This window comes from Ursus maritimus, unplaced genomic scaffold (assembly GCF_017311325.1).
Source record: "Ursus maritimus isolate PB19 unplaced genomic scaffold, ASM1731132v1 scaffold_26, whole genome shotgun sequence".
NCBI lineage: Eukaryota > Metazoa > Chordata > Mammalia > Carnivora > Ursidae > Ursus > Ursus maritimus.
Genome location: NW_024425119.1, coordinates 39,187,155 through 39,257,398, shown reverse-complemented (window position 1 = coordinate 39,257,398; position 70,244 = coordinate 39,187,155). Strand labels below are relative to the sequence as shown.

At 41.0% G+C, this 70,244-nt stretch overlaps 3 protein-coding genes and 3 non-coding genes across 9 annotated transcripts in view; 5 read left to right on the top strand and 1 right to left on the bottom strand.

Moving 5' to 3' along the window:
• CCNT1 (cyclin T1) overlaps positions 1–18,482 on the top strand; it is a 30,554-nt gene extending 12,072 nt beyond the window's left edge. Inside the window, exons 5-9 of the mRNA XM_008704523.2 lie at positions 1,237–1,299; positions 2,535–2,580; positions 4,265–4,428; positions 4,591–4,661; positions 16,607–18,482. Of these exons, the coding sequence (XP_008702745.1) occupies positions 1,237–1,299; positions 2,535–2,580; positions 4,265–4,428; positions 4,591–4,661; positions 16,607–18,010 (1,748 nt within the window). The 3' untranslated portion in view covers positions 18,011–18,482. The remainder of the gene's footprint in view (positions 1–1,236; positions 1,300–2,534; positions 2,581–4,264; positions 4,429–4,590; positions 4,662–16,606) is intronic.
• Positions 18,483–26,781: 8,299 nt separating this feature from the next.
• KANSL2 (KAT8 regulatory NSL complex subunit 2) lies at positions 26,782–44,964 on the top strand. Of its 4 annotated transcripts, XM_008704518.2 has the most exons (10): positions 26,782–26,846; positions 27,402–27,660; positions 28,405–28,583; positions 29,118–29,232; positions 32,923–33,086; positions 33,308–33,474; positions 33,987–34,083; positions 38,081–38,334; positions 43,456–43,575; positions 44,233–44,964. In XM_008704518.2, the coding sequence occupies exons 2-10, from the start codon at positions 27,410–27,412 to the stop codon at positions 44,362–44,364; spliced, it is 1,479 nt and encodes a 492-aa protein (XP_008702740.1). In that variant the 5' UTR covers positions 26,782–26,846; positions 27,402–27,409; the 3' UTR covers positions 44,365–44,964. The 4 variants fall into 4 exon arrangements, with proteins under 4 accessions (XP_008702740.1, XP_008702741.1, XP_008702742.1 ...); XM_008704519.2 differs by lacking the exon at positions 26,782–26,846 and having other exon boundaries at positions 27,141–27,660; positions 43,456–43,606; XM_008704520.2 differs by lacking the exon at positions 26,782–26,846 and having other exon boundaries at positions 27,142–27,660; positions 43,456–43,641; positions 44,233–44,372.
• On the top strand, positions 34,175–34,311 carry LOC121105475. The gene has a single exon (XR_005838001.1). It is a non-coding gene; the product is annotated as a small nucleolar RNA SNORA2/SNORA34 family (small nucleolar RNA).
• On the top strand, positions 42,134–42,266 carry LOC121105476. The gene has a single exon (XR_005838002.1). It is a non-coding gene; the product is annotated as a small nucleolar RNA SNORA2/SNORA34 family (small nucleolar RNA).
• Positions 43,906–44,041, top strand: LOC121105477. The gene has a single exon (XR_005838003.1). It is a non-coding gene; the product is annotated as a small nucleolar RNA SNORA2/SNORA34 family (small nucleolar RNA).
• A 15,738-nt stretch (positions 44,965–60,702) lies between the features above and the next one.
• On the bottom strand, positions 60,703–63,853 carry LOC103675441 (lysozyme C, milk isozyme-like). The gene is made up of 4 exons (XM_008704517.1): positions 63,170–63,853; positions 61,958–62,119; positions 61,286–61,364; positions 60,703–60,936 (listed from the first exon to the last, which is right to left on the bottom strand). Exons 1-4 carry the CDS (start codon positions 63,306–63,308, stop codon positions 60,870–60,872), a joined length of 447 nt encoding a protein of 148 aa, XP_008702739.1. The 5' UTR covers positions 63,309–63,853; the 3' UTR covers positions 60,703–60,869.
• Between the last annotated feature and the right edge of the window lie 6,391 nt (positions 63,854–70,244).

Sequence of the window (70,244 nt, the reverse complement as noted above, 5' to 3'; positions counted from 1 at the left end):
CATTTATTTTGAAAATTGGTTAAGAGTTTATTTTTTTTTAAAGAGGTCATATAGTTTTGTTTTTGTTTTTAGATTTATTTATTTATTTAAAAGATTTTATTTATTTGAGAAAGAGCGAGAGAGAGCAGGAGTAGGGTGAGAGGCAGAGGGAGAAGCAGAATCCCCGCTGAGCAGGGAGCCTGATGTGGGACTGCAGGATCCATGACCTGAGCTGAAGGCAGATGCCTAACCGACTGAACCATCCAGGCGCCCTTTGATTTATTTATTTGAGAGAGAGAACAAGCGTGCACGTGTGCACAGCTATGTGGAGGGAGGGGCAGAGGGAGAGAATCTTCAAACACACTCCCTACCCCCAGGCTCCATGCAGGATGTCGGGGCTCGGTGATCTCATAACGCATGAATGAGATCATGACCTGAACCAAAAACAAGAGCTGGATGCTCAGTGGACTGAGCACCCAGGCACCCCTCCAATCAGTGTTTAGAACAGCAGAGTGGAGGTGGAGAAATTTCAGTTCTAATGGTTGATGGGCAACCCTGATGATTATCTATTATTATTTTTATCAGAGATACTACCTTTAAAAGCTTAGCAAATTTGGAAAATAAAGATTTTTTTCCTAGTTCTTCTGGGCTATTTTTCTCTTCTCTGGGTAAGGCAGGAGTTCATGAGTTGTGTTGGAAAGTTACTGGTACACCTGTATTTTATTGCATGTCTGTACACAAAATTCTTCAAGGTTTATCTCTCTCTCTCTCTCTCTTTTTTTTTTTTTTTTTAGCATATGTGCTGCCAAAGTGAGCACTCAAAGCTTATCTCTGAAGTTAATTTCTGTTAATTAGCTTTTTACTTTAAATTATCTTCAAAGTAACTGTATTTTAGGGGACAGTGATATCTTTCTGGTGGAATTAATTTTTATTAATATTTTAATGTGGAAACCAGTAAGATCTAATTCGCATGAATCATTTGTCCATTGAGAATAATTTTCTATTAGAGATTATTGGTTCCTTAGGGGTCTTGAGACTGCATTAGCTTTATTATTTAGTTAAAAATATGATTGTCTTTGAAGAGAATGTGCCTTAGAGAAGAGTGTGCTATATGTGTCGTGTGACCCTTTTAGCCTCTGAACAGTGATTTTGGGAGAGGAAAATGAGGGAGGCTTTTAATGGTGACTCAGATAAAAGAAGTATAAAATGTCTCGGGTATCTTTAGCTTTTTAACTAAAGTACTTTTTTTTTTTTTAGGCTTTGAACTAACAATTGATCACCCACATACACATGTGGTAAAGTGCACTCAGCTGGTTCGAGGTAAGGCATCCCTACTTGAAATGACTGTCTTAAATTGTTTTACCATTTAATTGCTATGATTTATGGTGGACATATATGTAACACAGCTGCTTTGTCTAGAAGTTAAATTGAAAGGATTACCTGGCTCAAATCAAAATGAATGTTTCTAACTTGGGATTTTTCTGCTGGGTTCTTAAAGTTTTTAGGTGATCTCCAGTTAAAGTGAACTAGCCTCTTGAGGGTGTTTGTCAGAGCCTGGAGCAGATTTCATAAAGTCAGATGACAAATATCTAATAGCAGTTTAAGGATATCTTGGGAGAGGTGATCTTAATGTGATTCTTAGATTGATTGTCCTAGACAGCCTTTCTTTTAATTTAACCTTAGTGGCTGTAATTGCATGAAACCTTGTTCTTCTTATTTAGTGTAAATAGTAATGTGAATATATAGACACTTGTGCATTGAAGTGCCTTATAATTTTGTAGATGAAACTGATAGTTGTTAGCCTTATTTTATATTTTGCTTATGTGTGCTTTATCTGTAAATTCCCAAAGTTTTCCTAAGTTTTTTGTATTTAGAAAGCATTAGGTTTACATTGAGTAAGGATAAGGTTAAACAAAGGTGGATATATCCTGAAATTGAAAAGACTAAGTTTTAAGGAAAATTAAGATTTACTTTATTACCCAGAGCAGTTTTTTGGGGAAGGGGGGATGTGTTTTGTTTTTTCCCCCTGTCCGTTGTAGTATATCAGGTAATTTATGTTTTTGATGATTTGAGGTCTGAATCACAGGCTATTCAATTAAAAAAAATTTTTTTAAGCACAGATCACTTTTCCCAAATATACAAAGGCCTTCTGGGTTCTGATCTTGCCTCCATATTAGTTCATTTTCTAGTTCAGTATTTTTCAGTGAACCCTTGCATCAGAATTTCTAGGTTACCTATTAAAACTGCATGTGTCTTTCTTCAAACATACTGAGTCACTCTTTAGGAAGGATGTCCAGGAATTGCATTTTAAACAAGTACTCCAAATACTTGGTGTGCAGTGTAAAGCTTGAGTTCCTAGGTCTGGAAGCAGGATAGTTATAATTAAAAGTTACTGATTTGTCTTCTTTTGTAGAATGCTAAACATCAGGTGGTCAGGGACCAGATCTGCCTTAATTCGTTATTATGTTCTCTACTTGGAAATGTTAAATGCTTACTAAATAATTGAGAATGAATGGAACTAATAACTTTTCCCCTCCCCCCCCTTTTTTTTTTAGCAAGCAAGGACTTAGCACAGACGTCTTACTTCATGGCAACAAACAGGTTTATATTTTAATATTTTTCCCTTCTATTTTTGGGATAGGGCTTTACTTGGGTTGGAATTGTCACTTTTTGAGGGGTATATGGAAAGATATCAGGTCCAGCACTTAGTAAACTAGAACCCAGAAACCCAGGATGGATCTTTGATACAGTGTATTAAAGATAATTCTCTAGTAAATGTTGATTTTTCTGTAGTTTTTATATTTTACCTTAAATTTCCAAGGTGCTTTTTAATTTGTTAAGGTGATGTAATTATGTAGTACTGATTGTTTGAAAGCCTACTCAATTCTGCATGTCTTCCTTTGCTTTAAAACATCCCAAGAGCAGGGGTGCTGGCTGCTCAGTTGGGAGAGCATGTGACTCTTGATCTCAGGGTTGTGAGTTGAAGCCCCATGTTGGGTGTGGAGATTACTTAAAAATAAAATCTAAAAAAATAAAAATAAAAAATAATCCAAGAGCATAGTTCTATAAGTTTAGGTAAACTTGGGGTTGATGTGACTGAGAATCTAATTTGGAGGATTTTGCAGTAATTATGGTATTTATTTATTTATTTTAAAGATTTTATTTATTTATTTATTGGAGGGAGCGTGTGCGTGTGCGTGTGTGTGTGTGTGTGTGTGTGTGAGAGAGAGAGACTAAGCACACATGAGCAGGGGGAGGGGCGGAGGGAGAGGGAGAGCGAGAGGGACAGACTCCCCGCTGAGTGGGGAGCCCAACAGGCTTGATCCTAGGACTCTGAGATCATGACCTGAGCTGAAGTCAGATGCTTAACCAACTGAGCCACCCAGGTGTCCCAATAATTACGATATTTAAAAGTTCCTTTTTCTTCCCCCATTGCCAGATAAATGTGCGTGTATATGTGTGAAGAGTTAAGATGGTTTTTTCTTCTTCCCTTTTTAAAACAAAAATTAATACATGATTTGTATTACCAAATTACTCGATCAGTCTCCAATTGATTGTTCATGGAAATAAAGATACTCCTATTGACTGTCATTTCATTTTTATAGCCTGATAGGAGAACTTTTTGAAGTAAACCATCAATTAAGCATATTTACAATTGAGAAAGTGATTGTCTATTCATTATTTTAGTTTATTATATCTTTATTTTTTTAATTTAAATTTAATTCAGTTAACATGTACTATAATACTAGTTTCAGGGGTAGAATTTAGTGCTTTATCAGTTGCATACAATACCCAGTGCTCATTACATCAAGTGCCCTCTTAAATGTCCATCACCCAATTACCCCTCTATTCATTATATTAAATAGACCAGACCTGTGATTGGCAAGAGATAAGATAATTTTAAGGGGGTTTTAAGGATTTGATTTAGGGATTACACATAACTGAAAATCTTATAATTTTCCTTAAGTTCTAAGCTGCTTCTCAGGATAATTGATCCTTATTTTAAAAAAACTGAGTACTCTGTCTTTCTGGTTTTGGTCCTGGTCTTTCGTCAGTGTGTGGGATTGAATGACGTATAGCCAAAAAATTCAGAAATGTTACCTGAGCCAGGTGGGTTAATGGAAAATCATGTTGAGTGCTGTATCAGAGCACTGGAGATTTCTTACCCTTCTTACTCTCCAGTGTTTTTTAATTTTTTTTTCTTTTTAAATAATGGAGAGTTTTAACTTTGGGTTCAGAATTGAGAGCTCATGACACTCTCTTGTTTCCTTCCCTCTGATGTCAGCCTGCATTTGACCACATTTAGCCTGCAGTACACACCTCCTGTAGTGGCCTGTGTCTGCATTCACCTGGCTTGCAAGTGGTCCAACTGGGAGATCCCAGTCTCGACTGATGGGAAGCACTGGTGGGAGTATGTTGACGCCACTGTGACCTTGGAACTTTTAGATGGTAAGTTTTAGAGTAAGGGACCTTGGAAAGCACTTGCTCTTCATCTGTCACATATCTGGCCCAAAGTGACTTGATTCAGATGAAAATAGTTAGTTGAGGTTATTCTTGTTTTTTTACTTCTGCTTCTCTGAGTTTTTCTTAAATGTTCTATTTCATTTGTAGAACTGACACATGAATTTCTACAGATTCTGGAGAAAACCCCTAACAGGCTCAAACGAATTCGGAATTGGAGGGTAAGAATTATTGCTGTCAGCTTGTGGAACAAAACCAGTTTTTTTGTCTTTTGACTGCACAGTGAATATACCAGAAATGGGTATGTACCCCAGGCTTGGAATTTCCCTTTTCCTAGTTACGTAATAATCGTGACTTAAGCTTCCTAGCCTGGATACTGGCCCAGAAGTCAATGGTGATAGGTGATAGCAGGATTTGTTTTGTGTTGTGTAACTCTTGTGATACAGTCATTCGGCAACATTGGTTGAATGTTTTCTGTGTGGAGACTGTTAGGGAGAAAATATGGCTTCTCTGAGTCATATAGTATTGGGTTGTGGTAGAGGAAAGAGAGTTACAAGGTTAGAGCTGGTATCATTCTGCTTTGACATTATTTGCTTTTTAAATGGATTTTAGAATTTTGTTTTTATATAGATTACAGGCTAAAGTTGTATTTCAAACATTTTTCAAAGTCTTATAAAATGGAATCATTCTTTTTTTCTTTGGCATTAGGTAGAAAGTTCATACAAAAATGTTCCCTGTGGGGGCACCTGGGTGGCTCCGGTCAGTTAAGCATCTGCCTTTGGCTCAGGTCATGATTCCGGGGTCTTGGGATCGAGCTCCCTGCTCATCAGGGAGCCTGCTTCTCCCTCTTCCTCGTGCTCTCTCTCACTATCTCTCTCTCTCTTTCTCTCAAATAAATAAAATCTTTAAAATAAATAAATATGTTCCCTGCATTCTCAGAAATCCAGGTTGAAAAACTTAATTTCATTCTCCTGAGTTTAGTGAATTGTAGAAAATGAGTTTGCCTAGGATTCAAAGGAGGCTTGAGAACACATAGGTCATCACTGGTGATCATAGGACACCTCACCAAAATTTCTGGAATTTGCTTTTAGACTAACTGCTGTCATAAGCAGCCATAAGGCATAGACGTTCATGAATGAGTTTTAGAAACGCACAAATTAATTTTTTTAATTGGCTTGTTAACATTGGTATAGATTGCTGTAACTTTTTGGGGGTGTGATGGAACACAACGTAAGATTACCGTTCTAGCAAATTTTTGATTATACAGTTAACTTATAGGCATTATGTTGTACAGTAGGTTTCTAGGACTTACCTTGTATAACTGATTTGGTACTCTTTTACTAATATGCCCTTGTTTTCCCCCTCCCCCAGGCCACTATTTTACTCTGTCTATAGGAGTTTAAATCTTACATGCCTCACATAAGTGAGATCATATTTTGTCTTTCTGTGTCTGGCTTTTTTCACAGCAAAAGGCCTTCCAGGTTCATTCATGTTGTGGCAAATGGCAGGATTTCCATCTTTTTTTTTTTAATTGTGGTAAAATGCATATAGCATAAAAGCTACCATCTTAACCATTTTTAAATGTGCAGTGCAGTAGTATTAAGTATATTCATATTGTTGGGGAACCATCATTACCATTCATCTGTGTGATTCATTTCAGTTTGTAAAACTGAAACTTCATACCCATTAAATAACTCTCCCCCTTCCCGCTCCCGCCCCCCAGCCCCTGACAACCGCAGTTGCACTTTCTGTCTTTGCCATTTGTCTACTCTTAAGTACTTCATGTAAGTGGAATAATACAGTATTTGTCTTTTCGTGGTTTATTTCACTTAGCGTAATGTTCTAACGGTTCATCCATGTTGTAGTATATTGTAGAATTTTGTTTCCTTTAAAGGCTGAGTGATACTCCATTTTATGTATCCACCACACTTTGTTTATCCATTCATCTGTTGATGGACACTTGGGTTGCTTCCATATTTTAGCTACTGTGAATAATGCTGCCATGAGCGTGGGGTATACAAGTATGTCTTCAAGACTTTGCTTTTTGTTCTTTTGGTTTTATACCCAGAATTGGAATTGCTGGATTGTATGGTAGTTCTGTTTTCAATTTTAATTTTTTTGGAAGTTGTTTTTAAATTTTTTAATTAGAAAAATAAAAAGATTTTGAAGTCCAGATTGTTCCTTTTTTTTTTTTTTTGGTTACCTGTGCCATTGATCTCATATTTGGGAAATTGCCAAATCCACTGTTGTGAAGCCTTTGTCCTGTTTTCTTCTAAGAGTCTTATTGCTTTAAGTCCTTTATCCAATTTTGAGCTAATTTTGTAATAGGTGTTAGGTAAGGGTCCAACTTCATTCTTTTATGTGGATATCCACTTTTCCCAGCACCATTTATTAAAAAGACTATCCTTGGGGCGCCTGGGTGGCACAGCGGTTAAGCGTCTGCCTTCGGCTCAGGGCGTGATTCCGGCGTTATGGGATCGAGCCCCACATCAGGCTCCTCCGCTATGAGCCTGCTTCTTCCTCTCCCACTCCTCCTGCTTGTGTTCCCTCTCTCGCTGGCTGTCTCTATCTCTGTCAAATAAGTAAATAAAATCTTTAAAAAAATAAAAAATAAAAATAAAATAAAATAAAATAAAAAGACTATCCTTTCCCCGTTGAATGGTCTTGGCATCTTTGGCAAAAATCATTTGACCATATATGTAAGGGTTTATTTCTGGGCTTTCTCTTCTGTTTCATTCATCTGTATGTTTCTTTATGCCGGTGTCACATTATGTTACTGTACAGTGATTACTGTAGATTTGTAGTAAGTTTTGAAATCAGGAGGTGTGAATTCTCCAGTTTTGTTCTTCATTTTCAGATTGTTTTAGCTATTTGGGGTCCCTTGAGATCCCATATGAGTTTTAGGGTGGCCTTTTCTATTTCTGCAAAAAACATTGGGATTTTGATAGGGATTGCCTTGAATTTGTAGGTCGCTTAGGGTAGTAATGTTCACATTTTAACAATATGAAGTCTTTGAATCCAGAACATGGAATGAGTTTTCCATTTTAGGTCTTTTTTTAAGTTAAAAAAAATGTTAAAAAAAAAATTTATTTATTTGCCGGGGGTGGGGGGATAGAGTGAGAGCGAGCACAAGCAGGGGGAGCAGTAGGCAGAGGGAGAAGCAGACTCCCCGCTGAGCAAGGAGCCTGATGTGGGACTCATCCCAATGACCTGAGCTGAAGGCAGACACTTAACCAACTGAGCCACCCAGGCATCCCGTCCATTTAGGTCTTACTTCATTTCTTTTAGCAGGGTTTTCCAGTTTTAATTGTACAAGTCTTTGACTTCCCTGGTTAAGTTAATTCATAAGTTTTTTTTTTGATACTATTGTAAATAGGATTGTTTTCATAATTTCCTTTACAGATTGTTCACGTACAGAAATGCAACTGAAATTTATGTGTTGACTTTGTATCCTGCTACTTTGCTGAATTCATTAATTCTAACTTTTTATGTGTGTAGAGTTTTCTATATAAGATCATATCACCTGTAGGGGCGCCTGGGTGGCTTAGTCAGTTAAGTGTCTGCCTTTGGCTCAGGTTATGATCCCAGGGTACTGGGATTGAGTCCTGCATCTGTCTCCCTGCTCAGCGGGGAGTCTGCTTCTCCCTCTCCTGCCCCTCCCCCTGCTCATGCTCTCTCTCTCTCTCTCTCTCTCTATCAAATCACTGAAGTCTTTTTAAAAAAATTATATCCTCTGCAAACAGATAATTTTACTTCCTTGCCAATTTGAATGCTCTATTTTTTTTTTTTTTTGAGAGAGAGAGATCATGAGTGGGGAGGGGCAGAGGGAGAGAGAGAATCTTAAGCAGACTCCATGCTCAGCACTGAGGCTGACGTGGGGGTCCATCTCACAACCCTGATATCATGACCTGAGCCAAAATCAAGAGGCGTTTAACTGACTGAGCCACCCAGATGCCCCTGAATGCTTTCTTTTGCCTACTTGTTCTGATGAGAACTTCTAGTACTTTGTTGAATAGAAGTGAAAGGAACATTCTTCCTTGTTCTAGATCTTAGCAGAAGAGCTTTCAGTTTTTCACTGTTGAATGTGATGTTTGCTTTGAGTGTTTCATATATGGCTTTTATTGAGGTAGTTTCCTTCTATTCTTAGTTTGTTGGGTGTTTTTATCATGAAAGGGTGTTGAATTTTGTCAAATGCTTTTTGTGTATCTGGAAGATGGTATGTTTTTTTTTCCTTTATTGTGTGTATGTGGCATATTATGTGGATGATTTTTGTATGTTGAACCATTCTTGCATTATAGGAATAAGTCCTGCTTGGTCATAGTGTATAATCCTTTTAATATGGTGCTAAATTCAGTTTGTTAGTACTTTTTTTTTTTTTAAGATTTTATTTGTCAGAGAGAGAGCGAGCGCACAAGCAGGGGGGGAGGCAGCAGAGGGAGAAGCTGACTCCTTGCTGAGCAGGGAGCCTGATGCAGGACTTGATCCCAGGACCCTGGGATCATGACTTGAGCCGAAGGCAGACAGAAGCTTAACTGACTGAGTCACCCAGGTGTCCCACTTTGTTAGTATTTTGTTAAGAATTTTTACATCAGTGGTCATTAGGGATATTGGCCTGTAGTTCCTTGTAATGTCTTTGACTTTGATATCAGGGTAATGGTGGCCTCATAGAATGAGTTGAGAGGTGTTGCTTCCTCTTCAGATTTTTGGGAAAGTATTAAAAAGATTCACCAGTAAAGCCATCAGGTCCAGGGCTGTTCTTTGTTGGGAAATTATTTTGTTATTAATTCAGTCTCCCTACTAGTTACAGATCTGTTTAGATTTTCTATTTCTTAATGGTTTATTCTCAGTAGGTTTTGTGTTTCTAGAAATTAGTCCATTTCATCTAGATTATCTAATTTATTGGCACAGAGTTGTTCAGAGTACTCTTTTTGAAAAAATATTTTTTAAGTCAGGTTTATTGCGGTATAATTTATGTAGAGTAAAATTCATTCTTTCCCCCCCTCCTTAATGTCCGTCATCCAGGTCCCCCACCCCTGACCCTCTCCCCTCCAGCACCCTGAGTTTGTTTCCTATGATTAAGAGTCTCATGTGGTTTGTCTCGCTCTCTGATTTTGTCTTGTTTTGTTTTTCCCTCTCTTCCCCTATGATCCTTTGCTTTACTTCTTAAATTCCACATCTGAATGAGGTCATATGATAATTGTCTTTCTCTGATTGACTTATTTCATTTAGCATAATACCTTCTAGTTCCATCCATGTTGTTGCAAATGGCAAGATTTCAGGATTTTTGATTGGTGAGCAGTATTCCACTGTGTGTGTATATATATATATCACATCTTTATCCATTCACCTGTTAGTGCACATCTGGGCTCTTTCCATAACACAGCTATTGTGGACATTACTGCTATAAACATTGAGGTGCATGTGCCCCTTCGGATCACTACATTTGTATCTTTGAGGTAAATACTTAGTAGTGTAATTGCTGGGTCTCAGGGTAGCTCTATTTTCAACTTTTTGAGGAACCTCCAGCTGTTTTCCAGAGTGGCTGCACCAGCTCGCATTCCCACCAACAGTGTAATAGGGTTCCCCTTTCTCTGCATCCTCTCCAATATCTGCTGTTTCCTGACTCAATTTTAGCCATTCTGACTGGTGTGAGGTGGTATCTCATTGTGGTTTTGATTTGTATTTCCCTTATGGCAAGTGATGTGGAGAATTTTTTCATGTGTGTGTTGGCCATTTGGATGTCTTCTTTGAAGAAATGTCTGTTCATGTCTTCTGCCCATTTCTTGATTGGGTTATTTGTTCTTTGGGTGTCAAGTTTGATGAGTTCTTTATAGATTTTGGATGCTAGTCCTTTATATGATAAGACATTTGCAAATACCTTCTCCCATTCTGTTGATTGTCTTTTGGTTTCTTCTTCGATTGTTTCCTTTGCTGCGCAAAAGCTTTTTATCTTGTTGAAGCCCCAGTAGTTCATTTTTGCCTTTGTTTCCCTTGCCCTTGAAGACGTGTCTAGCAAGAAGTTTCTGCGGCCACGGTCATAGAAGTTGCTGCCTGTGTTCTTCTCTAGGATTTTGATGGATTCCTATCTCACATTTAGGTCTTTATCCATTTTGAGTCTATTTTTGTGTATGATGAAATGGTCCAGTTTCATTCTTTTGCATGTGGCTGTCCAGTTTTCCCAACACCGCTTGTTGAAGAGACTGTATTTTTTCCATTGGATCTTCTTTCCTGCTTTGTCGAAGATTAGTTGACCGTACAGTTGAGGGTCTATTTCTGGGTTCTCTGTTCTGCTGTGTGTCTGTTTTCGTGCCAGTACCATACTGTCTTGATGATTATAGCTTTGTAATAGAGCTTGAAGTCCGGGATTGTGATGCCACCAGCTTTCATTTTCTTTTTGAACCTTCCTTTGGCTACTCGGGGTCTTTTCTGGTTCCACACAAATTTTAGGATTGTTTGTTCCAGCTCTGTGAAAAAAGTTTGTGGTTTTTGATAGGGATTGCATTAAATCTATAGATTGCTCTAGGTAGCATAGATATGTTTTTTTTTAAATTTTATTTATTTATTAGACAGAGATAGAGACAGCCAGCGAGAGAGGGAACACAAGCAGGGGGAGTGGGAGAGGAAGAAGCAGGCTCCTAGCGGAGGAGCCTGACGTGGGGCTCGATCCCATAACGCCGGGATCACGCCCTGAGCCGAAGGCAGACGCTTAACTGCTGTGCCACCCAGGCGCCCCAGCATAGATATTTTAACAATAGTTTTTCCATTTCTTTGTGTCTTCCTCAATTTCTTTCAAGAGCGTTCTATAATTTTCTGAGTACAGATCCTTTGCCTCTTGGTTAGGTTTATTCCTAGGTATCTTATGGTTTTGGGGTGCAATTGTAAATGGGATTGACTCCTTAATTTCTCTTTCTTCTGTTTTATTGTTAGTGTATAGAAACACAACTGATTTCTGTGCATTAATTTTATATCCTGCCACTTTGCTGAATTCTTGTACGAGTTCTTGCAATTTTGGGGTGGAGTCTTTTGGGTTTTCCACACAGAGTATCATGTCATCTGTGAAGGGTGAGAGTTTGACGACTTCTTTGCTGATTTGGATGCCTTTTATTTGCTGATTTGGATGTCCTTTATTTCTTTTTGTTGTCTGATTGCTGAGGCTAGGATTTCCGGTACTATGTTGAACAACAGTGGTGATAGTGGACATCCCTGCCATGTTCCTGACCTAAGGGGAAAAGCTCTCAGTTTTTCTCCTTTGAGAATGATATTTGCTGTGGGCTTTTCTTATATGGCTTTTATGATATTGAGGTATGTTCCCTCTAACCCTACACTCTGAAGAGTTTTAATCAAGAAAGGATGCTGTACTTCGTCAAATGCTTTTTCTGCATCTATTTCGAGGAGCATATGGTTCTTGTCCTTTCTTTTATTAATGTAGTGTATCACTTTGATTGATTTGTGGATGTCCTTTTGAGCCATCCTTGCAGCTGAGGAATAAATCCCACTTAGTTGTGGTGAATAATTCTTTGAATATACTGTTGGATCCTTTTGGTTAGTATCTTGGTGAGAATTTTGGCATTCACGTTCGTCAGGCATATTGGTCTGTAATTCTCCTTTTTAGTGGGGTCTTTGTTCTTAGGATCAGGTAATAAGTTTGGAAATTTTCCTTCCATTTCTATTTTTGAAACAGCTTCAGAAGAATAGGTATTAATTTTTCTTTAAGTATTTGGTGTAATTCCCCTGGGAAGCCATCGGGCCCTAGACTCTTGTTTGTTGGGAGATTTTTGATTACTGCTTCAGTTTCCTTGCTGGTTATGGGTCTGTTCAGGTTTTCTGTTTCTTCTTGTTTCAGTGTTGGTAGTTAATTCATCTCTAGGAATGCATCCATTTCTTCCAGATTGCCTAAGTTCAGAGTACCCTTATAATCCTTTTTATTTTTGTAGAATTCATAGCAACGTCTCCACTTTCATTTCTGTTTTCAGTGGTTTGAATCTCTGTTTTTTTCCTAGACCATCTAGCTAAAGGTTTAATTTTATTGATGTTCTCAAAGAACCAACTGCTAGTTTTATTAACTTTTCTCTATAGTTTTCTATTTTGTTTATCTCTGCTATAATTTTTGTTATTTCCTTCCTTCTGTTTGCTTTGGCTTTAGTTTATTCTTCTTCTGGTTCCTCACATTATAGTTTGTTACGTTGAGATCTTTAATGTCAATGTTCACAGCTATAAATTTTTCCCTTAGTGCTGCTTTTGCTGCATCCCATAAGTTTTGATATGTTGTGTTTTTGTTTCCGTTCATCTCTGAGTATTTTCCAGTTTCCCTTTTGATTTTTTTCTTTGATCCATTGGTTGTTTAAAAGTGTTTTTTAGTTTCCACACTTTTTTGAATTTTCCAGTTTTCCTTTTGTTACTGATTTCTAACTATCTTGTTGTGGTCAGAAAAGCTAATTTGTGTGGTACCTATCTTTTAAAAATCTGTTGAGACTGTCTATGGCTTCACATATGGTCTGTCCTGGTAAATGTGCCATGTGTACTTGAGAAGAATGTTTATACTGTTGTTGGGTAGGGTGTTCTGTATATGTCTGTTGATCTAGTTGGTTTATTTTTTTAAAGTTCTCTGTTTCCTTATCTTTCGTCTGGTGGTTCTGTCTGTTGTGGGTGGGTATTGAAGTCTCCAAGGGAAGTCTTCTGTCAGTTTTGATTGTCTTTTATTAGGTATGCAAATGTTTATAATTGTTACAATTGCTAAATTCAGCCTTTTATTAATATATAATGTCCTTTTGTGTCTCTTGAAACCTTTTTTGTTTTAAAATATATGTTGTCTCATATTAGCGTAGCCACCCTTGCTCTTCCTTGGTTACTGTTTGCGTGGTATATGTTTTTCCCTCCTTCCATTTTCAACCTGTTTGGGTCTTAGGATCTCAGTTGCTTGTAGACAGCATATAGCTGGATCATATATTTTTATGCATTTTGACAATCTTTGTCTTTATTGGACAGTTTAATCTGTTTACATTTAAAGTAATTATAGATAACGTCATTATGCTTATGCTGTTTATTTTCTACACGCCTTGTAGCTTTTTTTTTTTTTAAGATTTTATTTATTTATTCGACAGAGATAGAGACAGCCAGTGAGAGGGGGAACACAAGCAGGGGGAGTGGGAGAGGAAGAAGCAGGCTCATAGCGGGGGAGCCTGATGTGGGGCTCGATCCCATAACGCCAGGATCACGCCCTGAGCCGAAGGCAGACGCTTAACCGCTGTGCCACCCAGGCGCCCCTCGCCTTGTAGCTTTTTGACCCTCATTTCCTGCATTACTGTCTTTTAGTTGATTTTTTCATAGTGAAAATTCTAAATTCCATTTTCATTTCTTTCGTGTATATTCTATGTTTGTTTTCTTTGTGGTTACCATGAGGATTACGTTTAACATCATAAAGTTATAATTTGAATTTATACTGGTTTAACTTCAGTAACATATAAAACTTCTCTTCTTTATAGTTGGGTCCCCATATCTTTTAGTTGTTGAAGTCACAGAATTGTCTATACATTGCATGCCCCAGAACATAAACTAATAATCCTTTTTTTTAAACAGGTTTTTTTTAAAGATTTTATCTGTCAGAGAGAGTGCGCACGAGCACAAGCAGGAGGAGAGGCAGGCAGAGGGAGAAGCAGGCTCCCCAATGAGCAAGGAGCCAGATGTAGACTTAATCCCAGGATCCCAGGATCATGACGCAAGCCAAAGGCAGACGCTCAACTAACTGAGCTACCCAGGCATCCCTAATAATCCTTTTAAATGCCTTAGGGTCCTAAATTGAATAGAAAATAAGGCTTGAGTTACAAACAAAAGTTACAGTAATACTAGCTTTTACACTAATAATTGTGTTTTTTTCCTTAAAATGTATTAATGTATTAACCATGTAGAAAACAAGAAGCACAGTCATAGACCATTGTTAAAACAATAGTAGCTTTTGGGGCACCTGGCTGGCTCGGTTGGTACAGCATGGGACTCTTGTTCTCAGGGTTGTGGATTCTAGTCCCACGTTGAGGGTAGTGATTACTGCTAAAAAAAAAAAGTAGCTTTTATAATTGCCCATGTATTTACTGAAGATCTTTATTTCTTCATATGGCTTTGATTTACTATATAGTCTCCTTTCATTTCACGTTGCAGGACTTCTTCGAGCACTTCTTGGACAACTGACTGGTTTAGTAGTCATGAACTTCGTCGGCTTTTACCTATTTGGAAATGTCTTAATTTTTTGCTCACTTTTGAAGGACATTTTTGCTGGATATAGCGTTCTTGGTTGACAGGTTTTGTTCTTCTAGCCCTTGGAATGTATTGGTTCATGGTCTTCTGGCCTCCAGCGTTTCTGATGAGATACCTGCTTGTGATCTTTTTGAGGATCCCTTTCACCTGTTGATTCACTTCTCCTGTTGCTTTCAGATTCTCTGTCTTTCACTTTTGAAGTTTGATAGGTCTTGTGTGAGTCTCATTGAGTTCATCTTACTTGGAATTTGTTGAGCTTTCGTTTCTATTACTGTCTTTATCAAAGTTGGGAAGTTTGCAGCCATTGTTTTTTCATATATTCTCTCTGCCCCTTTCTTTCTTTTCTCCTTCTGGAGTTTTCATGATGCATGTGTTGGTCCAGTTGATGGTATCCGATAGGTCCCTGTTCACTTGCTTCAGTCTTTTTTCATTATGTTCCTTAGATTTAATGATTTTCATTGTGCTATCTTAAAGTTTGCTGATTCTTTCCTCCACCTGTTCAAATCTGTGTTTGAATCCCTTTGGTGGATTTTTCCTCGTGGTTACTGTACTTCTCAGCTCCAGAATTTCTTTTTGGTTTTCTTTTAGATTTTTTACCTCTTTATTGATACTTACATTTTGTTCATATATTGTTTTCTTAATTATCTCCATCACTTCCTTTAAGTTATTTGAATATATTTAAGGGAGTTATTTTAAAGTCTTTGTGTGGTGGTGGTTCTGTCATCTGATTCTTTTCAAGGGCTGTTTCTGTTGATTTATTTTTTTTCTTTGAATGGGCCATACTTTCCTGTTTCTTAAAATGCTTTGTGATTTTTTTGTTGGACACTGGACATTTGAATCTAATAATGTGGAATCTAATCAGATTCCCAATCAAATTTCTGTTCTTTTGTTATTATTTTTGGATGGGGGGTGGGTTTGATTTTGAATGGTGTCTCTGCTGAGGATCAGCCTGAGGTATATTCTCACTTCTTTTCTGATTCTTTCCCTGGGAATGTGTGGTCAAAATTTTCTGATTTTCTCTGTATATGCAGTTGTGTTTTAATATCCTGCTCTTTAATGTCTGGCTCCCAAGATGGGAAAAAAGCAAAAAATGAAGGGGAGAAAGGGTGCTGGTCCTTTAAGTCTCCTGGAAGTCACTTTAGCCAGAGGGCGAGGAGCTTGCAACAGTAGAGGGAGGCGCAGTAACAGTGACTGCCTGCCTCTTAGTCTGTACCTCTTTGGCCAGAAGTGCAATCAGGGGTCAGAGCACAGAGTCTGATAGTTGCAGGAGAGAGTCTTTTTGCTGGTACTGGCTCCCCCAGAGTGTGTAAGCTGCTCCAGCAGCAGGTGCACAGCTGCCTCCATTGTGGCTGGGGTAGGAGATGGGAAGTTGCTAATGTGCTGAGAGGTAAAATTGATGTAAATTAACCCCAATTTACTATCCAAGGCTTACCCCAAAAGTTGCAAGCCTTTAACAGACTCCAGTGTTCCAGAATAGTTACATTGGACGAATTCTGCCAGTGCAGTTGTTGTCTGAGGGGGAGAGATTCCTGGTGCTTCCTACTCTAACATTATCCGAGAATCCTTCTCCTCCTTTTTTAAGGCTAAGTGTGATTTCATTGTGCTTATATACCACATTTTGCTTATCCATTATCCATTAATGGACATTTCAGTTGCTTCCGTATCTTGGCAATTGTGAATAATGCTGCCGTGAACATGGGAGTGCAGAGATCTCCTTGAGATCTTGTTTGTATGACTATTGACTGAGGGTTTTTAAAATCTTACTTCTAGTGGTTATAATTAATGATCTTAGAGTAGCTGCCTACCTATGGCTATCCAGAACTTCCAGTGTTGCAGGAAGCACAGTCTCCTCATTCCAGTTTTTCTTTCCATTTTATAAATTACCTGAGGTGAAGAGATGTCATTTGCTTCATTCTAGGCATGCCAGGCTGCCAAGAAAACAAAAGCAGATGATCGAGGAACAGATGAAAACACGTCAGAGCAGACAATTCTCAATATGATTTCCCAGAGCTCTTCAGACACAACAATTGCAGGTTTAATGAGCATGTCAACTTCTTCTACAAGTGCAGTGCCTTCCCTTCCAGCCACTGAAGAATCATCCAGCAACTTAAGCAATGTGGAGATGTTGCAGGGCGAGCGTTGGCTGTCCTCCCAACCTCCTTTTAAACTGGAACCTGCTCAGGGTCATCGGACTAGTGAGAATTTAGCACTTATGGGAGTTGATCATTCTTTGCAACAGGATGGTTCAAATGCATTTATTTCCCAGAAGCAGAATAGTAAGAGTGTGCCATCAGCTAAAGTGTCACTGAAAGAATACCGTGCAAAACATGCCGAAGAGTTGGCTGCCCAGAAGAGGCAACTGGAGAACATGGAGGCCAATGTGAAGTCACAGTATGCATATGCTGCCCAGAATCTCCTGTCTCACCATGATAGCCATTCTTCGGTCATTCTGAAAATGCCCATAGAGGGCTCAGAAAACCCCGAGCGGCCTTTTCTGGAAAAGGCTGACAAAGCAGCTCTCAAAATGAGAATCCCGGTGGCAAGTGGAGATAAAGCTGCCTCTTCAAAACCAGAGGAGATAAAAATGCGCATTAAAGTCCATGCTGCAGCTGACAAGCACAATTCTGTAGAGGACAGTGTCACAAAGAGCCGAGAGCACAAAGAAAAGCACAAGACTCACCCATCTAATCATCATCATCATCATAATCACCACTCACACAAGCACTCTCACTCACAGCTTCCAGCTGGTACTGGGAACAAGCGTCCAGGTGATCCAAAACATAGTAGCCAGACAAGCACCTTAGCGCACAAAACCTATAGCTTGTCTAGTTCTTTCTCCTCTTCCAGTTCTGCTCGTAAAAGGGGCCCCCCTGAAGAGACTGGAGGAGCAGTGTTTGATCATCCAGCCAAGATTGCCAAGAGTACCAAATCCTCTTCCATAAATTTCTCCTTCACTCCTCTTCCTACAATGGCCCAGTTGCCTGGGCATAGCTCAGACACAAGTGGCCTTCCCTTTTCACAGCCCAGCTGTAAAACTCGAGTTCCTCATATGAAACTGGATAAAGGGCCCACTGGGGCCAATGGTCACAATGCAACCCAGACAATAGACTATCAAGATACTGTGAATATGCTTCACTCCCTTCTCAGTGCCCAGGGTGTTCAGCCCACTCAGCCCCCTGCATTTGATTTTGTTCATTCTTACGGTGAATATCTGAATCCACGGGCTGGTGGAATGTCCTCCAGATCTGGCAATACAGACAAACCCCGGCTACCACCTCTACCATCAGAACCTCCTCCACCACTTCCACCCCTTCCTAAGTAAAAAAAAAAAGAGGAGGAGGAAAAAACTTCCTTAAAAACATTTTTTTTTTTTTTTAACTACTGATTCTGGACTAAGGAAATTACTTCCCTTATGAAATATGTCACCCTTCTTGGACTAGGGAATAATTAATATTGACATGCAGGTGGGAGGGTGGTAGAGGGGCTTGGTAATTATATCTACTGCCTCAGAAATTTAACTATTTTATTATAGTTTTTACTGGTATTAGAGAGGTGAGAATGTGTTGAAGCTGTGAAGGATTAAGAATACTTTCTCTGTTCTTGGCCTCTCCACCTCCTAATTAGGTTGATTAGAGTTGATGTCTTCCCTCTTCTTGCCAGGACTGAAATATGGAGGGTTTGTTTTATCAGACAGTTGTGGATTCTTTTGGTGTTTAATATATCAGAAGAGAGGAAGTATTTAAACGTCAAAATCTTTTAAGAGACTTTTAAAAAATAATTTAAAGAAAGTAAGTTATCTGTTTAGTTTTTTTTATATCATCGGGGAGGGGATAGGGATTTTGCTGTGTGTATGAGATACATAGCAATGACTCCTGGGGGGTGGGATTGGAGGGTGGGGGGTGTGTAGGGGGGATGGGAGGGTAGGCTTTTGGCCTTGAGTTCTGTCTGATAGGCTCCGGCCACTTGAAGTGTTGAGACCTTTAAGTGTGTACGTAAGTGTGGGTATGTGTGGTTTTAAGTGTGTGTGTTTAAAAATCATGTTTTATCTTTCCCTCCCTGTCCCTCACCATTTTCACTTCCCAACAGTCTACTAGAGAGAACACGGTGTGGCCTTTAGAACATAAAGGAAGGAAGAGGCATGTGTTAGCATGGTATTTTCCCATTTCTTTATGTTGTAATTGAGTGGTAGCCTTCTAAATTCTAGTTTGGGCAAGTGCAGCCAGTGGCCTGTTTCTGGACTCCATTATAAAAACTTCCCTTTTACCCCTTTTTCCTTTGGATGCAGAACAAAGGTGGGGTTGAGGAAGAAGGATTGGAGAGCAAGGCTGGCTTCTGCCCTACAGAATTGGGTGTGTCTTTTTTTCAAGTTGGGCTTTGGGAAAGTGTTCAAGTGAGAGCAATCTCAGGGTCTCTGAAGGGAAGGGGATGTGCTCTATATCCTGCCTCTGAAAGCCCAGACCATATATGAGAGTAGTTCTGAGAGAAGCCATGGACCTAGAGGATACTGAAAACAATGAAATTGTGATTGGGTATTTTTAGGATATTGTATTTTAAATTGCATTATGAATGTAAGACTTGCTTTTTATCTGTATATCTGAAGGGAAACAGCTGCATCCTTAAATTTGCAACCTATATGACTTCAGAGGTTGGAGCTTGTGAATTTAACAGTACTGATGTCATGAGGGTGAGCAAGCCTAGCCCACAGATGCAGGTTGTCCATCTTTGGTGGCTTTAGTTTCTAGGCAGAGGTTTTTCAGAAGATTTTCTAAGAGTCCTTAAAAAAAAGAAAATGGATCCAGGAGTCCTGTTATGGGTGCTTGATTATCCCAGATTTCAGGATAATTGGTGTTCAAGATCCCAGCAGTCAAAACTTAACACTTTTGTTGAGGAAAGAAATCTTTCCAGGGACTAGAAAGAATTCTAAGCCAGGTTGTCTAGCTGAAAATGCCACTAAGCCACAGATCATTTGATGTGATATTCTTTGGTCTTCATGGTATTTTTTGCTATGGAAAAGATGATGCAATTTGAATTTGTCTTGTTGTTTTTAATGCAGCTTCCTTTACACCAAATATTCTGTATAGATATATAGAAAAATTGAATATTTTTCATTGGAAGTCATAGGGAGACAGGAGTTGTACATGTGCTGCTGCTTGCCAGGAACAGGTTGGGGAGAAAACTGAGGCAGTTGGAATTGTTGATGCACTGGAAGGAATTTGTACAGGAAACCTTGAGGTGAATTAATGTCCTGCATCTCTGCATATTTGAACTGTCTAGAGTGCCTGCCATTGCTGTGTAAAATGAGCTCTCTGCCGACCTATAAACCATTAATACTTAGAATGTTAGTTCATTTTCACTGATGGCATTTTCCTGTATCTCCCTGATATTTTCTGTGTTGTGCTAGGTAATTGGTAGATGTGTGATGTGTTTACTAAATCTAGGCTTTCTATTTGTTTAGATTTTGTTTGGTGGAGTCTGCTTTCCTTCTGACCTTCCCAAAAGTTTATTTAGTTTGGATCTGTATGTTTGTGGAATTGATCACTGATTTGATTATGAAAATGCCTTTTCCAGCATTCAGTTTTTCTCATCAAATGTCACATATTTTCTAATCGTATGCACTCCTTCACCACAGAGGCAGACATATCCACTTGGCCTCAGAGCAGTTCTCCATGGCATCTGTAGTTAGTTCCTTAGACCTTGTGTTAGGACTGAACTAGAAAAAGTGCTTACTAGAGCCTCAGAGCTGCTTCATGCTGTGCAGTCTGGCCTTTGCACTAGTAGTTCATCGCTGATGTAGGTCAATTTAAAGACCTCTATATTAATGCCTCCGGATACTGTTTTAAGATACGGTGTCTGCTTTTAGATCTGTGTATATGTCTTGAATGTCCTGTGTGCTCTGCATGAAGCTGCTGCATTTGGGTTAGCAGATATGCCTGTCGACTAGCATGTATATTGTTCAGATTACATAAATTTAGGCTTCAAAGGCTTGCGTGGTTTCTAAACTCTGTGTTTTCTCTATGCTCACACCTTCAAAGGGTGAGAAAGGGGATTTATACATCCAAAGTTAGTCTAGTTAAACATGGCTTTTTTTCTCCTTTTAACCTAGACTATCAAGGATAAGTGGTGGTAAGCAGGCCTGGAGCCTCAAGTTCTATAAATCTCATTACTAAAACCTTGCGTGACTCTTATGTTGGCAACAACAAACACCTGTGGAATGTCCTTAGGGCTTTTAATCAGATACCTGTGTTACTGTTGGCTGAACTCTAGTGAAGCATTAATTTAAAGCTAAATTGGTCTTCTGCGATATCAGTTATGCTTTTTGGGTTTAGAAAATATGTAGGAATTAGTCTAACCTGCTCACTCATGAATCAATGTGTTTCCATATCTGAGACTCTCAGCTTCCTTTTTTTTTTTTTTTAATTATTTTGTGTTTTGATTCAGTGTATCATTTTTCATAGTTCTGTATTATTGACTTCACCGGTGTTGATAGAAACAAAAACAAATCGCCAGTTGGAACAGCAATGGGTTAGGATATAGAAGTAAAATCATGGTAACATCAGTGCTGGATTTCCTTAAGCTTCTGCTACCTAATTCCCCATGTTGAAAATGCATACCCCTCATACTTTGCTTCTGGACAAAGGCAGTTAGAGGGGTCTTAGACCAGTATGGTAGGATTTTAAAAATCTTTGTTTCCCCACAGAAACAGGAGTTGTGGGAACTTGGGAACAGATTAATTTTTTTAAAGGATTATTCTTTTGTCAGTGAGTTATTTTGATACTAATGCTAGGAAAAGGGATATTCTAGAACATCTTAAAGTTGGAGTACAAATATTATCCTCTTGGGTTTGGGAAAATTTAAGCAGTCTATGCAACCCTTCACAATGGTGAGAAATAAGCCCTTTGCAGTCCCAACCAAACTTTCAGTGACTTTCATACCTCCCCAGAATTCCTGTGTTGCTGCTTGTTAACACCCGGCTTTTAACCGAAAACTGAATGTTTGCTCCTGATGGTTTAAGAAATGTTTGTATTGTATCACACTATCAAGTTTTATTTTGTCTTTTTATCCCTCTGTGGTTGTGAGTTTGAAACAAGCATGGTACTGTAATCCTACCTGATAGAGTGGTCTGGAATGAGAATTATTTTCTAAGTGGGAGACCCTTCCATTTTAATGTTTCTAAAGTTTTTAATATGAACTTGGCATTGGAAAAGGGAGGGAAAGAAAATGTTTACTAAAAAGCAGTGTCTGCTCTTCCCCTTTATGAGTGCATATCTGTGGTTGAATGAAGAGAAGAGAAAAGACTCTTGGGTTTTCCGTTGCCATGTTAAGCATGGAGAGGGATGCTTGACAGCATGCTAATTGAAGCCAGAGCAGGTATGTCTCCATCAGGTTACAGGAACTCTTCAGTTGAACGCTGAGGACCTAACTGGTTAGTGGTAGATCACATTGGAATTGGTTACAAGATGGAAGTGCTGTCTGGGTTAAGCCCCCAAAGAAAAGAATGCAGCAGCCTAACTTAGCGTTTAGACCTAGGTTTCTGGATTTGAAACTGACCTTTCCCTCACCCTGCTCCACACACCTGAAACTGTCCGTTTTCTTATCAGACCAAAGAGCAAAGAAGAAGAAAAAAAGTAAAATACTTTACCAATCTATGTCACTCAGGTACAATTTTGTGGTAATATTTTTGTCTGTTTTCTTTGTATTGCTCTTAAGAGTCCTTTCTCAGCATACTATTCTGCTGTTGCCTCTGTCTTCCTTGGGGCACCTCAGTTCTGGATGCTACCCCGGGGATCTCTACTGCTGTTATGTGATTGATAGGATGTAAGTGACCATTACAGTAAGGGCTCTTTGTAAAAAATTCAAAAACATTTTTAAAAAATTTAAAAAAGGATGTTGTATACATTTTATAGTCTGGCTATCAGTTTGATATCTTGCTGTCAAGTATGTTTCTCAATATGTATTTATCCATCCCATCAATAAATGTTAATGATAAAACACTCATCTGATTGTTGCTTATGTGTCCTAAGTCTTCAAATTAGTCTATAACTGTCATTTTACTGTTACGATTACAGTTTTTAGTTTTGGTAGTAATATGTACTTTCTGACTACACAAGATCCTGTGGGAATTGAACTCATTGGAAAGACTAAGATTTGGTTGTCACAGTGAACCTGGTAGTATAAAGTATGATGTAGTCAGAGGGGGGAAAAACCCTCACTCAATGTAGCATTCTTGGTGGTGCCTGGAAAAATGGATAGTGAAAACTCACTGTTTTCCTGGAACATATAAAACCACATACACAAGGTAAATCTTGTAAATAACACATTTAAAGAGAAAGAATTCTTATGCTAAAATACTCCAAACTTACAACACAAAGTTAGCAGAAGCTGTAGTTTAAAAACTAAAAGGAAAAAAATATCAATTTGACAGAATGAATGATGTACACTTCTGAAAAACAATATCGAGTTCCGGTCATCCTATCATTTTCTAAAATAATACAACTTAAGATTTTTGATTGCTGTACTTCTGAAAATTTTGTGGAAGTTGCTAACATTTTAGAAATTCTGGTCTGGTTTGGAAGAAAAGAAAATGAAGAATGTAGGAATGGATGATATTACAAAATCCTTAAGTTTAGTGATTTGCCTTTGTTAAGAGAGTTACTATCAACTGTGTCATCCTTGGCAATAGATGAGGTATAAATCAGTATAAAGGTGGTGTGCAACTGGATCCCCATTAATAGGGCTTGTCAAACCAATTGGTACAGAGTTAGGCTTCATCGTATGGTCAGTGCTTACATGATCCTGGTCTCCATGACACTTCATAGAATAAGATAGGCTTGATCTCTATCATTCAATGATCTGAGAAAAGTTTGAAGCCCTTTCTATGTCTTCTGTGGATTGTATTTACTGTATAAGAGGCACGTATTCACTGCAATCTGTAGCTCTGGGGCCTATTTCTGAACTGATTTGGTTTATGTCACATGTCCTACTTGTGCTGCCTTTTTTTGTACTGTGGTAAATCAGCCGCTTCATTTCACATAGCACTCAAACAGGTAACAGAAAAACCACAGTGATAAAACATAAGAACAAGCTAAAATTGAATACTAGATAGACCTTTTCTGAAGAGTAGTTTCAGGTACTTTCCTGCCTTAAATTTATTCAAGTGCTATGTACTGTTTACTGATGGGAATATGGCTGTAAACATGTCAAACATCCTGCCCTCGTAGAATTTACACATTTTAGTTGTAGGGGAGACAAATAGGTAAAACTTAGTATGTTAGATAATAAGTACTTTGGAGAAGTAAAGTGGAAAAGGGGGGATAGAGATGTTTTGTGTAACTGTGTGTAGCTAAGTAGGGCTCTTGAAATTGGAAATGAGATGGCTATGATTGAGATTGGAATGAAATTACAGTTCAGCAAAGATCTGAACGAGGTGAGAGCACAAGCCATGAGAATAGCTGGGGTAAGAACATCACAGGCTCATTCCAGGAAACAAGTGCAAGGTTCTGAGGTGAGAACATGCTCGTATGTTTGAGAAATTGCAAGGAGGCCAGTGTAGCTAGCATGGACACAAATGAGGAGAGACTAGTAGGACATGTGGTTAGAGAGGCAATGGAAGACTAGATACCGTAGGACCTTGTAAGCCGCTATGAAGAGAGTATGAAATGCACCATTGAAAATCTTTGAGCAGAAAAGTGACGTGATCTGGCTTAGGTTTTAAAGTGTTCATTTGGCCTGCTGTGTTTATTTTGTTTAAAAAATATTTTATTTGAGAGAGAGTGAGCGAGTGAGAGAACACGAGAAGGGGGTGGGGCGGAGGGAGAGGGAGGAGCAGGGTCCCCATTGAGCAGGGAGCCTGATGTGGAGCTGGATCCCAGGACTCCAGCATCATGACCTGAGCCGAAGGCAGACGCTTAACCAACTGAGCCACCCAGGCGCCCCTGGCCTGCTGTGTTTAAGATCGTTTTCACAATAATTAAGGTAAGAAATGAAAGTGGCTTGGACCAGGTAATGAGAAGTTACTTATCTTGAAGTTGGAGCCAGTAGGATCTGCTGTATGTTTGGAAGAGAAGTCACGGATGATTCCCAGTGTTTGGCCTAATCAACTGGAAAGGTGGAGTTGTCATACTGAGTTGAGGATGACTTACAGAAAGCAGTTTGGCCTTCATTCATATTCATTCTCTCTCTTTCTGTCACCCATGCACACACACAAACCCGGTTCTCTAGGATTGGCCCCCAAAACGCCAAATTCTCAAAAATTATTTTTCCTTTAAGAATTCATTTTTGCCAAATTCTATTTACAAACAGCCTCAGGTCCACTTTAACCTATTCAATAGCTAACAAAGTGTTCAGTGGATTAAAAACAGCCGTCTACTTTGCTAAACAGCACAAAGAACTTGCCAACATCTTAACCCTTCAATAATATCTGTCCTCTTCCCCACTTAAGTGGTTCTAAATAGCAATTTTTTTGCCTGTTGGGCTTATGAGGAGGATTTTTTTTTTCAGCTAAGACCTATAAGAGACACTCTAATTAAACAATGAAAGGCTGTTGCATCCCTAACTAGTTCCTAATGCCTCTTTTCATTGTTCACTATAGTAGAGTTTTAATATTCCTTTTTGATATCACATTTGGTTGCAGATTTCTTTTTTTTTTTTTTTAAGATTTTATTTTTAAGGAATCTCTACACTCAACATGGGGCTTGACCTTAGGATGCCAAGATCAAGAGTTGCATGCTCTAGCAACTGAGCCAGCCAGGCGCCCCTGCTTGCAGATTCTGATTCCCATATTTTCTATAATGTGATTGCCTCCAGCTAGTTTTGAGTTGTAGGGAGTTTATAACAAATGTCTTCTTTGTACCCCTTCTGAGGGTTGGAGTGTTTGCTTATGTGTCTAAATCATAGTTGCTATTGATATTATGTTTATATTGTATCCACAGTCCCAAATTGCTCCAAAAGAGCAGGGTTATCTTTCTTGTACTCTATCTCCAGTGCCTGGCACTTAGGTGCTCAGTAAATATTTGTTGAATAAATGAATTTCAGGGAAGGGCCTTCTAGGGACGCCCTAACCTGGAAATGGCATCTCTTCCAACTGCCCCCCTCATTTTTGTTTTAATCACTTCTTGTCTCTTAAACTGCTGTTGTTGAGCATTGTAGATTCTCTGTGCTCACCTGCTGTGTGAATCATACGTGCTTATTGGTGCTGGAGAAACCTCTTAAACTGACACTAGATAAAGAAGCATTGGAAGGATGGGATGCAGAAAAGATCCAGAAGGGTTAGAGGGAGAAATTGTTGGTTCCTTTCTACAAGAGGTGTAGTGGAGATGAAAAAAGATGCTTTTAACTAAAAATCGTTAAAGTATGATAAAATTGGGGTTGTATCTGCCATTTCTACATACCTGCATTATTTAGCATGAACTTGTAGAGGATTTTAGAGAACTTGGGCCTAAACCAGAACTCATATTTCCTTACTCTCAGTCTAATGGTCTATACTATATGAGAGGCAATAAGGGATACAGAATGAGGACTGGGTTCAAATTCTCCTCCCATTTACTAGCTAGAGGCCCGTTCTGTTCCTCGGTTAACTTATCTGTAAAAATGGAGGTAATAGCCTCTATTATTTCAGGGTTGCTCTGAGAATCAAGTGTTTATATATGTAATTCCCCAGGCTCCGTAAATACTCAATGTTTCAATAAATGAACTGTTCACAAAAGAAAACTACAGCCTTTTCCGGTATAAACAGAGTCGACTGACTGTACAGTGATCTTTTAGCCTCTGTATGTCTGATTTTTTTACCCGCTTTGTCGGGGTGGTGAGGTGGTAGCAGCCTAGTACTACACAGCGGCCAAAAGCAGCCCGAAAACCGGCCACGCGGTGAACTGGAAGTAAAGCACTGCGGCGTGAGCGAGTGCCGCAGCCAGGGTACGGTCAACCCCACTCTCCCCGGGGCGGAGTTGCTGACTGACGGACAGGTTGTCTTAGCCACCCCAGCCGCGCATTTTCTCAGCGCCCCGCCCCCATGGACATGATAGGTAGCTGGCCTCGGCCAATGGTGACACAGAGCCGTGGGCACAGTAGCCAATCAGGGGTTGGGAGCCCGGAAAGGAGCGGGGCCGAGTTAGAAGCGGGTGGCGCGGCCGGAGGGCTAGCGGCGCGGTGCGGCGGCAGAGGTAAGATGGCGGCGGTGCTTAATCTCGCTTTCGCAGTTAGACTGCTGCTTCGCCCGTCTTGCCCTCTCCGGGCTGCTACTTTGTCTCAGTCAGCGTCGAGGTTGCTCTCCTCCTATAGGCTTCCAGAAGCCAGATTCTCCAGTGCCCGGAGCCGGAGGACAAAATGGCGCTTGCACGGGAGGCCGAGGACGGGCTGGGCCCAGCCGTCAGCTCTGAGGCGGGCCGGGACAAAGGCGGCATGCAGGGAGGCGGAGGCCGGGTGCGGCGCTGCGGCGTTGCTGCCGCCGCGTGGAGCGGGCGCGCGCTCCTCGTGCTGTCGCCGTGCGAGCCCGAGATACTTACGACGTGCTGGTGGTTGGGGGTGGGGGGCGGCGCGGGCATGGGGGAGAAGTTTAAGTGAGACAAATTGACTAATGGCCTGGGGCAGACGTGGGCGGAGGGAAGTTACGGAGCGTGACTTCTACCAGTCTTTTGGAAGCTGCCCGCGGTCGGTCCGGATGTCGTGGAGCAGGAATTTTCGGGAAGGGTAAGGGCTTTTTGATCTTCTGTGTGCAGGTTTTGGTATGAACAGGATTCGGATCCACGTCTTGCCGACCAGTCGGGGGAGGATCACCCCAGTGCCCAGGTCCCAGGAACCCCTGTCTTGTTCATTCACTCATCGCCCATGCTCGCAACCTCGCCTGGAGGGGCAGGAGTTTTGCATTAAGCATATCCTTGAAGACAAGAATGCACCCTTCAAGCAGTGTAGTTATATATCGACGAAGAATGGAAAAAGATGTCCCAGTGCTGCTCCAAAGCCTGAGAAGAAAGATGGGTATATATGTATAGATAATCTATGTCGTTTGTACTTTTAAAACGAAAGAGGGGTGTGGTATATTGTGGGCGTGTGAATAGCTGGAGTTTTTGTAAAATTGGGGAAAAAAACCGTTGAAAACTGCAAAGAGGCCACTTCCAGTTGGGCCACTCAATTTCTTTAGACCTTTTCCCTCGTCTATAAAATAAGGGATATTCTAGAATATTCTTAACCCTGGGGTCCCTGACTCTTTGGGTCATCCCTGAACCTTGTTAGGTTGTGTATATGTGTATTCTTCTGGGAAAGGCTTCATAGTTTTCATCATGTAAGAGTATTCATGCAGAAACGTAACTTGGCTAGTTAATTGTTCATGTATATTTTGGTTTTAAAATTGTGCCACACATCTTATTACCTACAGTGGATTGATACTGAAGTAAAATGTAGAGTTGCCAGAACCGGTTTTGAGAGATGAAAGTGGATCTCTTTGATTTGTTCTAGGATGATGTCAGCATTTTTATAGTTGGGATGTTTTGTTTGATGAATGAAGCACCAGATTATGCTACCTGCATTTCCCCTTAGTAATACCAAATAAGTTGACCTTGGGCCAGTTAAATTACTCTGCCTCACTGGCTTTTTCAGTATATAAATGAAGGTAATAGTTATTTTAATTTCCTAAAAATGATCTGAAGACTAGTGACTATGAAAATGATTGAACTCCTTCAAGAAGGGACCTGAGTATAAAATGTTAATATTTTGTCTCCTTAGGGTGTCTTTCTGTGCTGAACATGCTCGTAGGAATGCCTTGGCACTTCATGCTCAAATGAAGAAGACCAATCCAGGGCCTATGGGTGAAACACTCCTGTGCCAGCTGAGCTCTTATGCTAAGACAGAGCTGGGGTCTCAGACTCCAGAAAGTAGCCGCAGTGAAGCCAGCCGAATTCTGGGTAAGGATCTTTTCTCATAAGAATGAAAAAGGAAAAGTAAGTCAAAGAACTTATTTTGGTTTAGTACAGTGCCTTGAACATACATGGCACGTGATAATACAATAATATTGTTAATTGGTTGACAGTTTGGTGAGAATTCCAGGATTGCTGTGTTCACCAGTTCTTTTCAGTTTGAAGTAATGTGTGCTTGGGTTTACTTTCTTGAGTTTATGACTGTTTCCTTCATTGCTGTTTTTATGCTTGTCTCTGTTAGGCAAGGTAATTTCAGGAAGCAAGAATAATTTTGAGTTGGACCTTTCTGTCCTTTTGAGGGCATGGTCACCTTATTTGTTTTAAGTAACCTTACCTGGGTTATATTTTTTCAAGCCAATTTTATTTGCCAGTACCTTTTTACTAAGTTGTTGGGGTTTTTGTTTGTTTGTTTTGTTTTCTTAAATGTTAAGGTTTGGGTTGATGTGTTAAGTAATCTAGTTTTGTGTGGTGGAGTTACAGAGGTGGGAAGTCTTAATGGCTGCTCTCCCTTCCTTGCCTCAGATGAAGACAGCTGGAGTGATGGGGAGCAGGAACCCATTACTGTGGATCAGACATGGAGAGGTGACCCTGACAGTGAAGCTGATAGCATAGACAGTGATCAAGAAGATCCCCTAAAGTAAGTTGTAACTCCACATAAGGCTTTAAAATTTTTTTTGTAGTTAGAATGTGGACTATAGTAATGCATGCTACTAATAGATAAATAACTTAGGAGGGGTGAAGAGAGTTCAGCTATTTGTGAGCAGTAATAGCTTCTGCATTTTAAAGTGTCCTGGTTCATCACTATCCTGCTGCAGGGCAAGACTTTATTCTTTTTTGGAAGCCGTGTAATTTGGAAAAATTTTAGATATCAAATTCTACACATGAAAAGTATAGGGGAGAAAATAGGAAATTTCTTGGACATAATGGGAGGTTGGTTGAGAAATGCTTAGGTCAGTTAGAGAAGAGGAAATTGATGTAAATGGATTCCTGGCGTAAACCTCAGGAACAATAATGTGCCTATATTTGAATACCTGCTTTTTTTTTGCAAAGTTACATTTTATGAGGTTTGTTTTTTTTTTTCCCCCTAGTAGAAAAATAAAAAGATGTTCAAGAGTTTCCTTTGGTTTCATGCCTAAGAAAGAGAAACTGATTTAGAAACCCAGAAGTGAGTAATCAGTCTAATTATATCTTAACTAAGGTTCTACTCTTCACTTAGCCCATGATCGCCTTAGGAGTTGTAGAAACAAAAACGTTGCCACTCACAGTCTCATATTTCTGTCTCATGGTTTGGGTTTAGTTTAATTTTTTTCTTTTTTTGTTTTCTTCATTTTTTCTGACTACTGTCTCAACACTTCCATTGACAGTTTGCTTAGAAGTATTGTAAGTAGTATGAGAGATAATGAATTTCTAGTCTCTATAAAGTCATTTAGGTTTACATTTTCTAAGTAGAATAATTTCATCTTATTTTTCTTGAGTATTATCAGTATGGTCACCTCCTCAGGAAGTACTTGTTTGGAAAGTCATCTAAGTGGTTTGAAAAGGAATGTTCGTTGTCTGGCAAGATTCTCTCAAAGTAGTAACTTTATACCAAACATTTTTTTTCCCCATTGTGCTTCTGGAAATGCCAGACGTGCTGCTTTGAAGAGGTATATGCTCTGTGGGGTCACAAAGTGACTGTCCTTTGGTGTGGTAAATACTCAGCTTCGAAGGTCCAAAAACTTGATTTTGTCAGTAGTCTAGAGTGGATCAGTCTCTAGGGGACATACTTATGCTAGTGTAACTTAAAAATACCAGTTAATTTTATGAGATTTATAAATGTTAAGAGGACTAGGTACTTGGTGTCAGTTTCTCCTCAGAGGAACATTCAAAGGGGAAAATGAAGCAGGCAACTAAATACAAGGCTTCCCTTAATTCCCCTGTGAGATTACTCCCCCAAAATTTCAGCCTCCTAAAATACTTGCATTTTTAGGGATGTCAGTAGAGTTGTTAAGTGTCTTATAATACTAAATTTTTTAATATGGTTGCATATTGCTGTCTTAAATTTAATAAGTCTTTTTATTTAATGAAATTCTTTTAATTTCATCTCTGGTGTCAGTGTTTTTTTGTCTCTAGGACCAATTTTTCAATCATTAACAACTTTTCACTTCACTTTTCAGAAGGGTGCCTTTTGTATTGTTTATGATGATGTCATTAGAAATTTTATCCTAACTAGAATTAATAGTGGTATAGTTTCTTTCCGCCCTTGTAGGTATATTTATGTGATTTTCCTCAAAGTCACCATTTACTTAATTGCTTTGTAAAAAGAAATCTGAAGAGTTCATTTACAACAACATCCTGCACTGGTGAAGTTTTAGCTTAAAACTAATTGTTAAATCTTTCCTTATTTAAAAAGTAATTTTTACCATGTGACGTCTACAGGCATTCAGAACTAGTTTTGTAAAGGTCATTTCAGGTTATTGAGTCTTCATCGTTATTAAATTTGGGGGAGTACTCTTTCATAAGAGACATTATTTAATAGAAGATGACTCCCTCTTTTTTGAAGATGAATTCAGATAATAAAACTGTGACTTAAATTTGTGAATATCAGATAAGGGAAGTTGGTACATGATTTTAGTAACTAGCTGTGAATGTTTGGAACATCCATCTTTAAATAAAACCCACTCCCCCACTCCTCCCAACGATGTGTAGTAAATCCTAATTATAGTGGCCTTCCATTTATAAATTCTAGTCCCTAGACTATTAGTTAAATTCTCTTCTGACAGGGTACAATGAAATTAATTTCATTTTAACAAAATTGATATAGGTTAAGACCTCAGTATTTTCGGTGTGCAGACATACAAATGCAGCAAACCCATTTTCCTGAAGATGCAAACTAGTCTTATTTAGACTTCAGATATTTTTAAAACCTTTTCACAATTTTTTGATAGTCTTAGATTTTGTCATTGGTATAATTTGCTAGATTTTATTCATCATGTTTTGGTTCTTAATTTATTTTTACTTCTGAGTACTTTGTAATTGTACTTACGCACAGGTAGTATTGGCTTCCATTTATATTCGAGGAAAATTTTGGGCAGAGATTCCTTGCTTTCAGTCCTGAAGTTAATAATTTTATTTATTCTGTGTGTTTTAATGGCTTAACAGCTAATTTTTTAAGAAGGTGTAATTTTTGGATTTAAAATTAGTTTGAGTATGTAATTTGTATGTATTGTTTTTTAAATAAAGGAAATAATTTTTATTCAGTCAAAATATGAAAATAGGATGTCAAGTATATATCTGATTTCCTCTTCCTGATTATGTAATGATCATACAAGGCTAATGGAACCAAAAATCTTTTAAATTTGAGGCTTATCTTTTTTTTTATTTTTATTTTTTTAAGTTTCCATTTATTTATTTGAGAGAGAGAGAGAGAGACAGCCAGTGAGAGAGGGAACACAGGCAGGGGGAGTGGGAGAGGAAGAAGCAGGCTCCCCGCGGAGGAGCCTGATGTGGGGCTCGATCCCAGGACTCTGGGATCACGCCCGGAGCTGAAGGCAGACACGTAACGACTGAGCCACCCACGCGCCCCGAGGCTTATCTTTTCATTCAGACTTACATAAGTCAGAATCAGGAAAGTCTCCAATTAAATTGCTATTTAACTCAGTTGCTTATGTGACCTCATCATAATCACTAGAATAACTTTTTTAAAAATTCTGTTAAGTTATAATTGGTGGCAAAGCTCAGTAAAGTTGATGTGGATCTGGATCTTTGGCAGTTAACGGCTAACCCAGGGTACTGTATTTTGAGAAATTTGTCAAGAAAGTGAGCTGGGGACAGTGAATAGCCACTGTGGACCAGTGTTTTGAGGGCTTATGTAAATTCCAATATAGGAGTGTATTTTAAATTAGAAATTGAAATTATTATTTTTTATACTTCCATTAAAATATATTAAGATATTAATGCTACATTTTAAATGGAATACTTTTAAGCTGTCCTGACTTATAAGTGACTAAATTATGAAATGTAATAAGATTGTAGGTTAATAAAAATTTTGAATGTTCCATATCTGCACTTCTTAACTCTAGATAACTGGGAAAAATGAAGAAACCTCTTCCCTTCCTCATGTTGTGAGATCATACATTAGTATCCATGCTCGGGGATTTTCCTTATTATTTGTTTTTTAATAACTTGAATGCTGTTTGTGAAAACATTCATATTTAATAAGGTGATGGTCTCAGTGCTGACTTCTTGTTAAATAACAAACTTAAGTCTCCTCTCTACCCTTTTCTCTTTTTAAGCTTGGGTTTAATACTGTGTTTTCTTATTTTTGCTGAATACTGTTTTATTCCAGACATGCTGGTGTCTACACAGCAGAAGAAGTTGCCCTGATAATGCGTGAGAAGCTAATTCGTTTGCAGTCTTTGTACATCGATCAGTTTAAACGACTTCAGCATCTGCTCAAAGAGAAGAAGCGACGTTATTTACATAATCGCAAAGTAGAACATGAAGCTCTAGGCAAGTTTTATGCTAGTCTCCACCAGCTGTTTGTGGTTTCAGAATGTGAATTTGTTAGTAGTTAGATTTATTTCTATCTTGGTACCTGGAGTGAAGGAGAATTTGCTTTTGAAAGTGGCTATCTTATGGCCAAAGTTTACCGTTTTTTTCTTGTTAATTTGGAGCAGCCATCCCTTATTGGTTGCTTGGCACATAACATCTTGACTGTCGTGACTCACCAGGTAGTAGTCTCCTGACTGGCCCAGAGGGACTTTTGGCCAAAGAACGAGAGAACTTGAAGCGTCTAAAATGTCTTCGGCGGTATCGTCAGCGCTATGGAGTGGAAGCCTTATTACATAGGCAGCTGAAGGAACGTAGAATGCTGGCCACAGATGGTGCTGCCCAACAGGTAATTCGTGTTTATACCTCTAAGGGGTATGTATTTGCTTTGTTTACAAAGTTAGGGTAATAGTCAAAACACTGTACGGTCTTGGCTCTGAAACCTGACTTAATTGGATGTGGGGTAGTTTGAAAAGAGCACGTGAGTCCAGAGACTCTTGATCTTGAGGTTGTCATATGTTGAGTTCTTCAGCCTTTAAGGATGTACCTTCCTTAAATGTGTTAAGTAAGTATTCTCATAGATAATTGGTTGTATTTTCTTTTTTGGGGGTGTGTGTAAGATTTATTTATTTATTTACTTTAAAGAGAGAATGCATGTGAGTGGGGTGGGGACAGAGGGAGGGAATCTTGAAGCCGACTCCCCCTGAGCAGAGAGCCCAACACGGGCTCAGTCTCTCAACCCATGAAGTCATGACCAGAGCTGAAACAAAGAGTCGGATGCTTAACCAACTGAGCCACCCAGATGCCCCAATTGGTTGTATTTTCTTTTGACGGTTTGTTTATCTATTTTCTCCATTTTAGGCTCATACGACTCGTTCCAGTCAGAGGTGCTTAGCCTTTGTGGATGATGTTCGTTGTTCCAATCAGTCTCTTCCAATGACCAGACACTGCCTTACCCGTATCTTTTTTATTCAGTTCAGTTTGCTAGCTAGACTAAAGGCTGGTGGGAATCTCTGATAGTTTGCTTAATTGAAGGTCTTTGTTTTCCTTTGGCCCTGAATCAAGGCCAGCAGTTTGCTGAAGCTGTTGGTTTCAAGCAGGAGCCTAAAGAAATGTCTTTCTATGGTCTGTTGGCCATTTCAGAACTTTGGAAATGTAATGGTCAATTCATTAGAAAGAAACATCTGAGTCATTGGAGATAGGGGTGGGCTAATACTCATTTGTAGTAGATTAATACTGGGATTCCAAAATACAGAGATCCCCGATAGAACTTTTTCACTGGAAATAGAATAGTGTTAAATCCAGTTATCACACACACAAAAATTACTGTGGGTTTTCCACCAAAAAACAATAGGTTCTGAACTGTTATCTTTCTTTGAGAAGTATCCTTTTGTATGGTCAGGGCCCTAATTTGTATATTTTAGACTTCATTCAAATTGGAAACTTACTATTTTCAAAAATGGAATGATTCCACTCCCTACCCTCCTAGTTAGTTTGCTTTTGAACCATCATAGTATCTCTTGATTCTGCCATGAGGCCACATTTACTATCAGGTTGTAAGACTTTTTGCGTTGATTGGATTGTGAAAGTGCGTCTTTATTATGGATATCAAGAAAGTTACTTTCACAGTAAAAGCACTTGTTCAGTATGATGATCTTTATTATCTGAAAGACTTAAATCTTGCTGGATTTCATTTGCCTGGCCAGCGATATAAAATATTTGGAAATGAAGTATATCTTCTTTAATAGGAAAAGAAGGAGAACCTTCTCTCGGTCTTCTGAGAGGAAAAAATTCTTTTCCCTTTATTGAATATTTTACCAGTTTATTAATTTTTGTAATGAATATCTGATAAAGGATTACTGTCCTTAATATACAAAATACTTGTGCAAGGTAATTAAAAAATAAAGATAAATGCTCAAAACATGATTGGGCAAAGGTGGACAGATTTAAAAGAAGTGGCTCAGTGTTGAAAGTGTTTATTTTCACTGTACGTAAGTGAGATAGGAAATAAGGAAATTTTTAATCTATGAATTTAATACTTGTAGATATATATTTAGTGAGTGAGTGGATTGCAAGTTGGTGAGATTGTGGTGAATGGGTCCTCAGTACTGCCAGTGGGAAGATCGAGTGGTACAAGCTTTTTAGAAAGCAGCTTGGCAGTATTCATATTGTTTGATACTATAATGTTACCTTGGAATTTATTTTAAGGAGATAATCAAATGCAGACCGTTATTTTTACATAAAATTCCTTCAACTGGAGACAGCCTTAAAATTTTCATAGATGGGGTATAGAGAAGAAAATTATGATACAACATTATGTGGAATATGTTTAAGCAATAAACGTTAGATTAACAAAATTTATGAATGACATAGGAAAATGATTGTGACAAAAATAGGATATGGAATTACATATAATCAAATACTGGGAGGGGAATTAACAGAAATTGGCTACTTTTCAATGGTGGGGTTATGAATACCCTTTATTCCTCTGCCTTGTACTCTTCAGGTTTTCTTCAGTGAGCTTGAATTACTTTATAAGTCAGAAAAACTCAATTTGCAGTTATTAAGGAATATTTTAGACTTACGGTATTATACTCAAATAGTTTATTAGGATATTAATATTTTAAAAAGCGAAGTTGAATATGAAATGTATTTGAAAAGAGAAGGGAAGTATGATTTCTTTTGTTTTATGCTTTTTTTCCTTTCCACTCCATAGTTGCTTAAGTCACTTACCCTTCCTTAAGTCCTTATCCCAGAGAAAGATGCGACTGCCATTGGTGACCTGTTAACTCTTTACTCTGGTCTAATGGAGACAGCACTGGACTGAAAGTGAAGGACCCACACTCTAGTTGTAGGTCAACCATTCCCTTCTCTTTGTCTCTCTCGTCCCCATTGGAAAGGAAAGGGGGTGGAGGAGGATGGGGGAGGGTTTTTCCAGGATATTGTATTAAATAAGAGACTTGTGAAAGTCCTTTGAAATCCGTGAAAAAAGTTCTGATTAAAACATTTAATTTAATGGATGATTAAAGTATTAATAATTTAATAAGATTGGACTTTTAAAGCACATCAGAGACTTTAGATTTTTTTTTTTTAAAGATTTTATTTATTTATTCGACAGAGATAGAGACAGCCAGCGAGAGAGGGAACACAAGCAGGGGGAGTGGGAGAGGAAGAAGCAGGCTCATAGGGGAGGAGCCTGATGTGGGGCTCGATCCCAGATCGCCGGGACCACTCCCTGAGCCTAAGGCAGACGCTTAACCGCTGTGCCACCCAGGCGCCCCTAGATTTTTTTTCTTAAGCACATAGAGAATGCAAATCTGGTTGTTCCCGTTAGATTCATGTGTTCATTTGATTGTTCATTTTCATTCAATAAATACAGTTTACTTTGTACTATTTACTGTTCCTTTAAAGTAGTGGTTCTCAACTAGGGATCATTTTATCCCCATGTGGCAATGTGTGGAGACAGTTTTGCTTGTTATAATTTAGGGATGAGAGTGCTACTGACATCTAGTGGACAGAGGCCAGGAATGCTGCCAAGCATCCTTCAATGCACAGGATGGCCAGTAATGTCAGTAGTACTACAGTGGTGAAACCCTGCCTTAAGAGTTCAACAATTTCCAAGAATTGATCTAAACAAATGGCTTTATTCAAGAAGTTTTATTTGGTTTAAAAATAAAATGTATGCAGACTTTTTAATTTTCAGAAATTACCCTAAAATTTGGGAGGAAAGTTTACCCATAATTCTACAATCCTGGGTACAATTAATTTGTAGAAAATTGTGCTTTCTGGTTTAAAAATAAGCCCACAAATCTTTAAAAAAAAAGAGTGGGGGGGAGTGCCTGGGTGGCTCAGCCGTTAAGCATCTGCCTTCGGCTCGGGTCTTGATCCCACAGTCCTGGGATTGAGCCCCGCATCGGGCTCCCTGCTCAGCAGGAAACCTGCTTCTCCCACTCCATCTCCCCCTGCTTGTGTTCCCTCTGTCGCTGTCTCTCTCTGTCAAATAAATAAATAAAATCTTAATAAATAAATAAATAAAAAATAAGCCCGCGTTTGAAATAACAGTTGCTTCTTAATCTAGGGGAAAATCCATGTTAAGATTTCAAGAAATGGTTATCACTTGACTAAAACATTTCATAGAGTAACTTGAACTAAATTTTGTTGTTTTATCTAATCAGTTTAATTTTGATTCATTCTACAGAGCTGCTTTGCCACCTTGGAAACGGGCCCTTTTCTGTTAATAGAAGTTGTTAGTGCTCCTGGAGTGTTCCTGGAGTACTTCCTTTCCATGGGACCTCATAAGCAAAGTTATCTTCTTTCCTTTCTCTTTGGGGCCATGACAGAACTCCCCTGCACTAGCAGCCCATCCTCCAAAACAAGGGGGCATGGGAATTTATTTTTATTTTTTGTCTTTTACTAGAGCTCCTATTTTCCCCAGTTCTCTGCTGCTTTAAACATATGTAAACATTCTGGAAACAAGGTTCAAAAAGTTTTTGCAATTTTTTTGCCAGTGTGCTGAACAGAGCAGAAACAACACTATATTTCTTGACTCTTGGGAGGGCTTGGTAGCGCTTCTGCAAGCTATTTGCCTTTGCCATAGCATGTTTCTTCTGAATGGGTATAGATTCCTAGAATTGTTCTTGCTGTTTGCTTAGCAGTGTTTTCAGATGTTTTGTGTTTGACTCTCCTAAGTGAAAACAAGATTAGTGTCTCTAGTTAAATGACTGGGATCCTGAAGTGTAGGTTGGGGTCTAGATTTAAATTACTGGTAGAGAATTAGATACCAGTGAATGACACTTATTTTGAGAACTTTAAAAATTGCTAACTGTGTTTGGTTCTGTTTCAAGTGTAACCAATTGTCTTCTGTAGTGCAGACCTTGAATTTTACATGGCAGACAATACTTGTATTTTGTGCCTCCAATGGATCCATTTTATTTCCCTTGACCATTTTTCTACAGATATTTGTCAGGACACGAATCAGGTTCTCTTCAAATGCTGCCAGGGGTCTGAAGAGGTACCCTGCAACAAACCAGTTCCTGTAAGCCTCTCTGAGGATCCTTGCTGCCCACTGCATTTCCAGTTGCCTCCTCAGATGTATAAGCCCGAGCAGGTACTGTCTGTGCCAGACGATCTGGAAGCCGGCCCCATGGATCTGTACTTGAGTGCTGCTGAGCTTCAGCCCACTGAGAGTTTACCTCTGGAGTTCAGTGATGTAAGTTAGAGAAGCTCTGCTCTGGTTGGCCCTTGAGGCAAGGCCTTATTTATTAATGGTGAGACTAGGTTCATCTTTTGTGGCCAGGAGACTTGATAAAGTTTTTGAAATGATACATGTATGGTTGTATGTATATGTTGGCATATTGATTTGGAGACAGTTAAATTGGCAGGCGTTTTTCTTTTTCTGAGGGAATGATAAGGGAATTAAATTGTAAACTATGGGAAGTTGGAAAGTCAAGATTATGGTTGGATTTGATATAGCCAGGAAACTTGGTACCCGTCCACAAGGTGAGCGATTCACTAGAATCTTAATCATACAAATGAATTCTCATATCTACTCTTGACAGTTGTAAGCTTGTGTTTTTGCTCTTTAGTAGTAAATGTTTAATTTTCAGGTTAATGTGCCCCTCAGGAAATGACTCTAAACTTAGCTCTGCCTACTGGCTTTTTTTTTTTTTTTATATGTTATTGTAGATTCTGTTGTGAATGGACTGGAACAACAGTGATCTCTTTTTAAGTATTTACAGCCTTCTAAGTATGTACACTTTTATAAGCTTGTTCCTCAGTTGGTCCCATAAACCCATCTCTGATTTTATTCGTACCCTTCGTTAGTACTACCCTACTGTCTGACTCGGGTCAGTCTGTTTTAGCACTACACTTAATATTTAGCGCTCTGGATAAAGGTCTTCGTTATTTGTTCTGAAGATAATCTGTATTTCATAATAAAGGGGTGTTGTATATAACCATGACATATTTAATGTAACAACTCTAAATGGAAAATTGAATATAGGTTGCAAGATTATTTGCTAAGGGGTAGAGGCAAAGTTTGGGTGGCTTCAAGGGTATTGCTTGCAAAAAGGATATACCAGGACAAGGTAATATCTGAAAAAGAAAGGTGGTATTAGGAATAAACTGATTCTAATATATATATATATTTTTTGGGTAATCCCCTCCCCTCCTTTTGGCTACATATGATCTACAGGCTTATTAAACTTTTTTTCATTATTTCATTTATAATAAAATAATTTTTATTATAATCCTGATTATAATTGCTTTTTAAAAAATTTCTTCCACACAGACTTCATAGAATATGGAAACTAGAAAGGGACCTTATTATATACTTCAGTGCTTCCCAAGTTTTTCCAATGAGATTACGTTGAAGAGGGCAAATGAACAGATAGCCCTTTGTTGATAAGGACAGAGTTTTGTCCACTTCCCTTCATTTTTAAATGTGAAGAAAATGCAGAGAGATGCTATCTTTTTTTTTTTTAACTTTAACATGAGCAACTTTATAAGGTCTGAAAATCAACCTAATCACTATCAGCACATTCCTTTCAGATAATAATGTACATATGTAGAGGCTAGCACATGTATTTTTTTGTAGATGTATTAGGTTAATAACTTTTATTTCATCTGATAATTTCTTAGAGCCATTTCTGTTTTGACCTTTTTGCTTTTCCCCTTTCACCCGTTTTTACCATATTAGTATTGCTCTTTGGAGAATTTTTACACAAAATATTAGAGATTATAAGATTCATGATTATATGTGAAACTGACATTAAGGAAATCTTGAAATCGGGGCTCCTGGTGGTTCAGTCAGTTAAGGGTCTTAATCTCCGCCCAGGTCATGATCTCAGAGTCCTGGCATCCAGCCTCACAGCAGGACTCTGCACTCAGCGTGGAGTCTCTTTGGCCCTCCTCCTCTCTCCGCCCCTTCTCCTGCTTGTGCCCACGTGCTCGCTCTCTCTGTCTCTCTCAGATAAATAAAATCTTTAAAAATACCTAAAAACATACAGTCAAATCTATTAATTCTTATTGCTTGTTTTTTGTTTTTTTCCGAAAGAATGTGTAAGAAGTAACCTTATTTTGGGGATTCCAGTGGATTTTTAAGATGGACCTTTGATGGGGGCTCCTGGGTGGCTCAGTCATTTAAGTGTCTGCCTTCGGCTCAGAGCGTGATCCCGGGCGTTCCGGGATCGAGCCCCACGTCAGGCTCCTCCACTGGGAGCCTGCTTCTTCCTCTCCCACTCCCCCTGCTTGTGTTCCCTCTCTCGCTGGCTGTCTCTCTCTCTGTCAAATAAATAAATAAAATCTTTAAAAAAAAAGATGGACCTTTGATGTTAGAGGTTTAAAAATGGTAAACAGTCATTTGTACTTGATCATCTCCTATGTTCATATTAATATACTTTTGATAAACCATATTGGTCATTATAAGTATAGTTTTATTCTTAATCTTTGGAGGTAAAAATTCTCCAGAAAATGTTGAAACAAACTCCATTTAGAAAAGAAACTTTGTCCTCCCATAAATTCTGGATATATTTATTAGTATGCAGTTTTGCTGGGGAAAAATGATTTCTTAATTGGATGAATTTCCCCAAGCAATCTTAGCTTATAAACCTACATTCTGCCATAGAATAACTTCTGGTAATTTTACCTATGGGAGGACCAGGTATTAGATATTAATCTAGGTTAAAATTCAGTCTTTCATTCTGGATGTTTAATACTTGCCTGTTTTCTGTGCTTTGATCCAAGGATGTTTGGCAAGTAACAGCCTAATACCATAATCCTATTAACTTTTTGTGTGTGATTTTTGAGATCAGAACAAAATGTGGATTCTGTCTTTATGTCCTTATGGACTTATGTGTTTGAATATTCCTGTTGTGATAGGCATTTCTGCTGATCCTCTCTTCTTGGTTTAGGTTCCTTTCCCCAATTTTAATTCTTGTAACAGAAAGCATGAATATTTGAGAAAAGCCTTTTCAGTGTCTATTTTCTTTAGAAAACATTTCCATACCATTGTCATCTTGAGACTTGGAAACTCTATGCCTCATTACTTAAATGGGTTCTTTTATTTTCATTTATTATTTTTAAAAAATATTTATTTATTTGCCAGAGAGAGCGAGCGAGAGCGTGTGAGAGTGCGTGCACCAGCAGGGGGAGTGGCAGGCAGAGGGAGAAGCAGGCTCCCAGCTGAGCAAGGAGCCAGACACCGGACTGGATCCCAGGACTCTGGGATCGTGACCTGAGCCAAAGGCAGATGCTTAACCGACTGAGCCACCCAGGCGTCCCTAAATGGGTTTTTTAAAAATTCCAAGTTAATTATTTGTATAATAATTGTGCATAGTAAAAGAATTGGAGAAAACAGTTCAGAGGCCTAACCACGTGAGAATACAGGTTTCTGTGGATATTACAGAAGTTTCTAGGGGCACCTGGGTGGCTCAGTCAGTTTAGTGTGGGACTCTTGGTTTTGGCTCAGGTCATGATCTCATGGGTTGTGAGATCAAGCCCTGTGTCCAGCTGTGTGCTCAGTGGGGGGAGTCTGCTTGAAGATTCTCTCCGTCTGTCCCTCCCCCCACTTGCGTGCTCTCTAAAATAGGTAGATGATAGATAGATAGATAGATAGATAGATAGGTTGATTGATTTTGACACTTCTGAAATCGATGTTAGGTAGCTGACCATGTCCTTTTCTAAATTTCTGCTTAAATTGAGCAGGTTTAAGTGTGGTGCATTCTTTAATTAATATTCTTTACCTTAATTATTGTGAAGTGTGATACTTAATTCGGTGATTAGCACACCAAAGAAGTGGAAAGGGTTTCACACTCTTAGACTTAATTTAAAAGCATAAAACTAAGTCTGTTGTAAAGCTAGATTACTAGAAACAGAGCCTCTATAAAGTGGATTGGGCATAGGGGAGTAGAAGCCCTTTGTAATTTTCACTCTTGGGAAGGGAGTTTTGCAGTAAACTCTTGGTAGCATGAAAGTCAGTTTGACACATTGTCTGTGGCTTTGCAATGCTTTTGGCCCTGAATCAAGACCAGTGGTTTGCTGTAGCTGTTGGTTTCAAACAGGAGCCAAGAGTAATGTGTTTCTGTGGCCTGTTAGCCATTCAGCATCTCAGTGGGAATGGCTCGTTCAATCGGAAGAACATAGTTTATGGAATATGATTTATTTTCTTTCCTTCCTTCCTTCCTTCCTTCCTTCCTTCCTTTTTTCTTTCTCTCTCTCTCTCTTTTTTCTTATTTTTTAAAAAAAGGTTTTAATTATTTGAGAGAGACGGGAGAGAGTGGGAGAGAGAAGAGGGAGCAGGAGTGTGGGGGGAGGGGCAGAGGCAGAGGGAGAAGCAGACTCCCCACTGAGCAGGGAGCTGGACATGGGGCTCCATCCTAGGACCCCAAGATCATGACCTGAGCTGAAGGCAGGCACTTAACCAACTGAGCCACCCACGTGCCCCCCTCCTTTTTTTAAAAGAGCAATTGAAGTATGTTTTGTTTCAGAATTAGGGATTTCTGGGTGGGGATAGGGACTTAATCAGAATAATATTTCCTAGCTCACTGTGACTGTTAGGACATTAATCAAGCAATCTTACATTGTCCAGTCTTTTTTTTTTAGTAAGCTCTCTGCTCATCATCGGGCTTGAACTCACAACCCTGAGATCAGGAGTCACATGCTCTACCGAGTGAGCCAGCCGGGCACCCCACATATCGTCCCGTCTTTTAAAGCAGTATTTTATTTTAGTTTGTGATTACCCTAATTGTCCATATTAGATTCACTACTGGTGAACTTACATGGTGACTATAGTTAGTCTTAGAAGGAATACACTTTTTTTTTTAATAAAATTTTTTGGTGAAAGATTTGTAACATGAAAAATTTACTGTTTTAACCATTTTTACGTGTACAATTCAGTGGTATTAAGTACATTCACAATATCGCACATTGTCCATCTATCAGCCCTGAGACTTTTTGCCCATTGAACTATAACTCCTGCTTCCTCTCTCCCTCCAGCCCCTGGTAACTACTATTCTACTTCTTGTCTCTGAATTTTTCTATTTGAAAATAGGTGTGGGGTTTTTTGTTTTGTTTTTTTTTGTTTTGTTTTGTTTTGTTTTAAAGCTAGTATAGTGGTCTATGCTTTATACTCAGCAGCAAGCAAAAGTTCTTAGTGCTTTTGGATCTTATCCCATTTGTTGGACATTCTGGGAAAATCTTTTTTTGATTAAAGGTAGGCAAGGGGGTGAGGGAAATATGGGAAAATTGCTTTGAGGTTTGTTGAAAAATACGCCAGCTTCAGCTTATTGATTCCCTTGGTTTTGCTGATAGGCTTTTCTCTTTCTTTTCCTAGGACTTGGATGTTGTGGGTGATGGTATGCAGTGCCCTCCTTCACCCTTACTTTTTGATCCTTCACTAACCCTTGAAGATCACTCAGTCAAAGAAATTGCTGAAGGCTCAGTGGATATTCTGGCAAGTGAAGGACAACCCCATCCAGGCACAGGTCTCCCTGCGGGCTATGGCTAGCGTGTACTCCTAGTGAGTGGGATTGTCATCACAAGTAGACTGTACAGGTGCCCCAGATGGCAGGTCTCCAGATGGTCCCTTAAAGAGAACACCACTAGTCCCAGAGCCTCAGAGAGCGGGACGCGTTTCTTTGGTTAACTAGAAGAGGTTAAGACAAGGAATCTACATAAATGGTTCTTTTTAAAGGGAGAGTTCAGCACTGGAATTGTTTTCATCATAGAGTAAGGACAAGTAATGTGACTTGGCTTTTTTCTTTGAGCCTTGGGTGGGGTACTGGTGGCCCTGACTGAAGACTGGCAGTTGTACTATAGCTGTTGGTTTCAAGCAGAGGCCCAAAGGACTGTCTTCCTGTGATCTGCTGGCTGTTCTGGAACCTCAGCAGAGAATGGCTGTTTCATTGGAAGAAACAACCACAGTTTGCCCTCCCGTTGGGAGGGCCTCGGGAATGCTACATATCATGACTGCTGACTCCAAGGGTTAGGGGTAGTTAAGTATGGGGAAGAGCAACGCCTCAGAGTTACTGTATTTCTGCTGTGATAAGTTAGATTCATGTTTCAGACCATAATGAATGGATTTGTGACCAAAGTGACTTTCTTTTAACAGGGCCACATGCAGATGGCTGGAGATGGGTGCAGATCCCAGGGGTCTCGAAATTCTGAGAAGGCCTCTGCACCACTGCTTCAGAGCGGAGTGGCTACTGCAAATGGGAAGCCAGAACCCTCTTCTATCAGTTGATAATTTGGGGAACCATTTGACGTTGGCGGATTTGAATTTTCCATTCTTTAAACAAGTATTTATGACTGTCTCTCACTGAAGGACAACTAAAGACTATGAGGTGGTTTTTCCTCTGGGTTATTGAGTGCTGTAGTCAAACAAACCAAATTTGTGGGGGAGGGACCAATAGTGTCTTCCCACTCTGCAGGGAAGAGAGAGATGGGTGACTCCTGTCAGAGCTGCTGCGATTGAGAGAGTATTTGGGATTGTGCCTAAGGGGAGAGACATCTTTGTAATGGGAATTCCCAAGTCCAGGCACAAATACACACAGGTTTTAGGTAGGAGATGTGTACCCTTGGGATATTAATGGAACTCAGTGTCTGATTATCTAATGGCCTGTGTTTTAGCCTTTCTTCACCTCTCACCTGACTGGTAATCTGAACCCATCCTTCCTCCACTGAACTCTGACCTATGACCTCTGAGAATAGCCCACAGGACTGGGCCCTCCTTAACCATCCATCTTGCTTCTAACATATGTAAATTTCTATAGTGGCTATCTTATGTAAGATAATAAAAAATTGTTGTATATAGTTTATATTAAATGTTAAAATGTTACGAAAATGTAAAACACTTGAATGCATGTTTTCTTTGTATTTGGATGTGTATATATATTTTTTGGGTTCTTAGGGAGTTGTCTCTGATGGGAAAGGGAAAAATAAGACAGGTAAACTTCCATCCCAAGAAGTAAATACATTTTCAGTAACTAGGTCTGCTCTGGGGAGGATAAGATAAAAACCTGTAAGAAGTAAGTGGACAGGGATGGAACTTCCTTATTAAAGCCTACCAGTTCCAAAAATCTTCCTTCTTTTCATCCTGCTCTCTGTGCCACCTACTCCCACTTGCATTTCTTTCTCCCAATTAATGTCTGATTATCTCAAAATTCTCTAGAGCTAGGAATGTATGTATGTAAAACTTCATTGAAGTTGAGCCTGATGCAAGATCACAGAGCTAGGCATAAACTGTCAAGATCTTTTTGATGATGAATCTAAAGATAGGGTTAAAATCTAAGTTCACTTAGGATTGAGTTTCCTATGCTAGAAGTTGTCTGTTACAGGCATACCTTGGAAATTGTAGCTTAGGTTCCAGACCACTGTAGTAAAAACAACCTTGATAAAGCAAGTCAGGTGAATTTTCTGGTTTCCCAGTGCATATAAAAGTTATGTTTATACTATACCATAGTCTATTAAGTGTATAATAGCATTATGTCTTTAAAAAGTGCATAACTTGGTTAAAAATACTTTATGGCTAAAAAATGCTAATCATCACCTGAGCTTTCAGCAAGTCATCATCACTGGTCACAGATTACCATAACATATGTAATAATGAAATCTTGCAAGATTACGAATGTGACACAGACACAAAGTGAGCAGATGCTTTTGGGAAAATGGTGCAGGGTTGCCACAAACCTTCAGTCTGTAAAACGTGCAGTATCTGCGAAGCGCGATAAAGCGAAGCACAGTAACATGAGGTACGCCTGTAATTGTCCCTTGACCTTGGTTACAGTGCTGCCCACCTGACTTCCGTTATTCAGCAGCCCTGTGATCCTCGTGGCTATCACCATGCTCAGTCCTGGCCTGCAGAGAAGGCTCATTGAGCTTAGTGATATTGGTGCCCTTCTTACCTGGCGGCTTTGGTGAATGGGAATGTCCTCTGGGCCTCACATAATGGACCCATTTTGGCATATTCTCCCTGTACCTTTTGATTCCTTTGCCAGGACAACTCCAGCGTTTTCACTTTGCTGAGTGTTTGCCATTATTTTTTTTCCAGGTTTCTGAAAGGCACCCCTGAAGCTAGTTTATCCCCATTCTCTGGGCTCCTGCCCAAGGTAGTTGTTAAATCCCGAGTACTGAGAACATGCTTCCAAGTCAATGACTTCTTATCCAAATTTATGTTCTGGTCCCCTTGATTAAGCACCTTCAAAATCCGATTCCAGGGGTATTCCCCTGCCTTCTATCAATACCTGCTAGCTAGTTCTTACAGTTCCTTTGAGGTACAATTTTCTTTACTCCCGTATCAGGCCTGGTGCGTTTCCAGCTAGGTTATGCTGGAATTTAACCCTAGTTATTGGCCTGGCAGCAAAGAAATGAGTGGAGGCAGCTTTGTGGGAGGAAGAGGACATATTTTGTGAGAGTGGCCCTCTTAGTCTTCTGCATGGGGAAAGGGCTAGCTCTTGCTAGGGAGTGATGGGCCGCTTCTGTAAACACGGTTCGTGGAAGTCTGCAGAGCCAGTGTTCTTGGGAGCTTCCATCCAGATGCCTTAATACTATACTTTATGGTTCCAGGTTTTTCCAATCAGGCTCCTGATCTTAGCATAACAGTACCACTTTTTAAGCTTCTCTGGAATTCAGCTCTAAAATCTTTAGCCTGCTACTCAGCTGTACTCAGCTGTGAGTGCTTTTGTGCTGCACGTGAAAGAGGCCTCCTTTTAAGAAACCCCTTTGGTGCTCCTACTTCCGATTTAGCTCTTAACTTTTTTTTCAACCTGTAATTACTTCTCCAGAGTGTATTCATCATGTAACCGGAAATTTTTACCTTTGACCACCAGCATCCATTTATCCCACCCTCACCCCCTGTCTATGGCAATCACCAATCTGCTCTATGAATTTGGTTTTTTCAGGTTCCATGTGTAGGTGGGATTATACAGTATTTGGCTTATTTTACTCACCATAATGCCTTCAAGGTACATCCGTATTGTCCCAAATGGCAGAATTTCCTTTCTCCAGGAAGTCTTGTGACCAGTATGTGGTTGGGATAAAGATAGGTTAATGCTCTCAGATTCCAGCAACCAGGGATGGTGTGTAATGGCTAAGAGATCGTAGTCTCAATCTTTGGAAATCTAGCTTCCTCTAAGTGGAGAGAGTATTTTTTGGATTCCCTGTTACTTCATTTTCCTAACACTTTGAGGTCCCCCACTAGCTCAGCTGCCCAGATCTCACAGCCTGCAATGCTTGTCCACTTTGGTTGTAACCCTAGGTCACCAGGACTGTCCCCATCCTGGCATCATCAGATAATCCCACCCAGCCTCACTGTTAGCGCCTGTGGATCCATTTGATGGGTATATCTACCCAACTTTTCTGACTTCGTCTGCTTACTTCCAGATGCCACTTTGATTTCGCCTGTTCCTTCGCTTGCCCAGGTATCACTGATGCAGCTGAGCTGAAGGTGTAGCGATGGGAGTGCTGGTGGGTAAAGAACTGAGGTGTACAGCTTGAAAATGACTTCCGTCTTCCTAGTCTTACATTCCTTCTGCTGATTGGCTATAGCTATCTGGATGTTCTTAAACCTCTCCTACCTGTGTTTCATGGCTTAGTGAGTGGCATACCATCCACCCAGTGACCAAACTGGAAATCTGGAAGTCATCCATTGTTAGCCCTCTCTGCTGCGCACACCCAATGGATCGCTATCACAATTCTTCCTTCATAATATGCTTTGAGTTTTTCTTCTTCATCTCTACTGACAATACCTTATTTTGAGCCACAGGTTGCAAACTGATGACTTTTGTACCAGATTTGGCCCATGTTTGGTTGGTGTGTGTGTGTTTTGCACAATTTTGAAAATGAAAAAAAAATACATTGAAATTTTCTTGACTGGAAGATTTAGCAATACTGAGCAATATTCTTGCATGAAAACAATTGACTGGAGCTGAATAGGGGTGGGTTTTTTTTTAAAAAGTGACATGTGCTTTTCATTTTCTACAGTTCTCACCTCTCCCTGTTGTCTTAGAGCTGGCCCACTTCACTCATGTGATGTCTGGCTCCTACAGGCACTGGAACTTGCGACTCCTTGTTCTCTTTCTTGAAAACTCATCTCCCAGCTTGAAGTCTTACCCTTTTATTTATTTATTTTTTAATTTTTTAAAAAAATTTTATTTATTTGACAGAAATAGAGACAGCCAGCGAGGGAACACAAGCAGGGGGAGTGGGAGAGGAAGAAGCAGGCTCACAGCGGAGGAGCCTGACATGGGGCTCAATCCCATAACGCCGGGATCACGCCCTGAGTTGAAGGCAGACGCTCAATGACTGCGCCACCCAGGCGCCCCTACCCTTTTAAAATCTATACTGCAGCCAGAATGATTCTCTGAAAGGAGCTTTATCTGGTCATTCTGCTGCTTCTGCCAAGCTCTCACCTTCAGTGGCACCTCACTGTTTTCAGGAAAGCAAACAAACAACCTCTTTAGGATGGCGTTTAAGACCTTTCATGATCTGCCCTTAATTATCTAATGACTGTTGTCTCAAAGAATGTTCATTCTCTCGTGTGCTGCTTTCCAGCCATATTCAACTTCTTGGGTGTGTTTGAAAAGGATGCATTAAAATGCGCCAAATGAATGGGGGTTGGGCTCGGAAGGAACTGGATTTTAAAACTTTGGGGCACCTGGCTGACTCGGCAGAGCGTGCAACTGTCCATCTCGGGCTTGTAAGTTCCGGCCCCATGTTGAGCGTAGAGATTACTTTAAAAATGATGTTAAAAAAAATAAAAATAAAAAATTTGCTGAACATTTATTTTGTAGCTAGTACCAGATTAATGAATTTCCTTTGTATTTCTGGTTTGCTAAGTGAAAAAAAAAAATCACATTGATTTTAGTTTTATTAGAAGAACTCTATTGGGATGATTATGATTTTTCTTCTTTAATCTCTAATATGTTGAAACACAAAGATTTATTTTTAATTTTAAACACATTTGTATTCCTTGTATAAACCCAACTGGTCATAATTTATTACTCTTTTTACATATTTGTAGATTCCTAGATTTCATTTTCGTATATATTAGGATTTTTGCATCTGGGTTTGTAAGTGAAATTGGTCAGTAATTTTCCTTTCTTATTTTACTGTCAGGGTTTTATTGCCCTCATAAAATAAATTGGGCTTCTATCACCTCTTTCCATTCTTTGGAATAATTTGTGCAAGTTTAGAATTATTTCTTCCTTGACTATTTAGCAGATCTTGCCTATGGAGACATGGGGCTGCAGGGTTTATTTCATTGTTGTTGCTGTTGCTTTTTGTGGAAGATACTTACTTTTGATTGAATTTATTTAATGGTAAATGTTAAATTTACTGTTTTTTCTTGTGTCAGTTTTGTAAGATACTTTTTGTAAGAATTTGCCCATTTCATAAAATCTTCAAATTTATTACAAAATTTTTTGTAATATAATCTTAACAATTTGAAGACTGAATCATATTTAGTGATTCTCTTTTTTCTATGCCTGTTATTTATCAGCGCATTCTTCGTTTTTGTCTTAATCTCCCCAGATGTTTATCAATTTCCTTTGTCTTTCGTAAGAACCAACTTTGAGTTAAGTTGTTCTCTTCCATTGGATTTTTTTCTATTTTATTGATTGTGCTTTTATCTTGATTATTTCTTCCTACTTTCTGCCTCAAATAAATCTATTATTTTTATGTCTAATAATGCTTGGCTTTAAAGTATATTTTGCCTGATATTAATATATATATAGTTACTTCTTCCTTTTTTTTTTTTAAAGATTTAATTATTTGTTTCATAGAGAGAGACAGCAAGAGAGGGAGCACAAGCAAGGAGAGTGGGAGAGGGAGAAGCAGGCTTCCCGTTGAGCAGGGAGCCTGATGCTGGGGCTCTATCCCAGGACCCTGGGATCATGACCTGAGCCGAAGGCAGACGCTTCACGGCTGGGCCACCCAGGCGCCCCATATATAGTGACTTCTTTCAATTAGTGGTTGCATGTATCTTTTTTCATCATTTTTAGTTACAGTATAAGTGGCATCAATACCCTATTAATTTCAGATGTACATCAATTTCAGAGGTATATCATAGTGATTTGATATTTTTAGATATTATAAAATGATCCCCATGATAAGCCTAGGGTGCATACTATCATTTTAGATTAAACTTTTCTGTATTTTCATTTTCAATGCTAGTCTTATAAACAGCATATAGTTGGGTTTTATTTTTTTAACTACTCTTAGAAATTATCTCTTTTTTTGAATAGTTGCCTTTTAACTGAAACATTTAGACCATTTCCATTTTGGGGTGAATTTTTTCTTTATTTTGACTTTTATTCTTGAAGGAAATTTTGCTGGGTATAGGTTTCTAGGCCTGCTGTTTTGTTTCAGGACTATCTTCTGGCTTCTATTGCTGTTATTCCTTCAGGGGTTATCAGTTTATCTCCACCCATCCCCACTGGGGCTGCTTATAAGGTCTAAGATGCCTGTCCGTCCTCTGTGAGATTCTCTGGGCTGTGTGTGCGTGTTTATAGGGTGATTATTTAAATCAGAATCCATATAAAGTGTATGCGTTATGATTAGTTGGTATGTCTTATAAGCTTCTTTTACTCCATAGGTTACTCCTTTTTTCTTCTCCCAATTTTGTTGTTGTTGTGAAAGAAAACAGGTTGTTTCTCTTGTAGAGATTCCACAGTCTGGATTTAGTTGGTTGCGTCTCCGGAGTGCAGTTTAACATGATATTCTGTCATCTGTATTTCCTGCCAATTGGCAGTTGAGTCCAGAGGCTTAATCAGATTTCAGGCCATTATTTTGGGAAGTCTGCCTTAGAGACCGTGTTGTGCTCCGGCAGGAGGCACGTGATGTCTGGGCGTCTCTCTCTTGTGATGACAGCAGCCATTTGATGCTCAATGCCTGTATCTATCGATTCCTTAGGAGTTACAAAATGATGATATTCTGCCTTCATTTCTTCTTCTTTATTATCTGGGAAACTTCTAAGAAGAGAAATTTCTCCTTATCTACTATTTGTTTACCCAGTGGTACAGTTTGTATAGGAAAGGCAGGATAAATGTTTACTTCTTTTTCTCCATTCACTATTTTTAAAAATAATGAGTTGGTTCATTAGCAGCCTCTAAAAGGAATCGAGTAGGGTTTTAAAAATTATCATTACAAACTTAAGGGTTTAAGCATTTTTTAAAAAAAGGATTTTGATGGGGCGCCTGGGTGGCACAGCGGTTAAGCGTCTGCCTTCGGCTCAGGGCGTGATCCTGGCGTTATGGGATCGAGCCCCACATCAGGCTCCTCCGCTATGAGCCTGCTTCTTCCTCTCCCACTCCCCCTGCTTGTGTTCCCTCTCCCGCTGGCTGTCTCTATCTCTGTTGAATAAATAAATAAAATCTTAAAAAAAAAAAAGGATTTTGTTTATTTGTGAGAGAGCACAGAGGGAGAGGGAGAGGGAGAAACAGGCTCCCTGCTCAGCAAGGACCCCGATGTGGGCCTCGATCCCAGGACCCTGAGATCATTACTTGAGCCAAAGGCAGAGGCTTAACCGACTGAGCCACCCAGGCACCCCTGGATTTGAATATTTTTGCTGTGTTTTAGTCTAAGTTAAAATCCTTATTAATAATACTAAAGTTGTCTTTGCCCAGAAGGATGTTCTCTAAATTGCTTTCTGAGTCCTTTTGATGTGACCTCAGTAGTCTGATAGTTTCTTTGCTGTTTATATGCCAACATGAAGGTTTATCTCATTTATTTCCAGCTCCAAACCTAGAATCACCCATTTCTACCGGCAGCCGTGGTTCTTTTTTAACAGGATGTGGTGTTTCACGGTCTGAGTGCCAGGGATGCCCATTGCTACTAGACTGGTCATTGTTTCTAGACAGAATTAGGAAAGAATTATTTTTCTCTGTTTTCAAAAAGATACAATGCCTCATGGTTTCATAATGACACTTCTAATTCAAATTCGGAATTAAACAGTTTTAACTTAACCTCTTGCATCTTACATTTGTACGTTTTTTCCCCTCGTGTTGGCCATCTCCGTTCTCAAGGACACCGAGGATGATAGAGTTAGAATATCACCCAGCTGCACATTTGCTTTATTATACCTTGTAAACATAAAAATTTCATAATAACAATATCAACACTGTCACCGGAATATGATCAGTGAAAATAGTGAAGACATTTTTGCAGATCTTTTGCCCTTAGGGTAGATTCCACTAAGGATATTCAGTAAAATTACAATATTTTAAAAAGTCACTTTGGAATAGTTCCTTCTTGGATGATTATTTTGCCAGATGGATAAACACTTAAGTGCCTTTATATTTTTAGGGCTTGTTTAAAAATTATTTTATAATTATATAGAATACTACATGATTCCATAGTCAAAATTATAAAATAAAGCCTATGTTTTTAAAAAGCATATGCCTTTCTTGTCTATCTCCTCTTTATTATTCCACTTTAAAAATGTGAGTGTATATATTTGCATTATCATTTAATGACTGGATGTAGTGGCAACGTGTATTTCTTTGTTTTAGAGCACTCACCCCCTCACCTTTCCCATGGCTCAGCTTCACGGTATTCTTTTGATGTGTTGGTGATGGGCCTGGAGGGAATATTTATGTGCCAAGACGTGGAGTAGAAGGTCTTGAGATGTCCAGAGGTTACAAGAAACAGGGAAGAACTTTGCTAAGAGACTCTGAACGAGGTGTGAAGATTGTAGTGTCAGGCTTTCTCCCATGAATGTCATGGTGACAAGACAAGGGTTGAAATGATGTAATGGGAGTGGGATTTTATGCAACTAGTCTGTGTTAAAAACGGGCACTTTGGACCATGTACTATTTTCCATGATGTCCAGCAATATAATATCCTAATATTTTGCATGCGAGATGGTCTGTCTCTTATCTGCATTACCTTTGGACTCCAAAAGGTCATGCTAAGGCTCTCAAAAACAAGCACAAAATGTTAACATCTTCAGTAAATATTTGTCAGCCTTGACCTGGGCCATTCTATTTTTTTTTTTTTTTTTTTTTTTTTTTTTTTTTTTAGATTTTATTTGTTTATTTGAGAGAGAGAGAGACAGCCAGTGAGAGAGGGAACACAAGCAGGGGGAGTGGGAGAGGAAGAAGCAGGCTCCCAGCGGAGGAGCCTGATGTGGGGCTCGATCCCAGAATGCCAGGATCACGCCCTGAGCCGAAGGCAGAAGCTTAACGACTGCGCCACCCAGGCGCCCCCCATTCTATATTTTTAAAGTAATTATAAGCGTCTTCCCGGTCCATTATAGATCCATTTTGTTGGTTAAATTCTTTAAGGTCAGTCATACCCCCATGTATAGGTCTTGGTGGGAGTGCCTCATTTTGCTTCCGATACTATCTAAAGCCTATATATATATATATCCTATTCATGGCTTTATCTTCTTCTCTTCATAGTTTCACTCTAACACCTGCTTCTCACTTGCTTTGTATCTGAGCATTAATTGTAAGTAAATGAACCTAGAACCTGACCTTTACTGAGCATCTACTAATGTTCCGAGTATTGTGCTAGGCTCTTGGGACACCCAGATAGCTAGACGGCTCCCGCTCTTTTTGTGCTCGTCCTGGAGTATGAGAGGGAATTGGTTCGGCTCTCCTCTCACACCCTCACTGCAGAGCACGGAGTCTTAAAACTCCCAAGCAATCCTTTTTTCCCATCGGTTCCACTTGATGGCAGCTTCTCCTCCTCACCTGAGAGGGGCTGCTTGGGGTCAGGGATCCCCGTGAAGACAGTTGCTAAAATGACCAGCACAAATGCTGGAGTTCAGTGCTCGCAGCTACTCCTTTCCCTCCCTGCCGCGCACCACATTCACACCAAGTCGTGATTCCCGCCGCTCGCAGAGCCACTGTCCTGGGACACTCAGGCTCCCCTGCTGCATGACTGCCTCACGGACTCCCCACGGACCTTGCCAAACGTGTCGAACCGCTTTTGGAAGCTTCCACCCAAGCTCCTGTCCTTCCCTCTCTCCTTCACAAGCGTCGCGCAAGCTGGGGAGCCGGCTGGCACCCAGGTTGTAGGCCGTGTGACCTCAGCGCCTTAGCGCCGGGCACACCTGGCGTTGCTGGGGAGGTCAGTGATCCTTCTGAGTCTCGGTTTCCTCGCCTTTTACAAAGGGGGGTTATACGACATTATATACGAAATTCTTTGGGTGAGCTAATCTCTTAGGCCTTGGCTTCGCTTTCTGTGAGCGGAAGATGACGGTAACCGTGCCCGGCACGGGGAAGCGCCGAGGCAGCGTAGGCCGGTGCGGCCGTGCTCGCAGCAGCAGCTCTGCGATCTCGAGCGTGTAGCCGATCCCGGGGAATGCTGAGAAAGAGCCGAACGGGAGCAGAAACGTGCTGTCATTCAGGGGTGAGGACAGAGTAAGCAGGGGAACAGCAGAGAGACGTCCTAAATAGCCGTGACAGAGGGTCAGACGCAGGCAGAAGGGCATTCTTAAAGCAAGAGGCTCTGTCACCTCCCGCACTCACGCAGGGGCAGAAGTTTGTTCTCTCATCATTCTGGAAGCCGGAGGTCCGAAATCAAGGCGTTGGCAGGACCATGCTCCCGCTGAAAGCTGTCGGAAAACTCTTTCCTTGCCTCTTCCTAGCATCCGGTGGTTTGCCAGTGATTTTTGGCATTCTTTGGCTCGCAGCTTCATAACTCCAATCTCTGTTTTCATCACACGTCATTTCCCCTGTATTTCTCTGTCTTCACCTGGCATCGTCTTATAAGGGCACCAGTTACATTGGCTTAGGGGCCTGCCCTAATCTAGTATGACTGAATCTTAACTAATTACCTCTGCAATGACTCTATTTCCAAGGAAGTTCACGTTCCAAGGTGCTGGCAGTTAGGACTTTTACGTGCCTTTCTTGGGGGCCACAAGTCAACCCGTAACACCAAGTAATTAGTGTCAGAGCTGGTGTAAGAATCCAGATAGACTCCGCATGGTGCTCTGCACAAGTCCGTGTTCTTGTAAGGAATTATCCCAGTTGTGTAGGATGTTAACTCTGAAGTTTTAGTTCAACCTCTTTCCTTTTAGGTAAAGTTTTGACATTTATATCTTATTGTCTTGCTTGTGGTTGACCCTTTCCAGTTTTATTTTTTTAACAGCTTTTTTTAATTCTTTTTAAAAGATTTTATATATTTATTTGAGAGAGAGAGCAAGAGAGAGCATGAGCAGGGAGAGGGGCAGAGGGAGAAGCAGACTCCCTGCTGAGCAGGGAGCCCGATGCAGGGCTTGATCCCAGGACCCCCGAGATCGTGACCTGAGCCGAAGGCAGACGCTTAACTGACTGAACCACCCAGGTGCCCCTAAACAGCTTTATTAGGCATAATTAATATGGAAGAAACTGTGCATATTCAAAGTACACAGTTTGCTAGACTTTACATATGTATAAAACCATCACAATAAAGATAGCAAACATATCCATTCCTCTGAAAACTTGTCTGTGGCTTTGCATCGTGTCTCCCTCCCATTCCTTCTATCCCTGTTCCCAAGCAACCACTGGTCTGCTTTCTGTCACTATACATTGGTTTTTGCATTTTCTAGAGTTTTATATAAATGGAATTATATACTCTTTTTTTGGTCTGGCTTCTTCCTTTTAGCAGAATTATTTTGAGCTTCAATTATATTGTGGATTTCCACAGTTCCTTGTGATTGCCGAGTAGCAGCCCCTTACATGGATATATTGCAATTTATCTGCTTACATGTTGATGGACATTTGGCTTATTTCCAGATTTTGCTCCTACAAATCAAGCTTTTCTGAGCACTTGTGTACATGCATTTGTATGCGCACATCTATTTCCTTTATTCTTGGGTGAACACAAGTCAAATGGCTGCATCAAACTAAAACATTGTTTGCCAAAATGGTTTTACCACTTTACATTCTCACTAGCAAAGTATGAGAGTTCATTTTTCCACGTCCTTGTCAACACTGTCAACACTTCGTATGGTCAGTCTTTTAAATTTTAGCCATTCTAGCGGGGGTGTGGCTGTATCTTACTGTCATTTTAATCGGCTTTACCCTAGTGCTTAATGCAGTTGGTCATCTTTTCATCAGATGCTTATTTGCCATCTGTATATCTTCTGTGGTGAAGCGTCTGTTCAGAGTTCCCCTGGTCTTGGCCATGCTTGTCAGAGAGGGGTTTGTAACCCCGATGTCTAAACTTCTCTTTCCCTCCCTTTGAGCTAAAGGTCAGTATTGCACAAACAAGGATTTCTAAAAATTCAAACAACAAACGCAATCTCCTTTTTCTAGAGAAAAGGAAGCTAATTGGTTTCGAATAAAATGATAGAACACAGGTCTATTAACTGTGCGGCAGGAGTTTTTCCCATCCAGAGAAGAACTCTGCTGACTCCGTTGGCGGCTGTTCTCCACCCTGGGGTCTCCTCTGCTGCGGGGTGAAAGGATTGCTTGCCTTTCCTTCTAATGCAGCTTCTTTTGATGTAACGAAGGAAAAAAAAAAAAAAAGGACGAGTTTCTAGGGCAGATGTTTTGTTTGATTCTGCCGTTCTGACGCAAACTACTTCAAAGTCCAGTTTATACCTGGATTTTGGGATGATGTCTACTATTACCTATTCTGTTAAATGTTTATTTATTAAATGAGTGGAAAAGTTCACAGCTGGTTAGAATCATGCATGTGTATCTGTCCCCGTTCTTCTAATCCTACAAAGAGCTCTGGGATGAGTAACAGATAACAAGACCGGCCGTACGGACAGCTGGTTGCTTGAGCACCGTCTGGGGGAGCTGTAAGCGTTTCTCCACTGCAATCCAGTCCTGTCTTTGTCTTACCCACTGGCCAGGTCTGTGAGAGCCACCCTTCTGTTCCACCAGCCTATCTGCCTATCTTTGCCCCAATACCAAGCTGTCATAATTATTATACTTTTGTAATAGTTCTTGGTATCTGATAGTGGGAGTCTTCTGGTTTTGTTTTTCCTTTTTCTTTTTTTTTTTTAAGATTTTATTTATTTATTTGAGAGAGCACCCAAAGCTCTGTCTAAAGAAGTGCCCCCCTCAAATCTTTCGTTTCATAAATTCCTAACCAAAATTTACAAAAACTATGTATACATTCCCTTCACTGGTTTATGTAGGGAGAGGAAAGGAGCTGTATTAGATTTTGACTAAGGGCACATTTAGGGGCGGGTGGGTGGCTCAGTTGTGAAGCGTCTGCCTTTGGCTCAGGTCATGATCCCAGGGTCCTGGGATCGAGCCCTGCCTCGAGCTCCCTGCTCAGCGGGAAGCCTGCTTCTCCCTCTCCCACTCCCCCTGCTTGTGTTCCCTCTCTTGCTGCCTCTCTCTCTGTCAAATAAATGAATAAAATCTTTTTTTTTTTTAAAGGGCCCATTTATATTAGTTACTGGTTGGATTGTTCTGGGGACTTCAGAGTCTCTGGGTTTGTAATATTTTTTTTTTTTAAAGATTTTATTTATTTATTCGACAGAGATAGAGACAGCCAGCGAGAGAGGGAACACAAGCAGGGGGAGTGGGAGAGGAAGAAGCAGGCTCCCAGCGGAGGAGCCTGATGTGGGGCTCGATCCCATAACGCCAGGATCACGCCCTGAGCCAAAGGCAGACGCTTAATCGCTGTGCCACCCAGGAGCCCCTCTGGGTTTGTAATATGATAAAGGGCAAGGCCCTCATATAAATCCCTTTTCAGGGCAATTAACCACAAAGCAAAGGCTCAGTAAACATATTTAAACTAAATGTAATGCAAATCCATCAAGGGAGGTACAGAATCTGCATCCTCACAGTGAGGTGTCCAAGCCGGGGTAGGATTTGCGGTGGTCCGGTAAGGGTGAGGGCTCTGAGAAGACACAGGGTGGGGAAGAGTATTAGTCTCTCTTTTTCTTTTCTTTTTCTGTTTCTTTTTTTCTTTCTCTCTGTTTCTTTCTTCTTTCTTCTTTCTTTCTTTCTTTCTTTCTTTCTTTCTTTCTTTCTTTCTTTCTTTCTTCTTTCTTTCTTTCTTCTTTCTCTTTTCTTCCTTCTTCCTTTTTTTAAAAAGACTTTATTATTTGAGAGAAAGAGTGAGAGTGAGAGAGATCACAGAGGGAGAAGGAGAAGCAGGCTCCCTGCTGAGCAGGGAGCCCAATGCAGGGATCCCCGAGATCATGACCCAAGCTGAAGGCAGATGCTTAAAGGACGGAGCCATCCAGGCACCCCAGTTTTTTTTTTTTTTTCTTGTGTCATAAACCACCCCAAAGCTCACAGGCTTATAACAGTATTTTTTTCCTGCTCCTGGGTCTGGTGGGTTTTTGGTCAGGTGGAGGGGGAAAAGACTCTACCTCAGGAGCCAGGATTCGGACTGGGTTCAAGCCTGTTCCACATGTTTCATTCTGAGGCCCAGGTTGGGGGTGGCGGTTGGGGATGGTGAGTATCTGGGGTGTGCTCTTGCCTGGCGATCATGGGAGCACAGGAGGCCAAACAAAACCATGCAACCACATTTTTCATCTCTGTTTGTGTCACATCTGCTACCACTCCGTTGGCAGAGCAAACCACATGTCCAAGTTCAACGTCCATGTGTGGGGGACTGTGTCCGTTGTCGTGCTCCGGAAGATCACATGATGGAGGGAGGGGACGAGGAGTAGGGGATAATAGCTCACTCGAACACGGGAAGGGACAGGGTCCCTGGATGGTGGTGGGAGCCCACTTTGCTGCCCCCTGGAATGTGAAAGTGCAGAGAACTTCCTCCAGAAAGCCTGGGGGAGAATTAGCCCTGATAAGGAGCTCTGTGATGCCGGTGCCAGAATGCCAGCTGGCCTCTCTCTATGTCCATGTCACCTTACCCGCCGGTCCCTTCACTGCTTGCTTCTCCCACCTGGGAGCCTTCAGCTGGGGCTAAGCCATGGTGACGGCAGCCAGACAAGGAGAGGGGTCCGGCCAGCTGCTGGAGCAGCAGCAGCAGGAGGGGTGGGCCCCAGTCGGAAAGCTGGCTGCCTGGAAGCTGGCAGCCGCCGGAGGAGCAAGGCAGTATCGTGGCCATCCGCGTCTTTCTAGAACACACAGAGTGTGCTCAGAGCAGATCTGGTCTCCGAGAGTACTCTGTCCACCCTCGGACGTCGTTGTATCAGGAGGTTAAAGGAAACTTTTGTTTTAGGTTCATCTGAGGCTTCAAGATGGTAGAGATCACATTTCAAAACAGAATGTAAGACCACAAATATTTAAAAAGGAGATCTGGGGAATATGTTTTGCATCTTTAGTTGATCTTCCGGGGTCAGTCTATAAAAGATGTTGGAGATGCTAAGAAAAGAGCTGGAGAGAGGAGGGGAGAATTCCTTGGACAGAGTTGGTGTGTTCTCCTTACCTCACGGTGACCAGAAAAGTCATGGTACTTGCCTGAGTTTTTAATCCAGAGGCAGGAGAAGAACTTACCCCACAGAATAAATTTAAAGGGATGGTGGGGCACAAAAATACTGTTATCAGGAAACATTTACACTATAGGAATGTGATTATGATTTACTCTATTAAATGATTTATTAATTACTGCGGCAGAAACTACTAGTTGTCCATGTAAACCCATTTGGCCCTTTTCCTGTAATACTAGCATTGTTACCAGGACTTGGGGTGCCCAGCTGGTACCATGTCTCCCAGACCCGTTTGCAGCTGGGAATGGGTTGTGATTAAATTCTGTCTCTGGAGTATAAATGGAAGTGACATGTGCCTCTTCCAGGCCTGGACCTTAAAACATTACATGTGTGTTTCTCCAAACTTACTTCCCTTCCTGCAGTTAATTAATTATTTTTAAAGGATTTTATTTATTTATTTGAGAGAGAGAAAGCACGAGCGGGGGTGGGGGGCGGGCAGAGGGAAAAGCAGGCTCCCTGCTCAGCAGGGACCCTGATACGGGGCTTGATCCCAGGATCCTGAGCCAAAGGCAGATGCTTAACCCACTGAGCCACTCAGGTGCCCCTCCATTACTGCAATTTAGAGCAAGGAGTGCCTCCAATCTAGCGTTACCCATGTAGGACAATACCCTAGGACAGTGCTTCTCAATTTCTTTTTTAATGCATAAGAGTCACGGGGAGAGCTCATTGAAATGGAGATTAAAACAAGGATTCAGTAGGTCTGCAGAGGGCCCGAGAATTTGCATTTCTGACAGGTATCCAGATGTATGGTGCTGCCCATCTATGGACCACACTCAGTAGCACCGCTTTAGTGGATGGTGGAGATGCAAGATGGAAAGCATCTGAATTTCTGAATGTCTGTGTGGACAAAGGAGCCTGTCTACCCACCGTGGACTGCTTGGTGAGAGCATATTTCGGGGACTCCGTTACAGCAGCTTAGTCATTTACCCCAGCCAACACAGTCATCCTGACAGTCTGCCAGTCCTCCTCTACGTCTGAACCAAATCTCTCCACAATTTTCTTCTCTTTCATCTGAAACTTTCCTTCCTGGTGATGAAGAATAATACTAGCCACCTCTACTAAATGAATTTCCTGAGAGCTCACATCTGGAGTGTTGTATTCAACTGTCGAATTTAGCCTCAAGCAGTTCTCAGTAAAGGATTTTCCTTAATTTCCTTAACCATCTTTCCAGAGGAGATGGGGGAACTTCCGCGGTGGGTGTGGAGAGAACAGGACCTCCAGCAGTCCATGGTGGGTAGCAAGTCTCGTCACAACCCAGCCCTTGGACACACTTGAGACAGCTGAACTTGAGTAACTTTTATTTTGGAGGCAGAGAGCAGGGGACATTCCGAGTTTCCAAGAACCTTGAAGAATTACTCTGCCTTCTGGGCCCCCTTCTCCAGGAGCCATATTCAGTGACCGTCTCACAGCTTACAGCCGGCCAGGTATTTGGACAAATCCCTGCCCTGGCAGTTGTTTACCCAGGCTCTCCTAAGAATAGAGAAGAAACACAGCATGAATCAGAGGCAGGGGCAGGAGTCTATAGGGGCTCAGCTGAGAGGGAATGGAGGGTCTGCAGGCTGGAGTCAGCGCTGTGGGAGAGTCTCAGGGAGGGTTTGCCCATCTGAGAACGCGTGAGTCGGTGCTGCGGGGATGCCTTGGGTGGCCGCGTCACAGTCTTACTCTGCCTCGTTTCATGTCGGGAGAAGAGTCTCAGCTCCCTACAACGCCCAGGGAGAATCCCACAGCCGGGATGCTGCTGATTCTACCAGCATCCCAAATACTGTCTGGGCCCATGCCTTGCCAGGTGGCTGGTCTCTGCCCTTCAGGCTCTGCTTACCAGGCAGACATCCCTTGAGGGTCTCTCACAACCCTCTTGGCACAGATGATGTCATCATCGATGTCGTCATCCAGAAACTCTGAAAGGAAAAGGGGCTGAGTGGGGAGGGACAAAGCCCTTTTCCTGTTTCTTTAATCAATACTTTTTAGAGGGGAATTTCCGGGGGAAACTGAGCCTGAGTGAGAAACCCTCTATCTCTGGAGCCCTTTTGTGGGTTTGCCTTCCGTTTGCCTGGGTTTTCTGGCCTTGCTTTGCATCTGCCTCTGAGCATTGTCCCCTCCGGAGGGTGTCTAGGACCCGATGGACCAGGGAGAGCCTTTTTTTGTTTCCCCCAGGAGACGGCTTCTGTGTCCAGAGTGCTGCGTGGGGGCACGTGGACTGGGGATGCAGCCGTGTGTGGACCAGGAACGGGATAACATGGCTTGAGGGATGGGGACCCATGAAGGTGAGGCTTAGTCAGGGGTCAGTGTCCCTTGCTTCCTCCTGTTTGGCAGGGGGAGTGCTGTGGAATCCTACTTTAGATGTGAGGACTGTCTGGGGCCGCTTTATTCCCTGGGCTGGGCTTCTGCAGTGCAGGCCGGGGGTCAGGTGTTAGGGAGGAGGGCATGCCATTTCCTCCCTATTTTACATGCCCCACTTTCCCCAGCGCTCAGACGGGGATGGGGTCCTTACTGCTGCACGTTGTGCCGCAGCCATTTGCCGAGGAACGGTAGCCGTTTTTGCACCACCACTTGTTGTTCAGCTGGAAGATCCCATAGTCACTACTGCCATTGTCATTTTTCCCATTAAAGGCCCGGGTGTTGAAGCGACTCTCATGCTCAGCCATGCAGACCCCTGCATCAGAGAGAGCAAAAGGTGTGGGTAGAAAAGGGGGATTGTTTTACGATGAGACACAGCTTGTGCTATACTAGCCCCGCCAGAAAGTCCCTTGAGACCAAAATGAAAAGATTATGAGATCCTCAGTGTTAGATTTATATTTATAATCCATTGTGTATTCCTAGTCCCAAGCCATAATCAGCCCAATGGTAAGTATGTAATCACAATTTGTTAAAAAATGCATTTGGCACGACCGATAATCCATCAATCACCGTCTGTCTCCCAGGCTACCTTTCCAGCCTCATGTCCCAGCCAAATTAGCCAACTCTTGCCTTGTATATTCACGTTGCCTTCCATCCCAAAGTACATGGAAGAGAAGAGGTGGAGAAGTAATGGAAGAGAATCCTAGAAAGGAAGCCCCAGAAAGCCATCTTTGGGGGGTGACAAGAAAGTATATTTAGCATGAAGAAAAATGAAGATATTCAAGGGAAATTGAAATAGCTTCATGTGTTCTCACTAATGAGATGGGTGACAGAGATTCTCGGTCCTTCTTGCACCTTGTCACTCACTGCCTCCCCTTCTGTTCTCACAGTCCCCATCCAACTCTCTTGTGACATGGGTAGAACAAGCTTTAGGCAAATGCCGCAGATGCAGGTTATTTTTTGGTGGACAGAAGGGCAGGGGAGAGGGTGGGAGGCAGAAGCAACTGTGCTGCAGAGACGGGACTAGAAAGGATGCAGATGAAAGCAAAGGTGATGGGAGCAAGATGGAGCAAGGTTGGGTGAGTCTCTGGGTGCTTCCGAGGAAGTATTCCAGGCCACTGAGTGGGAAGGTGATTTGGGGGAACAGCAGAAGAAAATTTGTTATAGATAAAACAATCCCTGGTGGAAAGAGATAAAAGGAGGTCCTGATAGGAGTGTAAGGCAGTGGAGGCAGAGACAAGAAGAGCAGTCAGGGAGTGGAAGAGAGCCCTGACAAATAAGTAAATCAGGAAGTGAAAAGGGAGAGATTGCTTGGCAGGGGAAGAAGGTCTCTTTGGGCAGAGACAGAAAGAACATTCACACTCACAGCTTGCCAGGCTTTGGCCATGGTAGCCATCCATTCCCATGGTCTTCAGCTTGCGGGCCAGCTCACACTTGGAGAAGACTTTGGCCTCATATACTGCCCAGAAGCAGCTGAGGAGGGTGATGATCAGAATAGACCTCATTTCTGTAGCTGGTGGGACCTGAGTCTGCTATGTCCAGGACACTGTGATCTCTTATACCCTCTGGGCTCAAAGGTATCTCTGATTGAGCAATAATGCTGGCATTTATACCAGGAAGGACATGGCTGTCCAAGACTAGTTCCCCAAACTGGTCCAGCCAGCGTGAACTTCAGGAAAGGGGCTGTAACCAAGAATAATACCAGGAATAAAGTCTCATTTTGGTGGGGGGTGGGTCCTGGATTTGGGTAAATGCATGGAGGAGGGAAATGGGGGTGAGAAGGGAGTTGGTAGGAGAAAGAAGTATGATTTTCAAGCCTCGTGCTTTTGTTGGAATGTCTCCAGAGGGGATTGTTCCTGGGTGCTTTGCTGATTTGGCTCATTATCTGTGCTTGGCTAAAGGTATTTCACCACTCAGTCTAGTGGGGGACCCATGATGAGCATCACTGAGTTTGGAGAAATTGAGGATCTTCTGGCATCTGCAATCAGTAAACTATTGGTTGAACAGGAGACCACTAGAGCCTAAGTTCATAATATCTCTGTGTCTGCAAGAAGTCATCAGATATAAAACCCCAACTATATTGAATTCTCTCTAATATCTGTGTGATCAGTTATCATCAAGCATCTTGTATTAGTCAGGGTTCTCCCGAGAAACAGAACTAATAGGGGATGTATATGGTTAGAAAAAGCTGATAATTATTAGAGCACAAGGTCTTGATTTCAGTTCGGTGGATAGGCATTGTGAAGGAAGGGTTGTCACTAGATCAATTCTTTCTAAGAAGACACACAAGAGTAATAATAGTGGTAGTGCTAGGAGGCGGATTCTGTAGGTCTTAGAGTAACTGGCAAGCTTTTGCTGTTAAAGGGCATTATATGATGTTGAGTTGGAGACATAAAGGAACGGATACGAGGCATAACTTATTTATAATATCCATTCAGGGTAGCTAATTGGTCTGGCTATCCATCTACTCAGGCTTCCACTGATTAGATTAATTCCATATCTATGTTCGGAGGCATTCAGGAGCCAAGTCGTGTTAAGGAGGCTGATCTTTAGTCTAAGGGCACCTATGAGAATATGCATTTGGGTTAGGTTTTTATTTTTGTTTTTTTTTTCCCAGACAAGTGGACAGAAAGATAATAAGGCAAGATAATGGAAGATTTTGGCAAAAGTAGATTTTGGACTATGGAGTCTTATCTGGGTAGGGAAGGAAGGGAAGATAGAAGGAGATTATTACATAGAGATACAGTAGAAGTGGCTGTCAGTGGACTGAATGTTTCCATGGAATCCAAACAGGAGAACTGGGAGCAGGTGAACAGGGGATCTGAAAGAATAAGAGGTTGGTGAGAGAAGAGCATACCTGAGTTTGTGGTTTTAGAGGTGAAGCAGGTCTGGGTGATGGCAAGATCCAGGATGGGGTGGTGAGGATGGGTGACTGAAGGGCATCAGAGGAGCTGCTTCTTGGGTCGGGGAGGCTAGGCATTGGACAGGACACTCATACGGATGTCTGACTCACTCAGAGTAGGAGTAGATCTTGAGATGGAGAGAAATTCTATGAAATATCAGTGTTCTCAAGGAATGGGGGAGGTAGTAGGCATATGGCCAGAATACATACACCTGAAAGAAATAGGAGACTTTAAAGAAGGTGGGGTTGGTGATGGTCTCAAAGTGCCAGGAGGGAGATTGATTACTTTTAGATTCAGATGTACCTGGATTGGGGAAAATAAATAGACTCTACTGGAAGCAATTATTACAGAGGTGGGGAGGATTCTGAATTTGTGTGTATGAGTTCTATTTGGTTTTCATCTATGTAGGTTTTCATGCCTTCATTACACATGTACACACCCACAAACGTTCTATGAATTGTTTTGTGTGGTTTTAAACTTCAAACAAATGCTGTAATAATGTGCATATTTTTCTGCACCTTGCATTTTTCATTCAACTTGTTTTCTTTTCTTTTCTTTTCTTTTTTTTTAAAGATTTTATTTATTTATTTGACAGAGAGAGACAGCCAGAAAGAGAGAGAACACAAGTAGGGGGAGTGGGAGAGGGAGAATCTCAGTAGAGCAGGGAGCCCGACGTGGGGCTCGATCCCAGGACCCTGGATCATGACCTGAGCCAAAGGCAGACGCTTAACGACTGAGCCACCCAGATGCCCCTCAACTTGTTTTCCAGGTTTATTCATGCTAATACTTGCTGTTGCTGTCATTCACATGAGCTACTCTGTAGTATTTCATTGTGTTGCCACTGTTTTGTAGTGATTCTTCCGTTGATGAGTATTTAGACTGTTTCCAGTTTTTGTTGTTTAGGGAATGCTGAGCGTAATTGTATGTACCTTCTTCTTTATTCATAATATTCTGCAGTTTCGCTTCAGTGTGTCCAAGTGTGAATTTGTGTTTTATTTATTTTGTTTGGTATTTTAAATATATTCTAATGAGAATTTATATCTCTTTTCAATTCTGGAAAATTCTCACCATCTGTTCAAGTTACTCTTCTCTTTCAGTTTCTCCATCCTGTTTTTCCTGGAACTCTTATCAGCAAATGTTGGAGCTTCTCCATTTAAACTCTAGGCCTTTGAACTATCTTTGGTATTTTATCTCTTTGCCTCTCTGTGCTATGCTCTGGGTGAACTATACAACATTATCTTGGAATTCACGAATTCTCTCTTCACCTCAGTTAAGTATATAGTTTATTCCATCTATTGAGTCTTTAAGCATATTTTTTTCTTTAAGATTTTATTTATTTATTTGACAGAGAGAGAGAGAGAGAGAGGCAGCCAGAGGGAGAAGTGGGTTCCCTGCTGAGCAGAGATCCTGACATGGGGCTCGATCCCAGAACCCTGAGATCATGACCTGAGTTGAAGGCAGATGCTTAAACATCTGAGCCACTCAGGTGCCCCCGTCTATTGAGTCTTTAAATATTTCAATGACTATATTTTTCATTTCCAATTTTATAATTTGTTCTTTTACATATCTAACTGTGCTTTTTTTTTTTTTAAAGATTTTATTTATTTGCAGGAGAGAGAGAGAGCGAGCTCGAGCAGTGGGAAGGGCAGAGGGAGAGGGAGAAGCAGACTTCCAGCTGAGCAGGGAGCCCGATTCAGGACTCGATCCCAGGACCCAAAGGCAGACACTTAACCAACTGAGCCACCCAGGTGCCCTTATCTGTACTTGTTTTAATTCTGCCTAGATATTCCATGATTTTCTCTCCTGTATTAAATGTAAATTATTCATTCACTATCTTTTTAAGGATCTTAGTCCTTTATTTTAAGGCATTTCCAGAATTTTAATATATTTTTTAAAACTCGAAGTATAGCTGACGCACACTGTTCCATTAGTTTCAGGTGTACGACATAGTGATTGGACAGGTCCATACATTGTGCTGTGCTCACCGCAAGTGTAGCTCCCATCTGTCACCGTGCAACATTGTTACAATACCACTGACTGTATTCACTCATATGTGGAATTTAAGAAACAAAGCAGATGAACGTAGAGGGGGCAAAAAGAGAGGCAAACCAGAAAACGGACTCTTAACTATAAAGAACAAACTGAGGGTTGCTGGAGGGGAGGTGGGTGGGGGATGGGCTAGATGGGTGATGGGCATTAAGGAGGGCACTTGTGATGAGCACTGGGTGTTGTATGGAAGTGATGAATCCCTCAGTTCTACTCCTGAAACCAATATTACACTGTATGTTAACCTACTGGAATTTAAATAAAAACTTGGAGAACAAACAAAAACAAAAACAAAAGCAACAACAACAAAACCACACTGTTGACTCTATTCCCTATGCTGTGCCTTTCATCCCCATGACGTACTCCTTCCGTAACCGGACGCCTGTACCTCCCCCTCGCCTGCATCCACTTTGCTCATCTCCCAGCTCGGCTCCCCTCTGGTAACCATCAGTTTGTTCTCTGTATCTATGGGTCTGTTTCAGCTTTTTTGGTTTGCTCCTTTGTTTTGTTTTTTAGATTCCACATAGAAGTGAAATCGTATGGTGTTTGTCTTTCAGACTCAATATTTTAGTATTCTCTAGTGTAAATTTATCTTCCAACTGTCGATTTTTGGGCTGCGTTTTGTAGAGTTCGGTTTTTTCCAAGTATTTTATGGTGTCGGAGCTCAGACTCATTTCGAGCGGGGGCCACGCACATGTGCTCTCAGCTCCCAACCCCTGAAGCTCTGCGCTCTTGCCCCCTTAGATGTGCTCTGGATAAGTTTTTGCCTCAGACAGTAGCGGGCAGCCGTTGTTTTTTTTCCATTTCTCTTTAATGAAAAAAAAACCCTGCTCTCAGTCCTTCCCTTCTAGAGTACCTTTGGCTCTAGTTCCTGCTGCAGGGGCTGAACTCATAGCTGCCTCTTCTTGCTCCAGCCTGGGATCGAGCAGGCCTTTGGCTTCAGCCCTCCTCACAGCTTTTATTATTAGTTGCCTTACATTTGTGGCCCATGGAGATAGATATTTATTGTGTTTTTGAGCTATTTATATGCCGCTTACATTTTCTCCTTTTGCATTTTTTCAGTTATTGCTGTGTGCTTGCTGAAGATAGGGTATCGCAAAGCATGGCCTTACCGCAATATTGAGCTGAAGTCCGATTAATAACTGAAACATTTTTTTAAAAAAAGATTGTATTTATTTATCTGAGAGAGAGGGAGAGAGCGTGAGCCCGGGGAGGAGCAGAGGAAGGAGGAGCAGAGGGGGGAGGGAGAGGGAGAAAATCTCCAGCAGACTCCACGCTGAGCACAGAGCCCACTGCTGGCCTTGATCCCGCAACCTTGAGATCATGGCCTGAGCCAAAACCAAAATTCGGACGCTCAACCATCTGAGCTACCCAGGCGCCCCTAACTGACACATTTTAATACAATCCATTAAAAAACCAATCTCCTTTCTTTTCATTAGGAACATAAACATGTGGTCCCAGTGGAGGAATCTGGGGAAGGTTTCTGGAACCCTTCCTTTCTCCTTTGCTTCTCCTACTTCTTCTTCTTCTTTTTTTTAAAGATTTTATTTATTCGTTTGAGAGAGACAGACAGCGAGTGAGCATGAGTTTGGGGGAGGGACAAGCAGACACCCCGCCGAGCAGGGATCATGACTCCAGGATCCTGACCTGAGCAGAAGGCAGAAACTTAACCGGCTGAGCCACCCAGGCGCCCCCTTCTTCCGTTTCTTACCTCTCCCACTTGTGGCTTTTACTTTCCCTTCCATTATCCCTCTGCTTCCCCTGTCTTGTCGTTTCCCTTCCTCCCCCTTCCCTCTTCCCATCTCTTCCTCTTTTCTACTTTCCTTCTCTGACTCTCTCCCCTGGGGTTTCTCCTCTATTTAGGTCCAGTTTGCCTATGACCTGGCGTCCTCCCAGGGTTGTCTCAGTCCTTCAAGGCCAGGGGACGAGAAGGAGCAGCTGTGGCTCATGTTTACAGGCAGCGAGGCTCTCAGGGGAAGCGCTGGCCCTCAGCGATGGGACTGAAGGGAGAGGGGGTCTCCTGACTTTCCTTGAGGAAAGGGAGGGTGGGGAGGACATTAATGTTTGTTAAAATGTGTCATAGGCCAATCAAAGCACGGAGGTATGTCTAATTCTTCCTTTCATAGTATACCTTGGGAATTTGAGACTCAGTTTGCCCAAGCTGGAGAATGGTAGAGCTCAGATCCACAAAGAAGGGTCTGCTGCTTTCCTCTCCTGCAGTACCCTCCGCGTTTGTCCGTAAAACGGTGACACTTCAATAGGAATTCCTGGCCTTAGGAGAAGGCACGGGACTGCTCATGGAGGGGCGTGTCAGGTGATGTCAGTGATAGGGGTGAGGAGAAGGGCTTGGAACTTTCTCAAAACCCTGGAAATAATACCATAAAGGCAGCCACATGCTTTGTGCAGGACTTGGGACCCACACCCCCCTGTGCCTCCAGAACAATTCCCGACCTGTCTGTAGACGGTTCTCCGCTCACACAGCCAGTACAAACCCCTGCGGGCATGGGGTGAGGCACGCATCCTGAGGAAGCCGCTGGGTTCTTTGTTTGGGGAACCGGATGCACACCGTGTTCATTCTGTCTGGGCTTTCTGTCCAAGATGCTGTTACAATGCAGGCTTTCACTTTTGACTTTAAGGCAAAGAACAAATATCACAGAGACATTTTTAGTACTCATATAAAGCCCAGGTTCTGCCCACTTTCTAAGCACCATTCTGGACAGGGAAACTTTCTTTCTTTTTCCCTTTTTTTCTTTCTTTCAGTTTATTTATTTGAGAGAGAGAGAGAGGGAGTGTGAGCAGGGGGAGGGGCAGAGGGAGAGAGAGAATCCCAAGCAGACTTCTGCTGAGTGCAAGCCACATAGGGGGCTTGATCTCACGACCCTGAGATCATGACCTGAGCTGAAACCAAGAGTTGGATGCTTAACTGACTGAGCCACCGAGGTGCTCCCAGACAGGGAAATTTTCTGTTTGGTGTTTCTTGCTCTGTATTTCCACCCCGCCCAGACAGGGCCAGCTATCCCAGGTTCTCTACTTTCCTCCAGATCCTCTCTCTGACCCTTTCTGTATATCTAGCATCTACCTGATTCCCACCATTCAGGGCTACATCTCTTTACATCCATGAGGAACTATGTTCCCCCTCCCCCCCTTTTGGTCAGTTTTCCTGTTATCTTGTCATCCCTGGTAGCCATGCCCTCTCCCTACACTGAGGATCAACTGTGGCATTTGTTACATGTAGACCCCGGGCCCTGTTTCTAGAGGTTCTGATTTTGTAGGCCTGGTGAAAGGCCTGTGTAAACAGCTACTCTAGATCATTCTGGCACAGGTAATCTAGATACCATACCTTGAGAAACATGTTGATATAGTTCTAATAAAAAATTAGAAATGTTTTTGTGTCATTTTTAAAAGACCGCAGGGGCGCCTGGGTGGCTCAGTCTGTTGGGCATCTGACTCTTGGTTTTGGCTCAGGTCATGATCTCAGGGTTATGAGATCGA

Coding starts and splice junctions, on each gene's coding strand:
- LOC103675441 (XM_008704517.1), bottom strand. CDS start 63,308: ATGAGGTCTATTCTGATCATCACCCTCCTCAGCTGCTTCTGGGCAGTA. Junction 62,120..63,169: donor TGGCCAAAGCCTGGCAAGCT/GTGAGTGTGAAT, acceptor TCTCTGATGCAG/GGGTCTGCATGGCTGAGCAT. Junction 61,365..61,957: donor CTGCGGCACAACGTGCAGCA/GTAAGGACCCCA, acceptor TTTTCCTTTCAG/AGTTTCTGGATGACGACATC.
- KANSL2 (XM_008704518.2), top strand. CDS start 27,410: ATGAACAGGATTCGGATCCACGTCTTGCCGACCAGTCGGGGGAGGATC. Junction 38,335..43,455: donor TACCTCTGGAGTTCAGTGAT/GTAAGTTAGAGA, acceptor TTCTTTTCCTAG/GACTTGGATGTTGTGGGTGA. Junction 43,576..44,232: donor AAGGCTCAGTGGATATTCTG/GCAAGTGAAGGA, acceptor TTCTTTTAACAG/GGCCACATGCAGATGGCTGG.